Source organism: Pelodiscus sinensis, chromosome 2 (assembly GCF_049634645.1).
Source record: "Pelodiscus sinensis isolate JC-2024 chromosome 2, ASM4963464v1, whole genome shotgun sequence".
In the NCBI taxonomy this organism is placed as follows: domain Eukaryota; kingdom Metazoa; phylum Chordata; order Testudines; family Trionychidae; genus Pelodiscus; species Pelodiscus sinensis.
Window position 1 is genome coordinate 208,499,688 of NC_134712.1, and position 72,089 is coordinate 208,571,776.

The window sequence follows — 72,089 nt, forward strand, 5'->3', positions numbered from 1 at the left end:
GACAAAGGAAGCCTTTTTGGCAGGGATCAGACAGGGATCAGAGCCAGATGCTTCAGAGCCTTTGTCAACCGTGCCACGTCTAAACTGCCGCGCTGTGCCGGATCAGCTGATCGTTGGCACAGCGCGGTGGCCATTTTTATTTTAATGAAGCGGGGATTATTTAAATCCCCACTTCTTTGACTATGCCAAGTAAACTAGTTTACATGGTTCCATCGACAGAGCCATGTAGTCTAGACGTACCATCAGAGTATAGAGCTGTCCAGATCCAGTTTACCAGAGTTAGATCCCCATATCAGATGATGTTTTTTGAATTATCATGTAGTGTTTGACCCCTCTACCAAGGTGAGTAATAACACTGTGACAGTTCATCTGGGTTAGCCCCTGGCAAGGCACCGCTGCTCTATTTACCTGGTCAGTCATAGGTACTGGTGATCAGAGCTCCCATTGGCCGCAGATTGCTGTTCCAACAAATGGGAGTGGCAGGAAGTACTCAGATGGGAACACCACTTTCTGCAACGCCCAATAGCTAGGAATGGAAATCCATGGCAAATGGGAGCTGCTGGAAGTGGTGTCCTGGTCCACGCCACTTTTTGCCACTACCATGTGCTGGAATGGCAATATGCAGCCAATGGGAGCTGTGATCGCCAGTGCCTGTGGCCATGCAGGTAAATATGGCAGCAGCAGCCTGCTAGTGGCTAATCTTGGTGAACCGCCACAGTGCTATTACCAATGGTATAGAGTCTCAAACACTGCATGATGACTCAAATAAAGATCATCTGACATACTTTCAAATAAAATGCAATGAGTGAATACATACATAAACATATCTGAAATCAAAAGTCCTTGTAAAAATTTGCTTTTAACGAAAGCACAGCATGCGGATTCATGACAGGAGTGTACCTGGATGTGCCTAGGTGTTGGAACATTTAAAAATTTAGTTTGCATGTAGATATTTGCATTGCAAAATGTTTGCCCTCTTTTATCCCACATAACTCTGTATTTGCACAAGTGGGAACTGAAGGCTCATAATCCAGCATCTACTATCAATATCTTGGACCATATTCTATTCCAGATGTGTCAGTTGGACTTTGATTGACATTTGTGCCAAGACTGTTAGTAAGAAACATGGTCCTGTGGATCAATGTGAGACATCATAGATGCATAGGAGCCAAGACAGTCTGAAACATGAACACTGCAAATTCCTACTAATTAATACAGCTGTGTTGAAGAAAAGATAAAAATTAGTGCTAAAGTCTCATAATACTGTACTAATTTCACTGTAAAGTCCTAACATAAGTAAAAAAATTGAAATGATATTTAGTAGTAGTTCAGGTTCAAATTATTAAATGTAGAAAAACACATAGGTAGAGAAGACTCATGTTCTATTTACCTGATAACCATTTCTATTGACTGAATCTATCTTGCTACTATTCTTATCAGAGAGCAATTTCCTAAGCAGCAGTAAATTTCTTAGTTATCTTGCTGGTAAAACAACTACAGGAAAGAGATGGACTAAATATGACCCCGCTCCTAGAGTCTTCTGCATATGGGTCCTGTTCCAATGCTGGCTGACACCAATGGAAGTCCTTCAATTGACTTCAGTGGGTTTTAGACAAGACCCATCTAGTTAAAAAAAAAGTATTTCAGTTAATTGTGTGCTATGTAAAAAAAATGAATTATTTACTTCATATTCTGAGGGAAAAGGGTAAGAAAAGGAAGAAAGAACCAAAGTACAAGAGTCAACATGCAGCTGAATTAATTAAGCCAAATACTCCCCTCTGCAATGTCTGTGAAATTCTGCTGATATCTTGAGTATTGAGGTCATTAGGGGTCTCAAAGGTGTGAAAAAGGGCAGAAATTCACCCCTCAGCCTCTGAACTAATCAGGAGTGTAGAAACCTTGGTGTCAGACTGCTGGTCCAATTGGGCTCTAACGTTAGTTGAACTAGCCTAGGAAGCAACACAAATATTAAAGAATAAGCATCTACTAGCATGAAATCAGAAACAAGACTCTCATGCAATGTGAAAACACAAAGTGGCTAATGTGCATTGAAATATTTTTAAAAATACAATTCGGTGTTTGTGAACAAACTAGTCTGATAGCCCTGGAGACTAATTTTTTTTTAATCTACCGGAAAAATCCTCTGTGCAAGCAGCTGCACTGAAAGTTTCCCCATGCTGCTTGTATGCCTTTTATATTGTTTTCTTCACCTTGAATGGTCCCATTGCATATCTGTTAACTCCTGATGCTTACTATTCTGTTCAACTGTTCCATGTCTCCCATATGTCTTCAAAGGAACAATTCTAAGAGCAATTTGAGATTTCATTCCCCACAAAAGGCCAGCCCTAAATGAAGAGCTTTAATTAAAGATATTTTCTTCTTCCCAGTTTTACTATAACAGAACAAAAGAGGTCTTTCCCTCCCTGCCCTACATTTCTATGATTGCATCATGATCCTATCTTGGATTAAAATCCATTCATCTCTGTTTATTGAGGTTTTTTTAAAATTTTCAGTTATTGTTTCAACCAATTCTCCTGAAGTTATGTTCACAGATCTGTTTCCAATATGGAGTCCTACAACACTATTTTTACAGAGGGTTGCACAGGACCATCTTTAGGGAAAACAATGCCCTGGGTGAACTTGTATTTTGGTGCCCCTTGAGTTCAAGTATGTTGTAATGTTAGTGAACATTTCAGAAACAAAGGGGGAATCTCAAAAGTTTTCATAAATTTATTAAAAAATGACAAAAAATGATTAAATTCTATTTAAATAATCAAGTGTCAGAATCTAAACATTAAAGTAAACACTAAACTAATGAATAAGAAAAAATACAAACTGTTGCTCAGCAAGATGCTTTTGCTGCTGAAAACTGTGACACTGCTTGTGACAGGTGAGATTGTGAGAGACAGTGTTCTCCATAGACAGAGGGTGGAATTGGAGTCTCAGGAGATTAAGGGACAAGGCGTGTCCTTGGAGCATGTGAAAGAAGCTGCTCAGTCCTTTGCTCCCCTGTGTGCTGGGCCTTCCATTGTTTCTGCTCCTTGCAAAGGGAATTGTCATGATTAGTCCTTTTGGGCCAAGCCCTTCCTTTCAGAGCTACTAGGAGAAGGCAGGTTGCTGTGTTTGAATGGCATCAGATTGTGAAATGAAACAGTGGGTGAGAAACTATGTGTGTCACTCACCCTTCAGTGGGGTTTTTCCTCCACAGTTTGAGTTGCTCTGCAGAAGCCCTGGCAGCTCCCTTGCTTCAACTGCACTTGCTCCTTATGCCCAGTGCTTGGCCTGTAGTGCAGACCGAGCTCCATGCTGTCAGTTGGGGGCTGCATCTTGCCTGAGCCCATGGCTCTCCTGCAGCTCTCTGGCCACTCCTGACTCACCAGGGATGCCATAACAGATTTTTTGGTGTGGCGAGGTGACTTTAACTGTAATACCAGAGGATACTTGGGCACCTGAAATCTCTAATATTTTTTTTCTCAAATAACTTAGAAATTAGCTGCTGATTTCACAGTACCACAAATCCTAAAATATCTCCATCAGTAATAATTTTTACTGGTCATTTTTAGGATATTAATTGTGTGTATCTTGACAAGTGATATTGATATTTAGTGGTTTTGCAGTTTTGTTGTAGTCATGTTGGTACCAGGAGAACCACAAGGTGAGTGAGGTAATATTTTTAATTGGATCAAATATGGTTGATGAAAGACAATCTTTGGAACCCTCAAGAGCTCTTCTCCAGGTCTCTGGAGCTCAAAAGGGCTAATCTCTCACCAACCAACGTTGGTCCAAAATCAGAAAAGATATTACCTCACCCATTATGTCTCTCTGTTTGTGTTTTAACAGTTCTAAAACTTGAACTCTTTGAATCTCAACTTCTACTGTCGATAAAAAATTATCTGGCCTCCCCTCGTAATTTCCCACAACTGTGAAAATTATAGAGACACAAAAAGCTTATAACATTTATTACACAAAGTTACAAAAAGTAAAAAGTACATTCTACCAAGCCTACTTATTAGCCAGAGCATCAGGGGTGAAAAATTGTGAGGGGCGGGGGAGGGAGGGAAGGGACCAAGCCTCTGTTCCCAGGCTATGTCTACACTGGCGGGTTATTGCACAAGAAGGGCCGTTCTTCCGCAGAGTGTCCACACTGCCCACTTGCTTTTGCACAAGAAGATTTACAGTAAAGTGTGGTAAGAGAGGGCTTCTTGTGCAAGAGCTATGCTCCTTTCTAACAGGTGTAAGTCGTCTTGCACAAGAGCTCTTGCGCAAGAGGGCAGTATGGACGCGCAACAGGAGTTTCTTACGCAAGAAAGTCCTATGGCTAAATCAGAGGTTTCTTGTGCAAGAGAGCAGCCACACTGCCATGGATGCTCTTGTGCAAAAGCACATGTGGCACATGGCAGTGTGGATGTGTTTTCGTGCAAGAGTTCTTGTACAAGAACTCTTGCGCAAGATGTTCTCGTGCAAGAAGCCACCAGGATAGACATAGCCACACTGAGGCTACATTGAGAGTATGGAGTTTAATTGGAAAAAGGTACACAAATTGCACTCCACAATTTAAATACCTTTTTCCAATTTTTTTTTCAGAAGAGGCTTTTCCAAAATATGGCCCACCTACACTGGGCCAAATTTTGGAAAAACCTTCTCTTTCAGAAGAGCCCTTCTTCCTTGTGAAACAAGAAATACATTGGCTTCCAAAAGAGCTCATCTGCTGTTCTGCAAAAGATGTCGGAAGAGCAGATGTGTTCCCTGGAGTTCCTTCTGAGTTTAAGGACCTGACTAAAAGTGCAAGTCACAACAATCACACATTATCTTCAGATCCTCACACTAGGAACCCGAGTGACTTCCAGAGCATGAAGAAGGTGTGCAGGTTAAGATTGGAGCAAAGAAAGTTTCCTTATCTTGATGCAATAACAACACTGTGCCCAATAATAGGTTTGACAAGACCCTCAGCCTCAAGGAATTTCAGCATATTGCGGATGTGTTTAGTTGATCAAGAGTTAAATGATGGAGATTGCCTATCTCCTAGAACCAGAAGGGACCTTGAAAGGTCATTGAGTCCAGTCCCCTACCTTCTCAGCAGGACCAAGTACCATCCATGATGAATTTTTGCCCCAGATCCCTAAATGGCCTCTACAAGGACTGAAATCACAACCCTGGTAAACCTCATTTTACGAGGCACAACACCTTCTGTCGACAGAGTTCTGTTGACAGAAGGTGTTATTGCATGTAGGGTTGTGTCTAGACTACAGGGTTTTGTCAACAAAGCAGCTTGCTTTGTCGACAAAACTGGCTGTAGTCTAGACGCTCTTTGTCGACAGAAGCTTTGTCGACAGTATCTGTCGACAAAACTTCTGTCGACAAAACCCTGTAGTCTAGACGTACCCAAAGACAGACCAGTACCATTTGGCATCACAGATAAGAGAGAGAAATGCGTGACCCCATGGGTATAAAGATGGGTCCAGCAGCACACTCACTTCGAGTGCCAATCCACCCTTTTCCTGCTGGTCGGGTTAGGTGCATTGCCTCCTGAGGTTCCATAGGGGTGCCCACCTCGTATTTCGTCTTTCCGAGGAATTGAGGGACCGATCCTGGCCTGACACACTAGGACCAAGCGACGCAGAAGGGGGTAAAAATTGTACCCGTATGTGTCCTTTTGTTTTAGTGCATGCATAGAATAGAGCTTTTTAAAGATTAAGCTGTCTCTTGGTACCATTATTTTCTACCTTCCTTTTTCCTTTGTAACCATTTTAAGATCTGTATTTGCTAGCAGTTAAGAAATAGAGCAATAGCCATTGTAACCATATGATTTATAAGCCTCTTTAATAAACCTATAAGGCTACGTCTACACTGGCCGCCTATTACGGAATAGGCATGCTAATGTAGCACTTGGGAAAAGGCAAATCCGCGGGGGATTTAAATATCCCCCGCAGCATTTGCATTTTCATGGCCGCCGCTTTTTTCCGGCTTGGAGATAAGCCGGAGAAAAGGGTCCAGACTGGCGCGATCCTCCGGAATAAAGCCCTATTCCGGAGGATCTCTTATTCCTACTTGCAAGTGGGAATAAGAGATCCTCCAGAATAGGGCTTTATTCCGGAGGATCGCGCCAGTCTAGACGCTTTTCTCCGGCTTATCTCCAAGCCGGAAAAAAGCGGCGGCCATGAAAATGCAAATGCCGCGGAGGATATTTAAGTCCCCCACGGATTTGCCTTTTCCCAAGTGCTACATTAGCATGCCTATTCCGTAATAGGCGGCCAGTGTAGACACAGCCTAACTGTTTAAGCCTTTAACCTGACTCCTTCAGTTGCTGTAACAGAACCAAGCACAATTTAAAAGAACTCCAGCCGGTCATAAGGGACAGATACAGGCAGAGCTGGGCATTTGGATTGTGTCGCTTCCAGAGGACAGATCCATAGGGGCATCTCTCAGCCTTCCCTAGGCTGCCTGCTGCGAAGGGATCATGTATCCTAGCAGTCAAAGTCTGAGGTGTAATAAACTCTCCCTGTAAACTCTGGGCCATCTGTCAGCCTGTTGGCTGCCCACCGCGAAGTCCTAGCAGTCAAAGACATGGTTGTTAAACTTTCCAGGGCACTCGTCAGCCTTCCCTAGGCTGCCCGCTGCGATGAGACCTTGTGTCCCAGCAGTTGAAGACTCGGGTGTAACACACACACACACACACACACACACACACACTGCCCTGACCATCGGCTGACACATAGAATCATAGAACTGGAAGGGATCTCGAGAGATCATTAAGTCTAGTCCCCTTCCCTCATGGAAGGACCAAGCACTGTCTAGATCATCCCTGACAAGTGTCTGTCTAACCTGCTCTTAAATAGCTGCAGTGATGGAAATTCCACAATATCTGGAGGCAATTTATTCGAGTGTTTAAACACCCAGACAATTAGGAAGAACAAATGTCATAATGTCCAACCTAAACCTTTCATGCTTTAATTTAAGCCCATTGATTAAATTAATCTCCTATCCTCAGACGCCAAGGAGAACAATTTTTCTCCCTCTTCCTTGTAATACCCTTTTAGATACTTGAAAAAAGTTATCGTGTCCCCTCTCAAACTTCTCTTTTATAGACTAAACAAGCCCAGTTCTTTCAGTCTTTGCTCATAGGTCATGTTTTTTAAACCTTTAATAATTTTTGTTGCTCTTCTCCAGGCCTTCTCCAATTTTTCCACATCTTTCTTGAAATGTGGTGCCAAGACCTGGACACAATACTCCAATTGAGGCCTAATTAGTGCAGAGTAGAGCAGAAGAATGACTTCTCGTGTCTTGCTCACAATACTCCTGTTAATGCATCCCAGAATCATATTTGCTTTTTTTTGCAACAGTGTCACACTGCTGACTCATGTTTAACTTGTGGTCCACTATGACCCCTAGATTCCTTTATGCAGTACTCCTTTCTAGACTGTCACTTCCCATTCTGTATGTGTGAAACAGATTGTTCCTTCCTAAGTGGAGTACTTTGCATTTGTCCTTACTAAATTTCATCCTATTTACCTAAGACCATTTCTCCAGATTATTCAGATCATTTTGATTTATGACCCTATCTTCCAAAGCACTTGCAACCCCTCCCAGCTTGGAATCATCTGCAGGAGCGGATATAGGGCAGGGCGAGCGGGGCAGCCGCCCTGGGCCCCATGGTTCAAGAAGCCACGCGCATGCACGTGGCGCCACTGCGCATGCACCGTGGCAAAGGGGGGGCCCCACGAAATTGGACTGCCTTGGGCCCCGCAAAATGATCATCTGCCCCTGATCATCTGCACACTTTATAAGTGTATTCTCTATGGCTGTGTCCAGACTCAGGGGTTTTTTCGAAAAAAGTAGCCTTTTTTCGAAAAAACTTCACCTGTGTCTAGACTGCAGCCGTGTTCTTTCAAAATTAAATCGAAAGAATGTGGCTTTTCTTTCGACGGCGGTAAACCTAATTCCACGAGGAAGACCGCCTTTTTTTGAAAGTGCTCTTTCGAAAAAAGGTGTTCTTGAAAGCAAACAGGGCTTTTTAGAAAGAGAGCATCCAGACTCTCTGCGGCTTGCTTTTTCGAAAGTTCCGTGTGCAGTCTAGACGCTCTCTTTCGAAACAGGCTTTTTCGAAAGTATCTTTCGAAAAAGCCTCTTTCGAAAGAGACTTGCAGTCTAGACATAGCCCTTGTTATTATCTAAATCATTGATGAAGATATTGAACAGAACCTGTCTCAAAACTGACCCCTGTGGAACACCACTTATTATGCCCTTCCAGCATGTCTGTGAATAACTAATAACTACTCTCTGAGAATGGTTATCAAGCCAGTTATGCACCCACCTTATAGTAGCCCCATCTAGGTTGCATTTCCCTAGTTTGTTGATCAGAAGGTCATATGAAACCATGTCAAATGCCTTACTAAAGTCTAGGTATTCTACGTCCGCCACTTCTCCCTTATCCACAAGTCTTGATATCCTATCTAAGGGTACATCTACACTGCACGGCTATTTTGGGATACTGGAAGTTTCCCTTTTTATAGATGTGCACATGTAAGACTCAGTTGTTAAGTGACATGATTTTGCTTGCCTCACCTTGTTTTGACCAATTTGAGACTTCTTAAAAAGGCCTGATTTTCAGAAGACAGGTGCAGGGCACTTTCAGAAAAAAATAGGTTCCTTAAAGGAGTTCAAGTAGTGGCAGTTAAAAAGACTACTCACTTTTGAAAGTGCAAAAATGTGTATGAGTTAGTGGTGGCTAGATACCAACATCATATAAGTCACCAAAAGTTTATACCAACTATCAGCCCAGACCAGATTAATTAAATTAATAACCAGTAGATGAAAGGTTGTGAGATGAATTTTAATTACAGATCTCACTGTGTTTTTCATGGGAAAAGGGCAAACATGTTCAAACTTCCATAAATATGGTGTATTTTCCCCCAAAGATAAAAGCAGCAAACCATAATGACAACATTAAACATTAATGAAGGGAATTAGTAAAAAAATATGGTGAATTAATCAAAATATATTTCAGAGTACTATATAAATGTCATAACCATAAGAATTCATTAGTATGAAAATATTAAAGACATTAAGACTTTCCTAAAATGGGGAAAATATAAATATAGTCAAAACGGTGATACAGATCTTGAAAGCTCCAAGTAGAAACAATACTAACTTAATAAAACTGTGTTTAAATACAAGTCTTTTCAGTCTGCATTAAAATTAATCAGAGCTTCCTTTGTGTTTTTTCTCTTCTGCATAGCATGTGGGTCCAGATGGCTCTCAAAGACTATAATTTCTGGGGATTTTAAACAACACATTCTTATTCTGTAATAGAAGGCATTTGATCCTTCATTTGATGTTGGTTCCTGGAAAATCCCTACCTTTAAAAATTCATGAGAGGATTTGAGTGGTAATCTAAACAGCTGGTCATTTTCCTGCTCAATTCACTTAAATCTAGCCAAAAAAAAGAGTGAGATTTTTAAACAGGGTCAGGGTTTAGCAAAAATAACAGAGTGTGAAATTTCATTTGTAGAACTTCTTAAAATTTCAGGAATCTCAGATAATGGGTTGGGGCATGAAATGATGACAGCGGTAATTATATTAGCTGGTCTGATGACAGCAAAAATACAGTTATCAGTGCGCACTGATTTGATTTATCCGGTTAAAAAACATTGCTCAGGACTGCTAAGGTGATAAGCAGCCTTTTCTTTTTAGATGACTAATTTTAATCTGACCCCGACTGGCTGTTTGGTGTCTGTTTAGTGGCCTACATGAAATGTGTGGATGGTCTCATTCCAGGTCAGGGCAATCAACTGTCCATATCCTATAAAAAAAAATTAAAAGCGATTAATTTCACCATTGTTGGCAGTTTTAGGAAAGAGGCTAAACACTGAGCAGACATGTAGTGTGTCCTTAGAGGTAGTCCAGCCCAAAAGTGAAACAAATTGCTGGGAAGCTTGCACTGCTGTGTTCCATTGCTGTTCCAGTCATAGAAGAAGTCTTACTCTCCAAGGATTTGCAGTTATTTAAAGACAGCATTAAATACCCCAAACATATGCTACTTCTTTATGGCATGTATGTACTGCAGAGATACGATGATGGCATATATATGGTCAGAAAATATGATGGCCTGATATATTGTCAGAAATTATGGGATAAATCCTGAAGTTGTTAGTTCACTATTAGTATTAATTACTGAGATTTCATGGAGGCAAAACTCCCATTGAGTGACTGGGATAGTTCTTGAGGAAGAACTTTCTAAAGAGTAAGGTTTTGGACCTATATTCTTAGCTGTGAAGGGGGAAATGATATGAAACAACTTTAAAATTCTGTTTTAAAAAGAAATGTTTTGGTGTTTATGGCTTTAACTTGTATTAGCTTTCTGCCGTGTGGGCAGGAGCCTGGACTCGATGACCTCTCAAGGTCCCTTGCAGTTCTATGAGATAGGCATATCTCCATATATTATTATACACAATGACAGTTAAAACACAGTTTCTGCTTACTCAGCACCCCAGTCTGACAAGTGGCCTGTGCATTTTTAATGGTTTCTCTGTTACTGTAGAAAATAAAATATTTGAATAAAAATATATAAATATTCCTTTCATCCTCTGTTGTTTATATTTTTGCACTTCTTCCCTAACTAGCTTTTCTCTTCAAATTTGTTTAGACTTGATGTCTTGCTCATGCTAAATTTTCTTTCAGTATTTTTATACTATACCATTTGTTTGAAGATTCCCCATGAGAGTGTTATCTGCATGTGTTTCCTTCTCCCTCATTTCATTTTTGCTTCATTGTTTTCTCGTCTTTCTTTTCTCCACCATATTCTGTTGACTAGAATTTCTTTTTGTCTTTGAAACGAGGAAACTACAAGATCTTTGGCAGATGCTGTGGCAGTATTCATGAAACAAAAATGGGAAGGGGGGAGAAAAGATCACCATTTGATTTAACAGTGATTACCATAAACATGCATGTGGTACAGCATGCTCCAAATCTAATTACTGAAATGAATAGCAGGAGTAAATTCTCTGATACTTTGGAATAAATTCATCAAGGGAATTCCTATGAAAGAACAGCACTTGTCAAAGCATCTTCTTTGTCCCATCTTCCAGGGGACTCTGGTGGGAAATATCTAAAATGTAAACATGAGTGGATTATCCGCTTTCCTTGGTATCATTTCACTGCACCTTTCCTCCAGCAAACAGAATGGGTGATTGTCTGTCTTTACAATGATCCTCTAGTGAAAGATAGAAGTGCTCATGGATTAGAGGGAATTTAGCATGCCAGAAAGAATATTTCCACAAGAAGATTGAAAACTCCCTTTTGAAGGGAATGTGAAATTCATGGTCCTACAGTATTTAGGACAAGTGGTCAAGCTGGATATTTAAATTGAATTAAAGGCTATTGCAAGAAAAAGAAACCATCCTTTCAGGATTTGGACAGGATGATAAAGAGTTAAATTCACAGAGAGTTTAAATGAAATCTTATGTTTTCTTTAATCAAATAGCTGTCATAGTCTCACTAACTGCTGCTTGGATGGATTTGATCCCAAGGAGCAGTTTATATCTAGCATGGATCGTCAAGCTTTTTTTTTTTTTTTTTTTTACATTTCAAACAAATGTATTTATGTGGCTTACAGATAAATAACAGGGAGTAAATTTCACTGACTAGAATCAGGTTCAAAATTCTGATTGAAGTAACAATAAATAACACAAAGTAACACAAACTTTCTCAAAGACTTTCAAAAGTGACTAATGATTTTAAGGAACTGTGCCACCTAAATTGATACAGCTTCTCAGAGGGTAGCTGATCTATACTGTTTATAAATCAGGGCTCAAGTTGCACAGGAAGAGTTACTAGTCACTTTTGAACTTTTACTATTTCTGCCTATATCAGAATGTGCTTAATGGAATATGGTGGTCTTGCCTTCTGATGATTGGTCGTCTAAAAGGTGTGAGTATTGCTGGCCCTAACTGAGCATTTTTTAAACTCCTTTACAGACCTGTGTCTGGCACTAGCAGTTCATCTGAGTTCTAATGTGTAAAGAGTTAATTGGTACATTTTAATAAAATCAACAAAGCAAACAACCAAAGTGACACATTTTTTTTCAGAACCAAAATACTCAGGAGAGATGCACATGCAGGTGTAAAGGATCAACTAAATTAAAGGAAGTCACTTTTCATTAAGGAATTGCTAAGTAAAACGGTGTATTCAAATACTTGCTTTGCTGATAAGCAGGAAACTTCATCCTCCCTCCTCTCCTCCTCCCCCAGCCATTATTAAAGTATAAACAGATTTTGTTGATCACATTTCTTGGAAAACAGCCTCTTTTATTGAGCTGAAAGACCATGATGTGGCATATCACATCCAGCTGCACCTGTCATGCAGGGTAATGCTACCTTCTGTAATGTGATACTGCGGGGCTGATGTGACAAGACACAGAGCAGTACAACATAAAGATTCAGAATAGGAATATTAAGATGAGGACATTGTCTTTGCTGCAACCCACCTAGGAGAAACATTTCTAATCCCTAAAGCAATTTGATCCTCTTCCATCTCCCACATGCAAAAACTGCTCTACTTACTTTCAGCTATTTAAGATGCTTCATGAGCTTCTTTGTAAATTGTTCACAAGCAGGTGCTTCCACAAAATTTAACAAGGGTTCCAATAAATGAGCTAGCCAAAAAGATTTCTCTACCAAGATGACTTTGGGCCAAACACATTTCACACTAAGAGCTTACTAACACTGAAACAGCTTGAGATGCCAATTTCCCCATACTATTTTCTTTTAGCAGTTTAGTTTATCCAGCATCATAAAGGTTATTCCTCATTCTTATGCTCAGAAAAGCATGAAACGAATAAAAGATTAGATTTATGCCCAGATCAAAATAAGGTTTATGATGATCAGAATCACAGAGACATGTAGAGATACAGTGGGATGTGCATTTTCTAGAATATACTGAATATATTTCTTCATCTTCTGCTTCACATGACAGAGCCCATGTGAGTGCCAAGTGTCTGAGCCTGCCTTCAAAATGAACTGAAACAAGGAAGATTTTTCCTGCTTTGTGGGCAGATGGCAAGCTTATTACAGAAATTCTCAAGTGGTTCCTCTGTACTTATTTGGACGTATGGCAATGAGGAGTGAGTTGTCGTCAAAGACTGTACTCATGATTTCTCAGTGTGAAGTTACATACCAATCTCTTCACCTGTTACATGCAGAGATTTATAAAAGGCATTTTTTTAGAGTACAGGGAGCTTTCCATTATGATGAACTAGTCGTTTAAATGAAGTAATTACACACCATTAGACTAAGCATTATGAGATCGATTCAGTAATCATTCATCTCTGACACATGTACTGTAAAATTCTTTGGAACTACCCTGCAGTTCCCAGGATCCATTACCAAATCCCTGGAAGGGGAAAAAATAATTCAAAGGCAAAATCCATTCTTAGGTAAGTAGTGGCAGCCTAATACTGAAGCCCCAATAATTTGATAAGCTCTTGGTAATGAAGAATATACCAATAGATGGTGATGAATTGCTACTGCTCAAGACAAGTGATTCTACCCTCAATGGAGATGATTGCAAGCTTTGAGAAATTGCATTGCTCAGTTGCTTAGCCACAATTTGATCTTTTAAAGCTCAAGTAAATCTTTTCTGCTGTCCTCTGAGAGGAAGATGGAAAATGGAGCAGTGGAAAATAAACACTTGGGCTCCACTTTATCTGAACAGCTATTCTTGATGAATTAATTTATCTGGAATTACCCATTAAGGGCTCAGTCCTACAAGCTACTGAGCACTCTGTCTCTATCCAGCATGTGTTTTGCTTTATGTTTATGAATTTTTGGGGACTGGCTGGATTGGAGCCTGACAGGTCAGCACTTTGCAGGATCAAGCCCTAAAATACTTCATCTGTGAATTTAGTTCCTTGCCACTTTCCCCTTAAAACTGGAAAAATCTACAATTTATATTTTGCAGTTAGTATCACTGAGTGTCTCTAGCTCGCTGCAAATATTTATTTAACAAATTCAATCTCCTTTTCACTCCCAGCATGAGGCTCACAAGCAGAATGTGGTTTCTTCTAAGGTATCCATCATTCAACAAATTCTGTGTGAATTTGTTAACCAAAGTCTCCATTACTGTGAAAAGTTTGCTATGAATATTCAGTGCTTCTTGCCCAAAACTGGTGCTGTTACTTAACAGTCAGCGGGATTAGGAAATTTTAAAATAAATTGAACCAATTTCAGGACTATCTAGGTTTCAACAAGGCACCATTACTGGGAAAATGAAACTCCTCTAATATCTACAACCAGAGGCAGAATTATTTTTTTCTCATCAAATTCTCACCAAGTAATTGTGTGTATGTTTAGGCTATGTCTAGACCCACTGGTCTATCAGAAAAAGGTACGCATAATGCTCTCCATAATTTGTGTACCTTTTTCCAATAGTTTTTTTTTTGGAAGAAGCTTTTCCAAAATTTGTCATGGGCCAAATTTCAGAAAAACCTCCTCTTTTGGAAGAGCCCTTTTTCCTTGTGGGAGGAGGAAGACAGGGTTTCTGAAAAAGCATGTCTGCTCTTCCACACAAAAAAAAAAACGCGAAAGAGCAGATGCATTCCCTGGATGCAGTGGAGTTTTTCCGGGATACCTTAGGTATCCTGGAAAAACCACCATAGTGTAGACATAATGGCTGTGTCTAGACTACATGCCTCTGTCGGCAGAGGCATGTAGATTAGGGTTGTAGGCAAAGGTAAATGAAGCCATGATTTAAATGATCGCGGCTTCATTTACATTTACATGTCTGCCGCGCTGAGCCGACAAACAGCTGATCAGCTGTTTGTCGGCTCAGCGCGGCAGCCATGTAAATGTAAATGAAGCCGCGATCATTTAAATCGCAGCTTCATTTACCTTTGCTAAATAAACAAATCTACATGCCTCTGCCGACAGAGGCATGTAGTGTAGATGTACCCAATCTTACAGTCCTAATTGCAAAGATGCCATCAATTTTGGCTAGCAGGAAGTTACTCCCACTGGAGAGTTCCTGGGGAACAGGGAGTTAATTCTGACGTTTTCTTCCACAGTTCCCTTCCTGTGATGCTCCACGAGCATTGAAGCTATATATTGCCCTTTACTATGGACTGTGTCCTTATGACAAAATGTAGTCCATAATAACTGCACGTTCGTCCAATGAGGGTCTAGATGCAAAGTAAGCACTCAGATCCTTGTCTGACTTGTTTGTCTTTGTGGTTAGACTCAGGAGTTTTAAGAGCCCCATCCCATTGCTGTCTAAGGCCTTGGTACCACATGATACTTAAGCATGTACTTAAACTTTATGCAAATATGACTTCAATAGGATGTTCAAATACAGGTGACTGCAAGCTTGAAATTAATTGTCTTCGAGTATAACTCAGCCACTTCAATGTCCTTGGCAAATTAACACAGAATAAATGTAAGCATGGATAAAGCAAATTAAAATTCACATTCAAATGGTTAGTTAATGAAAATTGGCTATGGTACAAAGTATGCAATATTTAGAAAAAGAGTACACCAAACAATGGAGCTATGCAGAGTGATTTATGACAGCCAAACATCTAGCTCATAGTTAGTGGCTCTTTCTTGAATCTTCTGAAAGTTACAAGCTACAAAAAATATAACAAATGCTGATTGGACATGATTCTCAGAAGAACTACAGATGCCCAGTGGGATCTGAAAGAAATCTTCTCAATTGCTGTTGCCATGATACCAGTCTGTACCCATTTTCACAAGCCCTTAAATATCTTTAAGTAAATGAAAAATCACTCTAGGGATTTTTTCAGATGAATTTCTATCCAGTTCTATCTGGGATCGCAGTTCTAGCCAGGGAAGGTAATGTCAGTCTGACTATACCCTTCTCAAGTTACTGAATCAATACAAAGAAGACACAATTGTAAATTCTCTAGACAAGCCACACACACACACACACACACACAAGACAATTTAGATTCAAGTAGAATGAGAAACAGAAAATTTGAAACACAATGGAAAAGGATGGGCTGGAGTCAAAGCAATTAATTTTATTATAAATTAAGGAACAGAGTTAACATATGTGGCCAGTTTCTTGATCAAAATGTGGCCTAAGCTTTTTTTTTCCCCTCATTGAAATAATTACTCTGATGGGAATGGCTCATTGTAGGGCAATAAAATGATCTGCTGTGCTTAAAAGGAAGTAAATTTTCTCCTTTAAAGTTTAATCCTGAGGAAGCTCCTGAAACTCCCATCAAAGTCAACCTTGAAATGTCTTCCTTCTTGTGTCATGATTAAACATTTCTCCTTCAGCCTATTGAAAGTCAAAGCACTGTTGCTCATCTATGCAAGATTCAGCCTGAGAGAGCTGGCATGTTTGTACAAATTTCATTTTCACTCCTGCTTCGGAAAATGATTGGCAATAATCATATGTCTCTCTACACTCAACTGGTACAATACCACAATGCTAGCTTTGCAGTAATTGGTAAATTCTCAACAAGCTCTTTGCTAATTTTTCTTCAGCCTACTTGTGGCAAGTACCTGTGGAAAACATATGCCTACAGTGGCATTGACCCTGAAAGCTTACATGTATACATAGCAGGCAGTGGTGGCCCATCCATAGGAGCGAACTAGGCGGTTACCTAGGATGCCAAATTAAATGGCCGTTGAGGGGTTTGGAGGCAGGAGAGCTAATCACATGCCGACCACCGATTCGCCTAGGGCGCCAGTTGCCAGCAGCTTGTCTAGAGCTGCTCCTGATAGCAGAGTATTCAAGATTTTGCCATCTCTTATAAGTGCAAGTGGAATGCATAGGTGGGTGCAAGTCAGGCCTTCTCTACATAAGTTACTGTATGGCAATTCACCGTCAGACTCTACAGTGCACAAGGTTGTCTAGCAGTAACTGACCATGTAGAAATGGCTAAAGTTTAAATCCTAGATGAAGTCTTTTGCAATAAGTGGGACTCTTTAGTATCTTCTGTGCACAGTACTTCTCTTGAAACTGTGCAAAGATAAAAAAGTATGAATTGGTGCAGTATAGCCAATCTATGACATCATCATGAGTCATCATATTTGGCATTTTCTCAAGGCCCCAACTTCTGGAGTCAGGTGGTTATTCAAAAATCACAGTTTTTATATATAAAAAAATTGCTCTCATGGTTGTGGAGAAAAGTCAGCAAATGTGACCCCTAAAAGTTCTAAAAAAGCACAATAAAAAGGCCTCCAAATTACTATTTTAACTTTAACTATTTTAAAGCTAATTTTTAAACTAATTTTTGGGGACTAACTCAAGATTTTTTAATTTTGGTGCTGGCATTTCTGTGGGCATCTCTGAGGAAACAAAAAGTGAAATTCTGTTATCATGGAAGTCAATGGCAAAACTCCTATTGATTTAACTGGGCCAAAATTTCTAGTTGTTTGAAGACAACAATTTTCATTATGCTCATTCTCCAATAGTACTACAGGTGGTGCCCGTGTATTTTTCTACCCAATCATTTTTTTTATAATATGCTTAATATAGAAAATATCACAAATATGCTGTACAGGGTCAAGTTTTGTATGTGATTCTTTCATCTTTTCAGGGATGCTCAAATATCACCATTGGATAGTGTTCCAATATTTTATTCAGTAGTCTTTTTGAAAATAACAAAATCAATTAAAAAAACAAAAAAAACCCCAAAAACCCAATAAAAAACAAACAAAACCCAAACAGGCGATACAAAACAAAACAAAAATCCCTCAAACAAGACATTCAACTGCACATGTTTCTCCTCCAGAGGATGACAAAGCAAATAACATGACAAATGTGTAATTATGTTGCTTACTGCCTTAATGGAAGGTGTTCAAATACTATGGTGATGAGTAAAATAAAATACTCTATATGGAATAGAACAGAACAGCTAATATGCTGAATCACTCTATCTGTATACTATTCATTCTTAAAAACTGGCCACATTCATCCTAAAAATCAGGGTAAGGTACCACAAAATGAAAAAGTTTGCTCTTGCATGAAGAGTATATGAATGAATGAGGTAAGACCACATTGTATGTAAAACTGGAAACCCTTTAGTACAGAAAATAACCTCCATACAGAAGTGTTTGTCTCTTCACTTCCACCACAGGAAGTAAACTATCTAAGAACACCAACAATTTTATTTTTCATTCTTCCACTTTGTAACCCACCTAAACAGAATCCAACTGAAAGGAAAAGGGAAATCTAGTACACTTCTATAGAAAATACTGCCAATACCAAGGTCATCTATCTGAAAACGTTTATCTGAGGCAACTGGAATGTTTTTAAGGCTCACCTCTATATGTGTAATGGAATTAGATTAATGGAATCATTTTACAAAACCCTTCTTGATCATTACACATTTTCTACATGTGGATCAAGCAAATAAACGCACTCTATATCAAAGATAAACTCACAAATCAAATCTCCATTTGAGAATGAGAGTGTGAGCTTTGCTGATATATTATATACTTAACATTGAGGCAGGTAAACAAATTTATGTCACTATTATATTAGTTAACATTCCAACAATTTATGGTCTTTTGGGGCAAAGGTCAAGGGCCAGGCTTGACAAGAGCTTGCCTTAGCAAGTGCTGAGAAAAAGGCTAAGTAAGGGACTTCGAATTTGGCCTTCTACCTTCTGCAGTCCACTGGAAACAGTGGTTGCATTTTCAAATCCAAGACAATCAAAGAACTGAGTTCCAAATGGCTACAGCACTTGTTCATTGCGAGTGAGGGCCCATGCAAAAGCATAAATGGATACTTACTTTAGGAAAGTTGGTTTGCTACCCACAAGACAGGAGATATCTAAAAGCATTGTTTGGTAGCACTGAATTCCACTGTATTGTTTTGGCATCCTTTAGCAGCAGGCTTTTAGATTATGAGTGACCTCTATTTTAAAGGACAAACATTACAGCATTCAGAGTTTGTCTGATTCCATGACACCAGTAATGGCAGAAGGGTAGTAAAATAAGCCATATAAATATTCAGGGAGGGAGTATTTGCCTTAGTACTTAATTTACCTTTTTTCCTACTAAGTCTACTTAGAGACCTGCTATCAGAGAAGCAATTTACTTGAAAGCCATGCTTCTTAATGTTCTCATTTTGATTTTGTATTTGCAGATCAAAGAGGAAATCTAGCTTTGTGAAAGTTTCATGATTTATCACCTTGACGGATTTCACATTTATTGAATTCTTATCCTTATGAGCCTATGTATAACTCAATGTATAATTACCACTATTATGTGTCATGCTGAAGTTATGGCCAGTCTTTTTATGTGATGTATCAGATGGTATTATAAGTAGATGGGTCAACTGCTCTTCAGCCAGACATTCCCACTGCAGATCAAAATCCAATCAGAATTGTTGTGCCCTGCTGGCTTCATTTAGTAACCGAGACATGAAAATAAAGAAATACATATAAAATTAACACTGACAATGACAACCACTTTGCCACTTTGTCCAAACAATATTGTAATTAGAGGCCTGTTTAGCCTTTTGTTCTGGCAAACCTCTCTTGGAGGTGGGTCATAAAGGGATAATGGCCAAGAATGATTTTAAACATGTGATTTTGGATACCTCTATTTTGGGATATCTGGTTCCAGACACCTTAAGAGGGCCTGTTTCTGACAAAAGGGAAGGCACCAACATTAGTCCCATTCAAAGTGTATCAAGTTGAGTTGGTGAGCACCACATATTTATCTATGGGGAAACACTAAAATTAGAGGGCATAATAATTAATTTCTGCATGATTTTCCGTGGGACATTTCTGTATCCAAGCAGAGAGAACATCCAGGCTACATCTATACTACAGCGATTTTTGCGCAAAAACATCTGGTTTTGAGCAAAACCTCACAGAGCGTCCACACCTCAAGCGTGTTTTTGAGCAAATTAATTGACAGTAAATCAAAATAACAGAGGGGTTTCCTCTTTCTATGAGGAATAGCTCCTTTTTGCGCAAGAGTTCTTGCACAAAAAGGTGTGTGTGGAGGTTTTGCACAAAAAAAGTCAATTGAGAAAAGTACAGGTGCTCTATTGACTATTCTGTGAATAGCAATCAGAGCTTTCTTTTGAGAGAGCTCCCATGAAGTCTGGATGCTCTCTTGCACAAAAGCACATCCCTTTTGAAGTGTGGATGCACTGTTGCGCAACAAGTTTTTGTGGAAGACCTCTTCCACAAAAAGCTTCTTGTGCAAGAAGCCTGCAGTATAGACGTAGCCTTAGGCTCTCCTGACCCAAAGCTCTGGAGTCTTACAGAGATGTGGGAAGGATTTTGTTTTGAGGAGCAGGGGAAACTCTGTGGCATGTGCATGTTTGGAGAGGGGGGGTCAAATATATAGTTTGCAGTAAGCCCTATGAAAAGGAACTATGCACAGCCATACTAGGTCTGAAGAAGCACCAGTGGAGATTGTGCCTTAGAAGTTACTACCTTCCAGAGTTGCTTGGGGAACGTGCATCCTGCATTATCCATTAGGATGGCAAAATGTACTCTCCTCCCCAAGGTGTTAAATCCACTCCATAGACTGGTATGGTTGAGAGGGCCTATTGGTTTACTCCTGGAAGCACCAGTGGTCAAGTAATCTCACTATACAGGGACTTCTATGATACTCTGCTCTTGAACAAGCTATTAAATATGAGGGAGGAAGAATCCTTGCATACTCCATATTCACCCCCAATAGAAGAGAAGAACATAGTCAAACCTCTGAGGTAAAAGTCTGATTAGCTTACATATAAGTTGAATCTGCTTGTTGTAACAAATTCACAGATGGTGAAAATCGGTGTCTAATGAAGACTAGTAGAAAAATATTTGAATGCATTACAGTATGGAAATTGCAGCTCCAGATGTAATGAATCTCCACCTACTCCAAAGATATTTGGTAAAAAACAAATGAGGGTCCTGTATCATGAACAAATGGATATAAGCTGACCATGAACAAATTCAGGTGGAAAACAGAAGAAAGTTTCTAGCCATCAGAGAGGTGAAGTTTGGAAACAGCCTCTCAGTTGGAGTAGCGGGATAAACAATTTAATTATCTTCAAGAAAAAAACAGGACAAATTAATTAGTACAATTGAGTAATAGGGTTGCTTGTGATGGTAGGGACTCATTTCCAGTCTGCCTTATGTTTCTAAAGCTCATGCTTCAGGATCTCAGCCAGCCACTGAAACATCAGGGAAGGCCACCGAAATAGGAAATTGGATGGGGTTGACTCTATGACTCTGTGTCTCTGTCACAACTGAATTATAAATTCAATTAAAAATAAGAAATTCTAATAAAGGAGAATATCTCCTTTGTCCAAACCAGAGCAAGGGACATATGTCCTTAACCCATGTTACATTCTGAGATCCTCATTTTTCACTTACACTGTATCTAATATGGAAAGAAGACAGCAGTGAAAAATAGCCATGAAATATGTGGCGTTAACAGTATTAGTAATGCATGCAACTTCCAGAATACTGTAGATAAGGGCTCAAAATATCAAGAGTAAAGATAAGGAGGAGGGAAAAAAAACCAAGTGTGACTCAAGAAATAAAGGATGACTACTTATCAGCGGGGAACATATCTATGCAAAATGTATAAGATGAGGGTCCTCTAGATGAATAGTACATTTACAATACAAAGTTAGAAATGTCTAGCTGAATTACAATTCAAAAACAAAAGGACATCCCCCCACACCATACACGCAAAATGAGATCTGAGTCAAAGAGAAGAAAATAATGATTGGATGTTAATTCACATGCTTGCAGACAAATGAACCAGGAAGTTACTGACTGTACCAAATATCTAAATCTCCTTTATTACACAGTGGGGAAGTACTCAATATGTCAACTTTCCAAGGAAGGAATTTAGTCATAAGAAAATTAGTTTAAGAATGAGGAAGAAAATCCAGGTTAAGTAGAAAGCTGTGATTTTCTTCAAATGGCAGGAATGAGCCCCAAAGCACACTTGCATAATACCTGCTTATGATCATACTGTACCTGCATAAACATGATAGGAAATGCTGCTCTGCCATGTGAGTGTATGCATTTAAATAAAACAAAGAATAGAATAGTCAGCTTGCGTTGTTAGCTCAGTGATGAAATACAGCAGTACAGTGGCTCAGCTTCTGAGGACTGCATGACAGTGTTGTGCCCATTCCTGGTAGGCAATTAATACTCAATGCACGCACTTGTGCAATAAAGCTGTTAAGGATATAAAATCTCCTGTACCATGTTTAGATGTTATAGCCTACCACTGACTGCCATCACCCTCATTACAATACTTTTTCATTAATGTGCCTTCTCCTTTGGGCCATTCTCACCCTCTAGAGAGCCCCCTAACCTTCATCTCCTACAACGTCCTCCTATTCCTCTACCACTGGACTGTTATTGTTCTCTGAGGACTGGCTGCTCCGAGAATGCAGGCCTACATTACTCACACCTCTAAGCTTTTCCTTCCCCAGTTTTTGTGTGTTTCATTGCTTCATAAAAGTGGAGGGGGGGGTTGATTAACATTTGTAATTAGGTTTACCGATTAAATAGAGAAAATTGCATCTTATAAGAAATGATTTACTATGGGCCTAATCGAGTTGTGGTACAAAACACTTGATAATTGTGCTATCAAATAGCTTGCCTGCTCCCTAAGGTGTTCAATCCCAGCCTTGATGCATCAGAATATTATGTAATAATCACTCTCTTCACATGGTAAAGGAGATGATGAATTGTTTTGCTAATACAGGCCATGTGGGAAAAGCAAATGCCATGCTCTTCCAGAGTTTTCAGTGAGTATTCATCTAGCTGTGCAATGATTGCTGGTAGAAAGGGAGTTTAATTTTTGACATGCCAGTTAGTGAATGCTGAGAAATTGAAGTGCTCAACCCAAAGTGGCTCAGTTCACCCACATGACGCTTTCAGCTAGCCTTCAGTCTGAAGAGTGCCCTCAACTAGCATTCAATTGTCATGAAAATTTTGGAACCGGGAATTGCTGATTTAATCAAATACAGTTGTTAAACATACAGGTGTAGAAACCGAGCATGAAATCATGTGTGGCAAAAATTACATCCTTTTCAGTGAAACTCCCTGGTTCCAATCAGAGATGTTAGGAAACATCTATGCAAACATGGTGTTGCAGATTCCAAGAGCCAAAGAAATTTTTATTTTCACTGGTACACGGGATCCCCTTGAGTAACCTCTAACCACAGCAGTAAATGCACAGAAACACAGGAACCAAAAAGTACGTGGAAATATCCCTCATGTTTTGTATTTAAATTAATTCCATGTGTTCATATAAATATTTGTACCCAAAAATGGATTTGAGTGCAAAGAAGTGCATGTGTGTTGTGGGGGAGGAGGTTGGGAAGAAAAATACCATCTAAATGTCTTTTTTACATGTAAAACTGTGATGCCCTTTTCTATGAATCATAGCACACATGCCCCTGACACAAATGACCAGTATAGGGTTCAAGAACAAAACTCTGTCTTGTGCAATGTGCCTAAAAGACAGGCATAGTTGAAATCTCTCCACACAAAGGATGACAGAGGATGGAAGGTAAGTGAGATGAAGGGGCAGGATAAAGAGGATCAACAACCAATTTTCAATCCATTAAAAAGGGAAACACATACAGATTTCAAATCCAATGTTCAGAGTTGAGTGGAGTCAGGCTGCAAGGAAAGTTTCTTTTGTTGTTGTTCCATTTGTGTGGAAAGAGGGAAGGAAGACCAATGAGCCTGGTACGTAGTCCGGACTTTCTGTATCTGTTGGGAGGTGGGATACTCAGAAAACACTTTCACACTTGACTGTTGAGAGAAAGGAACCTAGAAATTTTCATAGTCTGCCTCAAGAAAACTAAAAGGGCTCATTGTCTCAATCTGTCACTATTCAAGTAGGCCCAAATTCTGCTCCTAACTGTATCCAAGCATCCCTTGTATGATTTCAATTTTTCATCCATGGTAGCTTTATGGAACCACCATAAGGGGAATCTAGGTTCCAATTAAAAACTTAACTCTATATCAGAACTAGATACTGTTGCCATTAAAGGTGTAGACCTCTGCCAGCTATACTATGGGTTATATAATCCAAAAGCTGAGGCAACTTATTTCAAATGATAAAAACACCTATGGCCAGATTTAGATCTTTTTTCATGCTATGGACCTTGTTGGATTAGTCCTTGCACTTCTCAGACAATCACTGTTTCCCGCTCCATACAAAGTAGTAGGAAAGCTGTTCATGCTATTCCACCATGCAGCCTTGTGCAAAACCAGACACGGTGTGGCCAATACTGTCCTGTTCAGAAACAGCATTTTGTATGTTAATTTTTGAAGCCTACTAATGTTTTAAATAACAATATCCTTGGACTTTTAATTATCAGATTGGTATAAAATCTAAGTACATCTGTTTTAAATTTGAACTGCTAGTTGTCTAGCACACAGTCCCAGAGGTTTTTTTTTTTTTTTCCAGTTTTGCACCAAGGACACTCAATATAACCCTGTTACCATCTATGTTACAGGATGTACAACCAGTTAAGGGACCATATGCATATCACTCAATCATCCCAAGCATTGAATGGCTTTTGGAGAGTGCTATGCTGTTTTCCTTTATAACTTTTTAAAGATGGCATGTCACAGGAGTGGACAATAATGAGTGATAAAGATCAGATCATACTTGTACAGTGAAGGGAAGCTGTTAGAGAATTGAATTAAGGAACACAAGGATGGGGATGAAGGAGTTTAGGAGGCAGGAGGAAATAGTGTCTCAGGAACAAGTGCAGGGATTAAAGGTTCAATGCTAGTGAGAAACACCAGTGGAGTAGGGAAAGAAGATCCTGAAGAGGACAGGGAGGTCATGGTAGATGTTGGTCATTTTATCAGAGGAAAGAGGGAACAGTGGAGAGTGGGATTAAGTAGGCAGTTGAAAATTGAAAAAATAGACGAGAGTGGTGGGCATAGAAGCCAGCAAGAAAGGCGTAATAGTGCTATTTGAGTAGAAGGTTCCTGTGGCAAGTGAAGATTGATCTTGAGTAGGCATGCAGAGTGATGACCACATGGCCCAGCTGAGTACAGTGCCAGATTCTCATGGACACAGAATGAAGGGGTGTTTGAGTAGGCTCGGGGAAACAAAAAATATATATAGCTATACAGACTCAGTTGGTCAAAAATAACCTTGTAAGAAGTGTGCAGGGGACACGTCTCAAAGACTGATTTAGCGCCTGGTATGCCAGCTGCCTTCAGGTTGAGAGTGGATTTCACTCCACTAGTCCAAGCTTATTTAACAGGAAAAAGCCTTTTTGCTCAGATTTTATAAAAAGGGAGGGAAGGAGAGAGCTTGCTTAGTGCTTCAGGGATACATATGTTTGTATGCCTACTCCCTTTTGAAAGCTAGACGGTGCATCCCTCCTCAACATAGCCCCCACCTTTGTATTTGAAACCAAGTGATGTATGTTTGGCATTACAGTAATTGCAAATGTCCTTTGGAGGAAAAGTCATTTTTATTTAGTAAATAGAATGCATGAATAATGAACAGTACAAGAAAATTGTAAAATAATTAGGAAGTGGTTCAGAGGTGCTCATTTACAACTGAGGAAATTAAATATGCAAATACATTATTATCACAGAGGTAGTTAACCGACAATGAGTGAAAAAAAGATTGTGCCTTCTAATTCATCATTGTTTAAAAGACACCTGTGAGTGCTATCTGAAAAATGACAATTCTGGGAAATGCAGATGGTTGCATTTTGCCTTCTATCACTTACTTCTTTTACACGTTAATTAAATGTGGGGAGGGTGAAGATTGCTTCTCTGAATGAAGAAGATATGTGTGATTTAAATATTTAAGAAAATATGACTAAATGAAGGCTTGGAAGCCATAGCAGGTTTTTTTTTGTTTGTTTCCTTTATTTGGCCAACAGGAAGAGCTAGTAACCTAACCCAAAAGATCTATATTTGGAATTTGGTAAACTAAAGGAGTTCCAGTTTACTGCACAGTTTCAATGCCACATTGTGTAATGTGGTGGCATTGCCAGGTCACAATGCACGTTCAGAAAGGTTTCATTCTTTGTGTTCTTAACCAAATGCGTCAATGATTTTCAAGGGAGTTAAATTTGCTTTTCTTTTTTTTAACAAAGTGTTGTTCAAATAAAACTATGACGTTAATAACACGCAGCCCAATTATCCCCTGAAAGCCATGCACAGAGGGCATCCTTTGTGAGTATCTCACTCATTGCCGGCAGAAATGAGGAAAGCAGCTTCCTCCACAGCTGCACAGCTCCAAGCTTCATGGAGAGCCCAGTGGGAAGGAAGGGATCTACATATGAAGATGCTTCTGAGGCAGAAGCTGGGAGGCTCTTGGGCAGAGCCAGCACATCACCTCCAAACCCTGAGAGGGACCTGCAGGAATGTTGAGACAGCCAGGATCCCGCCACCAAATACCATCATCTCACTAAAGAAGTAAGAACTATGTGAGCAACATTCTGCCACTCTTATTGGTATCCAGCTGTGACAGGGGCACTGCATGTCAAGCTGGGGCTCCCCCGTTGGCCCTATATGGGGTTGGTACAACCTGACACCCGGTCCTCAGGCTTCCCTGTTAAGCGGTAGATTTTGGCCAAGTGGGTTGTAGTCCACTGAAAGGGCCATTTAAACAAATATTCTGTGAGCTCTGGGTGGCAAAACAAACAGTCTGAGCCTCCATGGCCTTCTGGCTGGGCAGGCAGTCGCGCTTGGTATCAAGTGGGCTATAGCCCCTGCACGGGGCAAACAAATAGTCTAGAACCTTGCAGCCTCCCCAAGCAGCTGCACTTGGGGAATTAGTCCCCTTGGCAGGGCAAAGCAGCAAGCAGACTGCAGTTCCTGGGTGGGGCAAAGTAAGCAAATAGTCTAGAGCCCTACTGCCTCTTAGATGGGGCAGCCGCAGCACTCAGGTAATTTACCTCCTGGGCAGGACAAAGCCTCAAGCAGGCTTCAGTCCCTGGGTGTGACAAGGTAAGCAAACAGTCTGTATGCCTTACTTCCCCCCTGGGCTGGGACAGAGCAAGTAGCAGCTGCCTCAGCAGGCATTGTCTTGGCTTCCCTGGCAGTCTCTGCAGCTAGCAAGACATCTGGCACATAGTCTGGGTTTTCAGGCTTTACCAGAAGAAGCATCGCAGATACCTGCACAGGAACTAGCTTTGTGAGTCCTTCCTTCTCCACTGAACCTCCCAACAGAGCTAGTTTCCCCCTTTTATCTATGTTCTCCACCTAGAGATGCACAGCAGGGGAAAAGGGGGTTGGCCTCCTGGGCCCACAATGATTGGTTTAGCCCAGTGCATAGTTGGTGCACCCCATCACAGGGACTAGATATTAGGTTGGATCTTAGGAAAAATATCCTAATACCTAGGAGGGTGGTGAAGCACTGGAATGGGTTATCTAGGGAGGTGGTGGACTCTCCATCCCTGGAGGTTTTTAAGCCCTGGATTGACAAAGCTCTGGCTGGGATGATTTTAGTTAGGGTTGGACTCGATGACCTACTGAGGTCTTTTCTCACCCTATAGTTTATTACTTTATCTAGTTCCCACTAAAGTCAATGGAAGTCTTGCCATGACTTCAATGGAAATTGGATAATGCCTACAGAGGATGTAGTCTCATTTTCTTTAGTGGTACTGCTTGTAGATGGAGGTATGAAAAAGTGTGGCAGAATATCACTATTTAATTTTTTTACTGCTAAAGTCATTAGCAAGCTCTATTTTAAAACATTCTATTGTAATCTGAGTTGGTGGAATATGGCAAAATTGTATTCATTAATATTCTTGTGTAGAACACTTTTGCTGAGTGGTTCTGCTAGTATATATAGCAGAAGTGGGACAGCTCTATAATAATTTATTCATAGTGCATTATTGTGGTGTTTACTGTATGAAAATCTTGGTTTAATTTAATAGCAGGCTGTTGGAAAAACAAGCATGTAATGGGACAATTCTTCGAGGTAGTTACCCACCTGCTAACACTTAAGGGACAACACTGGAGCTTAGGTGTTTTTCCTTCAATCCCCTGCTGAGCTTACTCGATCTACCAGTCAAGTGGAGTATTCCAAACTTGTAACCTGAGAGAATAGGGGCTTCTCCACACTGGCAAGTTACAGCACAGTAAATCAATGCCCAGCCCTGTAACTCCTCAGGGGTCCATACTAACAATGCACTTAGAGTTGTCTACACTGCACAATTATTTTGAGATAACAATGCGAATGTCTACACAGCCATTTCATTATTTTGAAATAATTTCAAAATAACTGACGGCTTATTCTGAAATCTGTAAACCTCATTCTATGAGGAATAACACCTATTCTGAAATAGCTATTTCGAAATAAGGCATTTGTAGATGTTCCACTGCTGCTATTTCGAAATAGCCCTTCACCAAAGCCATTTGAAGGGTATGTCTACACTACCCCGCTAGTTCGAACTAGCAAGGTAATGTAGGCATACCGCACTTGCAAATGAAGCCCGGGATTTGAATTTCCCGGGCTTCATTTGCATAAACTGGGCGCCGCCATTTTTAAATCCTTGCTCGTTCGAACCCTGTGCCGCGTGTAGGAGGGTAGTGTAGACATACCCTAAGTTATTCCTCCCCTTTGCCTCCTGGGACTCTAAATTGAGGTAGCATGTCTACATTAGGGAAGCTTGCCTTGGACTAATTTTGCTTGGGCTTCCTGTAGCGTAGAAGTGCTATTTCAAAATAAGGTATTCCTTCAACTATTCCAGAATACCTTATTTTGAAATAAGTGTGCAGTGTAGATGTACCCTTAGGCTATGTCTACACTGGCGGGTTCTTGCGCAAGAACGGCCATTCTTCCACAGAGTGTCCACACTGCCCGCCCGCTCTTGCACAAGAAGATTTACAGTAAAGTGTGGTAAGAGAGGGTTTCTTGTGCAAGAGCTACGCTCTTTGTTAACAAGTGTAAGCTCTCTTGCACAAAAGGGCAGTGTGAACACACAGCAGGGGTTCCTTGCGCAAGAAAACCCTAAGGCTAAAATGGCCACCAGAGCTTTCTTGCACAAGACAGTGTCCACACTGCCATGAACTCTCTTGTGCAAAAGCACATGGCAGTGTGGATGTGTTCTTGCTCAAGAACCCTTGTGCAAAATGTTCTTGAGCAAGAACCCACCAGTATAGACATAGCCTTAGTGAGCACTAACTCTGCAGTTGCTGTACTCTAGGTAAACTACCTCAATGAGAGGCACAGAGATTTCTGCATAGCCTCTACAATGCTGGGGTGCCAGTATAGATACCCTGGTATGCTACAGTGCTCTGACTGGCCTCCCAGTATGTGTCCCACAATTTCTGTTCTTGCCTCTCTGCTCATAGGTTTGACCTCTACTACCCTGCCCTTAAGTGATCAACTATCACACCCATACTTTGTATTTCTTGAGAATTTGGAAAGTCCCCTTTCTGTTTGCTCAGCAATGTATGGAGTGCTCTATGCACATCTTTCCAGGAGACAATTCCTACTCCATGCCCCAAGGGATCCCCTGCTTGCAGCAATGCTGAGGTTATGGACTTCACCATTGTTTGTGGAGGAGAAGCTGTCCAGTCCCAGCTGTGCTCCAGCCATAGGAATTATGATACCTACAGGTAGATACCAAGATACATGATCAAAAGGGGCCATAACTGGAATGCACTGCAGTGTAGGGTCAAAGCGAAGGAGCTGTGGAATGACTATTAGCCTAACGACCCATCCACTCCTGTGCATGTTAACAAATATAGTTGGTTTTCAGCATCAAATTGCTGTTTTAAGGCATCTCTGATATCCATCCTGCACTGGCTCCTGTACTAGCCCATGTCTCTGGCTGCTCAAATTTAGCCTCCAGACACTAAACCTTGCTGGTCCAGCACTGACTGAAGCTTTCACCCTTTCCTTCACAAATATTATGGATGGTATCGCATGCAGCTCTAAGGACAGATCTCACCAGTGGGCTTTAAACAGCCAAAAGTGCACATCCCTTTTGATTAATGTGCTCAGAGGCTAACTGGTCTGGTGTGTAGCCTGATCTAAGATTATGTTAAATTCTAATTACTCACCTTTAGGGTTAACAGGCTTTCTGTCCCAGGATCAGGCCCATTATTCAATTGTACTATGATTAGGAACTCTGTTGTGCACAGTTGTAACACTCACAATATAGAAACTCTTGTATATTTACAATATTTACAGTTTATTAATAAGGTTGTCACAGTCACAAACAACTCAATTTCAGAAGAAAGGGAATGTACATTCCTATTTCCTTACCATATACTTACATCATTCCTTCTAGAACAATCTTGGGTATTAGCCCATCATCTTTCTCATTACCTTCACCTTCCCCATCATCACCAGGGGCCATCAGTCTGGCCCTTCCAAGGACTACATCTTCTCCTCCCTATCGACTCTTGGCTGGAGTCCAACTTATATACCAAGTGATGCTGACAATAACATGTTTTATGCATACTCAATAGGGGTTTCTAATGCTGAAGTGTTCTTTTCCTATTGGTCGATATATCATTGCTCTTAACTTATTATCATATACGTCAATTCGTTGCCATGGGACTTTGTGGTTATCTATCGCAACTTGAGTCCTAATTGCTTAACTCAGCCTGAACCAATTATTTGTGACTTATATTTAATAATACAGCTGCTGAGTCTGAGGGTATTGTTCCCGCCATCCTGTGTGGGTGAGAGGTCCAGACCTAAGTTCCCCTTTTTCAGGCCCGGGAAACCATAAATAAGTTATGACCAGTATCTGGGTGAGACTGTGTCCCAACCCCGGAAGTCTGCAAACCTCAGCTCCCACTGATCTTGCAAATGGTCTGTAGCAGCATGGAAAAAAGATAAAATATAACCCCATATTACTTGACCTGGACTGTGAGCTTATGTATGTTCTCTCATTCAAGTATAAGGCTCTTCTTTAATTGATTGTAATGCAAATGTGGCACTCATTGGAAAGTGCATTCAGAGGCTGTACCATCTTGTTATAGTCTAGAGCAGAAGCCACTGTACTGCAGGGGAACCCAACTCACCAGGCAGCCAAGGACTGGGTTGTACTGTACCCAGGTGGGTTAATGGCAAAGCCCTCCCCCAAGGAGTTGAGTGCTGCTGTGTTAGTATTAATTGCCTTCACAAACTTGGGCAGACATAAGGCCCAGTGTATTACACCTGAATCCAGACATCAGTCAAGCTAACACAAAGGGCCTACCGGAATGCTGAGGGCAGCTTTTTAGAAGATTTCTTACATTAGAGTTTTTAACTATTACCAAATTAATCTAAATTAACACAAACATATTATTAGCATGATAGGAAAGTATCTTGATAGACTACAGGTGCCAGAATGGAAATAGGCATGCCATCTATTGTCCCGGACCCACTTCGGCAAAGGAAGCCCATTTGTCCAAAGCCCAAAGTCATGGTCTTTTGGAGAAGGATATAATTAATAGTCCTGTTCACTTCAATCAAAATGAGTTCAACAGTGGACTTTCCCACTCCAAACTGATTGGCAACTGATTGGTAGCTGTTTGGAGTAGCCAGCTTCCACAGTGCAATCTTACTTTGGGAACAAAAGCAAGTCAGTATTACATAGGAGACTAATCCTATGATGAACATGGGTGACCAATTTTTGAACAATCTAACACCTAATCTTTCTTTACACAACTGTTGATTGAAAAACAGCAAATAATGGGTAAATGCATGAAAATCATATGCCTCTCCTGGATCATTTATAAACAGGAAAAGGGTTTGAGGGTTTTTTGGATGAAGTGTTCAAACCAAATAATTCAACCATCTCTAGCTGTAATATAAAACATGAAGAAAACTATGTAAATTAAGTTTATAATTCTAGACGGTACTCAGAAAAGGATCCAGTCCCACATCACTTTTGCATGCATATCTCATAACAATGTCTGTGGATGTTACCCTACTGTAATTATATGAAGTAGCTTGGGAGCTGCTTGGAGGGTGCAGTACCACATTTACAGGTGTTTAAAAAAGAAAGGGTGTGCATTCTTTGAGCTCAGATGATCCTAGAATAAAAAAATATTAGCTGCAGCTGCTGTCATCTCCTAGTTACAGTACAATGACAGTGTGAAAGAACTCCAGAAGAGGGGATTTTATAAAACATGTAAATGTCTTTTGATCATCACAGCAGACCATGAAGGTTTTGTTTCTTGGTTTTTTTTTTCTTTTTTTCTTTTTAATAACCTCAAAAAGTTTCTTAAATTTCTAAGTTTTTCAAGCGTAGGAATTGACATATCTAATCAAATCAATGACTCTTCAGGGGCAGAGTCCTATCTCCAGTATTAGTCACAGACTTCCAAATAAGATACACATGAAATGAACATTTCAGGCCCAGATCCTCAGGAATGCCAGAGTGCAACCTTACATGACTGAATTGGAATGGACAATTAAAAACCACTCTAGGAAAGCATTCTGCTTCTCTGACTGTCGGGATGTAAATTTGGGGCTGCTGTAATTTACATTGGTTTGTAATGGTCTCCTTGAAGCAGTTTATACAACAGAAATTGCTAGAATGATGTGATCTCTAGCCACACCTTCTTCCATCCTCTGCATACACTTGACATAACCTCAGACACTAGAGCTGAGAGGTATACAGCTCACTATTTCATAGCTACATAGGATAGGGATTTCCCATGTTTATGAAAATTTTACAGAACTTTCATGTCATTCCAGCAGCACAAAGATATTAGACCATAAAGTATATCCTGGCTCTATGCAAAACTGCCAAAATCCATTTTTTTCATTAAATTTTAATCCAAGAAGATACGTTTTGCAACTTATATTACTTTTCTTAAATGCCATTTCATGCATTCCTTTTCTGCTTTATCTCTATGAGTTAGGATGTTGCCATGAATATGTTTGGAGGGACTGGAAAAATCAAAGGTGTAGTTTGGTGACTATCCTTCGCAGTCTCACAAGTGAAAATGAATTTGATGGCCCACTCTCTACTTTGTTTTGTACATCACAAAATCGCCACAGAACTTGCGTGGAATGACCATGATTAGAATACGGGTGATGCACTGGCAGAGATTCATGGAAGCTGGATTCACCTCAGTGTGATGATATTCATCCCTTGTTTCCATGAGCAGTAAATTTGTTCCCAAATGTAAAACATTAAAAAGTGCGAGACATAGAAAAAAATTACAAGAAAAACAAGTCCCCATTTTAGAAACAATGTTTGCTGGCAAACAAGAACAGTAGGTGCTCTGAAATAATTTAATATAATATATTCTGAATTACCACTTAAATTGCCAGCCACTGAAAGAAACAGCTAATCATTCGGAGGATGGAAATTACTGACCAATTCTGTTGATTATCTATATTTATTATAGGGTGTGATTTAAACATACCCGACATGGAAAAAAAAACAACTTTCAATCTAGAAAGAATCAACTAAGATACATCACTTTTCCCAGCACACTGGAAACATATTTTTCATAGAAATAAACATATTTTACAGGCTATTCTTCTTTACTTTAATAAAACAAAACGTACATAGCAGGGTGTCTTGTAACAAACTGTCTTCTGAAATTGCAAGAGGACATTCTATATGTCTAGAGGCCATTTAATTTAATGGGATTTTTATTAGTGCACCCTTACTGGTTATTTAAACCACAGGGGTCTATACAGGTAAAGGCGAGATTTGAACAGGAAAGAAAACTGAAAGCAGCAATTTTATTTTTAAAAAAATTGCATTTATATTCATTTATTTAAATTACATTTTTCCAAACAATTTGATGAAATTTCATTTATAAGCAAGTAAAAAAAATATTTTCATTGCTTTTACCCACCAAAGACAATGTCCTGGTAAAAATAGTTGTAGTGTACATTTTCCTCAGGAAAAAGTCAGCAGACTATGCCAGAGAAGGACATTATTTTTGCAGCTGAAGCATGGAAGGGAGGCTCACCTTCCAAAATTAGCATTGTTATTGTCTCTGAGGAGAGAGTTTTATTTCTCTCAAGCTTCACCCTATCATATTCCAAACATATGACCCCCGACCCTGAGCCCTGAGCTTAGAACATAAGAACATAAGAATGGCCATACTGGGTCAGACCAAATGTCCAACTAGCCCAGTAGCCTGTCTGCCGACAGTGGCCAGCACCAGGTGCCCCAGAGTGGGTGGACCGAAGACAATGATCAAGCAATTTGTTTCCTGCCATCCATCTTCAGACTTCCACAAACAGAGGCCAGGGACACCATTTCTATCTCCTGGCTAATAGCCTGTTATGGACCTAACCTCCATGAAATTATCTATTTTATAGATTATATATAAACATATGTGAATGGGGCTTGTAAGAGGGAAGATATAAAACTAGAAATGAAGACATATCCTCAAGAAGCTAAAATATTCTACACAGAAATCCTAAAACTTTTCAGTTTATGCACTAGCCATTCCAATTAACTTAATTTTCAATACCTGCATTTAAAAAGGTAATTTAAAGGGCCCATATTATAATTAACATCAAGACTCACTTGCATTTTAATGATATTTTCATCTGTGAGCTTCATTGTTTTTATCTTATTTCTCAAACCACTTCCTTAAGTTTCCTTTATAACAGGATATATAAAACTGCATCATAAAACTGTATTTTTTTGACTAGAGAAAGATTCAGAAGGAAAAAAATCAGTAAGGAAAGAAAGGGTCTCTTTTGTTCAGAAGATTATCTTTTAATTATAGATGGATTAAAATTAACAAGGCATCCTAAGCCTCTCTCCATGCCACAGACTGATCTAAAATTTAACAGTTTTGGAGGGTAAAAAAAGAAAAAGCCTTGGAGGTTTCTGCAATTCCTGGTTTGGCCTGGAACAGGAAAAGGAAATATTATGAGAGAAGCTATTTGTGTGCTATATCTCACCTGGCCCAAACCAGGATGTACAAGAGATTTAATTTAGATTGCAAACTCTTGGAATGATAGTTCTCTTTTACTATTTGTCTGTACAGCACCTTGCACTATCGGGGCTCAGCTGAGGCCTCTGTAATACAGGCTGGACCTGTATTGCCAGGTTCTATAGGCTCCAGAGGCCCCAGCAACTGCAGGCTCTGCTGCCCCGTGAGCTCTACTACTGTTGTGTCCTTGCCAGCCGGCTCTGCTTCCTGCCACCAACAACCTCTGCCGCTGGGGCTCTCTGGTCTAGCAATGATCATGGATGTTGCTGGACCAGAGAGTCCCGGACCACGGAGGTTCAGCCTATGTTGTTATTGTAATTATTGTTATTTTTATTATTATCTCAAGTGAAAACCTGTTCCTAGATATTTTTATTCTAGTCACCAGATCTTGCAGTGAAAGTGAAGCTGGAACCCATAATGAGCAAAAAAGAGGGTCAGGTGATAGATAGGTGATACTCATGGCATTGTTGTAGGCTAATTCTGCAAGTGGCAGCCAATCATTCTAATGGTAATTAAGAAAGCAGCATAGGTACTGACCCAGGTCCTTACTGATCCATTCAGTGGCTATTAATCAAGATTGCCAGAGACAAAACCTCATGTTCTGAGTTTCCCTAAGCCTTTGAGTGCCAGAAACTGGGCCTGGACAGCAGGGGGTAAAGCACTCAGTAAAATTGTCCTATTCTGTTTATTTCCTCTGAAGTGTCTGGTGTTGACCACTGTTATAGGGTAGGATACAGGCCAAGATACAGGCATCTGTCTAACATAATATGCCCTTTCTTATGTTCTAGATTAAAAATAATAATAGAGGTTGGGTTCCCTTTTTTGTCTTTAGTACACAGTTACTTTGCATTTTCAAACTTTTCTCTGCAGCTGTGTAAATTGGAAACTTCTTTTTTAAATAAAAGCTGAAATTCGTATGTAATCTCTTGATTTTTTTTAACACATGACCCTTTAGACAAACACTGCATATTTTGAGAGGCTCAATCAAAATATGAGCACTAACAACACTGGAATACCATTTTTTTAAATGGGTATATAGCTTGGTCTGCTGCCTGCTGACTCCTAATGCTTGAACATGAATCAGAAAATAGTGTGCTTAACAAGCACAGAAACTGCAACTTACAGTTCAGTAGATATTTCAGCCCTGAAACCCTCAGTCAAACCAACACTGCACAGTATATTGGGATCCCTCGCTCACTTCTGAAACAGCGTGAAATGTATCAGGCAGTCTGGAACAACAAGCTCTTTTTAGCTACAGCTAAAACAGACAACTGTGTTCTGAGACAGCAAGTGTACTTCTTCAACTGGGACCACATGGGCAATGTGGTTTAGAAAGAACATGATTACTTAAATTGGGAATTTGTCTGGATTAATAGTTAAATACCAATACACAGGCTTCAGAAAAAATAAGTCAGAGGATATTTTAGAGGTCGTAAATGTTCAGGACCTATATTTAGAATCATAGAATCATAGGGTTGGAAGAGACCTCAGGATGTCATTAAGTCGAACCCCCTGCTAAAAGCAGGATTAATCCCAATTAAATCATCCAAGCCAGGGCTATGTGAAACTAGGAATTAAACATCTCTAGGGATGGAAATTCCACCACCTCCCTAGGAAACCCATTCCAATACTTCACCACCCTTCTAGTGATATAATATTTGCGTCTTAGCTAAAGAAAATGAAATTAGGCTACAGTTCTTTCCAAAAACTTGTTAATCAGTAAGAGCTACAGAAAAACTGAGATTAACCTTTTGGGCAAATACACATCAGCGTGGATGAAAGGAAAAGTCATTGTCTCAGAAATGTTACTAGGTCCAGCAGTGTATAGAAAAGTTTGATCACCTTGGCAATGAAAAATCCCTATGAACAGTGGTTCATCTAGCAATCCTTAATTCAGTGTGTGGTTTAAGAACATTGATAATACTTAAAGCTTCACGCAGAGGTTCTAATTGAATTTAGGTGGAGCAAAACTAATGCACAGTGTTGGTAGGTCTGACTCATTTTCAACTAAAAGAAATGTTCCTCTTCCTGTGGCCTATGAGCAGGGAAAAGTGGTGAGCGCAGACAAGATCCTGGACTGACCAAGGCACAGATAGGCACCCAAAAACATAGCAGCCCATCTCCATTTCTTGCTCAGCACTAACTGTCTCAGGTACAGCTATGGTCAGCCCTATAAATGAGCAGAATTAACTGAGTTTTTTGTGCACCTGTTTTAGGTCCTGGATCAGACATTAGGCATCTTCCACCTGAACCACTCTCACTCCCTTTTCATATCATATTCCCTTGTTCCCTATTATGTTCCATAGTACAAATACCTGGCATGAAAGGGCGGAGTCAGTGTGTGCATACTATAACTTGTACAGAATGCAAAACAAGATTTAGGTGACTGTGGTCTCCTGCTTCACTTGCACCACATGCAGATCCATGCAGGATCAGATTCACAAGAGATGAAAAATGTAAGTCTAAATATTTTCTTATGGAGGACCTGGAAATTGAGTCCATTATCTTTATTACTATTAATAATATAAGTAGAACATCATGATACTTAGCAGTAAGATAATGAACAATGGAAGCTGAAGTTCCACATATCCTTTGCAAGTTTTTTAAAAGTTCTTTTTAAGCGACATCAGTGATTATATTGTTTTCATTTCTTTCATTCTTTATCATTACAAATCATTGCAAGAAAGTTAGATATTTTGCTAGTTCTACTGTCTGAGTTTTTGCAAGAAGTTGCCTGTTTGTGACAATGCTGTTACTTGCTATGACAGTACTTCTGAGTTCAGAAAGGCAGCATTAAGATCTGGCTTGAACTGGCAAAATGCTGCCACTGTGCAATGTCTAATGCTCTCAGTTGCTATTAACTTGAACAGACAAGGTTTCAAAAAGCGATTGGTGATTTTGGGTGTTTCCATTTTTGGGCACCCCCAATATCACATGCCTTAGAAACTGAAATGCCTTAGAATCTCAGATACTGTTGTGCATATGGTAAAAGTCATTTTTTTAATTGCAGCTGCTATATTGTAAGGATCAAAACTCAGCTAGAATTAAGCCATATACCGTCAGCGTAGTTCGAAAGCTATAAATCACAATTTGCTGCAGGGAAAAAATCCCCATTGAAAGTAAGGCAGGTAGACAACAGCTTGGTGCTTAGAATGTGCAAATAGAAGGATGGTGGAAATACTGGGAGATCATCATTTGAGTGTAAAGGTCATGGTAGAGTGTACACCAGAATGATTTCTCATCAGAACAGAGAAGATTGGAAGTTTAACAACCCTAAGTATCAAAACCACAATTCAATACTTAATGCTATCAGGAGGAACCACTGCACACATAGAAATAGCATTTTTATATGGGATTAACAAGAACAACAGCAGCTCGAACAGGTTTCCTAAATAGATTATAAACTGTAGATTGGTAGATTGTGGAAGCAGGATAGCAAAGTTACCATTAAAATAATCCAAAAAATAACTAGGGCATGAATAACTAGGATGTGAACTCCTTCATAAGAGAAAAACACATAGGTATTCTTTTTATATAAAACTCACAAGAAGAAACAACCAAAATAAAAAAAAAAATAGTGATCTATTTCTATTAAAATGCCATACTGCTGGTCATTTTGATTAAAAATTTATTTATAGGCTACTTATAAACATGTACGTTTTGTACTTATGTACACAAACAGTAGGATAAGTATGGTTCAAGATAACTGCAACTTTCAATAGGAAGAACTTCACTTTGCTTCTCTTATAAAATCCACATAACAGAGGATTTGAATTCAAGAATTTTCACTCTCCATCTTTGTTGTGTTTGTCTGAACTAGGCAGTGACTAAAGAACTTTTAACATTTATCTTACTTTTAGATCTTATATAATTTATTATAACGTTGCTGTGCAAAAGAAGGCCCAAGAATAGATACAAAGAAATCCCAGAGGATCTATTAGTGAGCATCAGTTCTCTCAGTTTTTGCCCTTTTTGACTGTTGACATTTATTGTTCCTTTTTAAAACCATTAGAAAACTGCAAAGGAGAGCTATTGCAACTCTGCTGGGCACAGAGGGCATGGAAGACCAAGGCAAATCTGTAAAGGTTTTTCCTGATGTGTATCTGCAGCAGGTTTGGAATCCACAGACTATTAAAATGTTTGGTGATGCAGAAGGTGACTTTTTAAATTAGAGGATTCTCCATTTATTCAGAGACGGTACCACATTCCTGGGTTAAAAAAAATAGGACTTATTAGGAAGTTTTTAAGATCCCATATATAGCATATCATGAGGGAAACTTTGATTTAGTATCATAAATCTAGAATGTACATCCAAATATGTTCTGTAATGTTCTGTTAATGTGAATAATGAGGAAAAACAGAGTGTAATAGTTCTTATGTGTTTATTCTAATACCAAACCAAAACTCCTAAGGCGCTTTGGATTTCAGGGATTTTTTATTTCAAATTCCTAGCTCCAAAATGAGCTCCATGGTTACAGGATGGATGAAGATGAGAAGGGTCTAATTTTGTAATTCCTATTGGGAGGTAGATAGTTCAGGGGGAAAAGGTGGAAATTATGGAAGATGTTAATATCAGATTATTTTCAACTTCTTTTTTTAAAAAAGCGCAGTCTAATCAGCATCTTGTGAAGTTTTGGAGCTGTCAGTCCAGACCCTGTACCGGACTTAGTCAAACTCCAAACTGTATCTTACACTTAGTCCAGATATGAATGTGTATCCAAATACTGCTTCCTCCTTGAGTTGAAGTTCAAATACAAGGGACAAAAAGAGCATCCAAGATAAACTTTCAGGGACGGATAGTCTTGTGGTTAAAGAGCTATCCTGAGACAAAGGGCATTTGTATTTAGTTCCAAGATCTACCACAGATTCCTTGTGCAACCTTAATTTCTCTGTTATTGAGTCCCCCATCTGTAAAATAAGGAAAATGCTTCTTTTATCCACTCATTGTCTGCTTTGTTTACTTAAATTATCAGCTCTTTAGAGTAGGTATTCCCTCTTCCTGTGAGTATGTACAGCTCTTTCATCTCAGAGCTAACAGATGCTACTACAGTACAATTACATATATAATACTAATAATCAATTACATAAAGTGTCTTGTGGAGAATATGAGCATATTTGAAACCCATCAATATATCAATATTATATGCTACACCCTAGATAATAGAGGTAGAAAAGGAAAAAGAGAAATGACAACACTGTGGGTACGTCTAAACTACATGGCTCCGTCGACGGAGCCATGTAGATTTGTTGTTTTGGCAAAGTCAAATGAAGCCACGATTTAAATGATCGCGGCTTCATTTAAATTTACATGGCTGCCACGCTGAGCCGACAAACAGCTGATCAGCTGTTTGTCCGCTCAGCGTGCTAGTCTGGGCGCTCCCCTGCCGACATCAAAGCCCTTTGTCAGCAGCCCCGGTAAACCTCATCCCACGAGGAATAACGGGGCTGCCGACAAAGGGCTTTGATGTCGGCAGGGGAGTGTCCAGACTAGCGCGCTGAACGGAGAAACAGCTGATCAGCTGTTTGTCGGCTCAGCACGGCAGCCATGTAAATTTAAATGAAGCCGCGATCATTTAAATCGCGGCTTCATTTGACTTTGCCTATGTGTCTAATCTACATGCCTCTGATGACAGAGCCATGTAGTCTAGACACAGCCTGTGTAGCATATCAAAGTATTATATTTGCCAAGACAATAATCTGTATTTTGATCATTAAGAAGATAGTGAAATACTTTCATCAAGGTTATAAGGAAAGAAAAGGAAAGGAAAGGTGATCATACTATGGAGCTCTGGTGCAGAACACTAGAACTTAAATACAGAGGGGAAAAAATATGGACCCACTCCCATAGTACCCAAAACTATATTTGTCATGGTGGGGTCATTAGCTACCAGGGCATTTATTTGACACGTAAATCCATAGATGAACATGTGTCATCACAAAGAGCAACTTTATGATCCACAATGTGGAGAAGCGAACTACCTAGCCAGAAGGATTTGCTGAAAATGTAGTAATGGTAGTGGTTTGACCACAAGTGGCTTACTTTCAGAAATGTTGTTTTTTTCAGAATGTAGTGCTACAAAAGTATTAGCTTTAGCAAAAATGAGGCTATTAAGAAATTTAGAGCCTAGTCTAAGTCCCATGAATATTTGTGGTAGTCCATGGATCAGTAACAGATGGCTCAGGACTAGTTAGTTCTCTGAAAAGGAGGGAGAGTACAGATAGTATCAGCAAATTAAAAATTTTCTGGAAAATAAGGTTGTAAAAAGCAATCAACATAGTCTGAAAAGGAAATTCTCAAAGACCTGTAGGTTAATAAAACCCCACTATATTGGACATGGAAAGGGTTCCAATAAACAATTAAGCCAGAACATATAAAGTCAGGGAGGCTTTGCAAAAATCAGTGAGTTCAGACACAAAGAGAATGGCAAAAGTTAGAAATATGGGTCAAAAAATAACAAAATAGGGATGCAGCTTGGAAAAAAAATCAAGCTATTACATTCCTGTTTATCTAAGGCACAATAATATGAAACAAAGGTATTCCATGAGAGATAGTTACCTGGAAACCAGAACTGATGAAAGAGAGCCAAGGAGTGATAATGGAAAGTGAATTAGATATGGGTTTGCAAAGTAAATTTGCAGCGAAAAGATCAATGTGATTTGGGAAATGTATAAAGAAAAGCATCACATTATGGAACAAAGGTGTAAACAGTCCCTCTATGTATGACTCCAATGCAATTGCAGCTAATATATTACATTTGGTCCCGGGTACTTAATTCTTAGGAAGATATAGGAGACATCTACACTCCACACCACTAATGGGGCACGTAGTGAGCGTGTAGCTAGATGCAACAGTGAAAATACACTCTACATCCATACTGTGGTGTGTCACTGAAAGGCTCTGGCAGAGGGTGGGAGCAGAAAAAGACTTCAGCAGTTCCCAGCTGCCAGAGGGAACTGTTAAGTGCAGTGATGTAATGCTCTTCCAGGTAGGGGGCAGAGAAGGAAAAGGCTGAGACTTTCCCACATTTGTCCTCCACCCACACCAAAGCCTTTCTCATTTCTGGAGACTTTCCTCATGGTGGAGAAAGTGCTTCAGGAGCAGGGTGTCTGTGAAGCACTATTTTGCTAAAAATAGAATCTAGACCAACCTGACAGGTATTTGTCTAACCTGCCCTTCAAAATCTCCAGTGATGGAGATTACACACACACACATGGGCAATTTATTCCATTTCTACCAGTTAGGAATTCTACCCTAAGGCTGTGTCTAGACTGGCAAGTTTTTCCGCAAAAGCACTTGCTTTTGCGGAAAAACTTGCCAGCTGTCTACACTGGCCGCTTGAATTTCCGCAAAAGCACTGACTTCCTACTGTCTGAAATCAGTGCTTCTTGAGGAAATACTATGCTGCTCCTGTTTGGGCAAAAGTCCTTTTGTGCAAAAGTTTTTGTGCAAAAGGGCCAGTGTAGACAGCTCAGATTTGTTTTGCGCAAAAAAGCCCCGATCGCGAAAATGGTGATGGGGGCTTTTTTGTGCAAAAGCTCATCTAGATTGGCACGGATGCTTTTCCGCAAAAAGTGCTTTGAAAAGCGTCCATGCCAATCTAGACGCTCTATTCTGCAAATGCTTTTAACGGAAAACTTTTCCGTTAAAAGCATTTGCGGAAAATCATGCCAGTCTAGACGTAGCCTAAGAGTTAGAAAGTTTTTCCCAATGTCTAACCTAAACTGCCTGTCCAAAATTTAAGCTCATTGCTTCTTTTTCCATCCTTAGAGGTTAAGGGAAACATTTTTTCTCTCCTCTCCTTGAAACAACCTTTTATGTGCTTGAAAACTGATATAATGTAACCTCTCACTCTTCTTTTCTCCAGTCTAAACAAATCCATTTTTTCCAATATTCATCCAGAGGTCATGTTTTCTAGACCTTTCATCATTTGTGTTGCTCTTCTCTGGACTTTCTCCAATTTGTCCACATCTTTCCTGAAATATGGCACCCAGAACTGGACACAATACTTCAGGTGAGGTCTAATCAGTGTGTAATAGAGCAGGAGAGTTACTTCTCGTGTTTTGCCTACAACACTCCTCCTAATACATCTTAGAATGATGTTTGCTGTTTTTTCAAAGTGTTTCAGTGTTGATGCATAATTTGCTTGACCAATATGACCACCCAGATCATTTTTTTGCAGAACTCCTTCCTAGGCAGTCATTTCCCATTTTGTAGTGTGCAGCTGATAGCGTCTTCCTCAGTGGAGTGCTTTGCATTTGTCCCTATTATGTGTCACCCTATTTACTTCAGACCATTTTTCCAGGTTGTCCAGCTTGTTTTGAATTTTAATCCTGTCCTCCAAAGTACTTTGAAGATATTCAACAGAACCAGGCCCAGAACTGATCCTTGAAATCACACTTGATATACTTTCTAGTTTGACCGTGAACCACTGATGATTATTAGGAGACTATTTTTCCAACTGTTTATGCAATTGTGCTTAAGACACCCTTCCTGGGCCATTGCAGTTGGCCATAAGTCATTATCTGAGCAGAGGCAGCTTGAAGGGTGTCCACTTGCCCCCAGACATCTTCTGGAGCTGTGTATCGCATGGTAGCTCTCTTCTTTTTATAGGCAGCAACTGCATCCTTCAGCAGTATGGTCTACCATACTAGGCTCAGTTCTAGGGCTTTCCCTTGCTGGAGTAGTCCAAATAAAGTAAAGGGGTATTAACAAAACTCAGAGTCCATATGAAAGGGAGAGGTGAATGCTTTTTTCTCAGTCTATCTCTGTAACAGCTCTTCCCCACCATCCATTTTCCTCTGCTGGAGCTTGCGGGTCAAAGATCTGCACTCTTCACTGGTCTGTCCCCAAATAAGATGTTCCATTGCCTTTTATCTCTTCCTTTGCAACATTTCCTGCTGGTGTGGTGGAGCATGGCAGTGGAGGTAGAATTAAGAAATCAACTTCTCAATGGGAGAGGCAATAGTAAAGTGAAATGATGAACTTGTGAGAACTTTGAAGCTCTTTATAACAAGGAGATGATATATAGGTACTGTCATTCAAGGGCTACCGGATATAATTTGTCTTTTTCTGTGATGCTTCATCCCCCATTCATTTATGTTTAATAAATAAATATTATCAGAAGTCTAAGTATTATCGTTGTTGTTATTATTATTTTGTATTGTGGAAGTGCCCAGGTGCCCCAGTCATGAACCTGAGCTCTATTGTGTTAGGTGCCCTATCAGCACAGAATATTTGGAATTTTTGCAAATACATTAAGAAAGAAGAATCATAAAAGGGAAAAATCAAAACAGCAAGAAGGGTGATAAATAGCTAATTCAACTCTGATCTTTCTGAGGCGTCAGTCCACTTGGGAGGATTTTACAATCCCGCAAAACAAAGCTTCCTAAAAGAAAGAAAAGGGATGGGGTTCAAGAAGAGAGAGAAGACTGGAAAGGAACACAGATGTGATATCCAAATTCCAAAATGCAACATAAACTATTCAAGAGAATAGCAGAAGGAAGAGAAGGAAGGGGGAGAGAGCAGAGCAATAGTAAACAAGACTGTCCAGCTAAAAGTATATAAAAATTCATTGCATAAGTACAAAATATCAGTTTTTTAAAACATCTGTGGGAAAATACATGAGGTTAATTTGAAGATGGGGTTGAGGCTTCCAAAAATCTGATGCCCAAGTCTCCTCTGAATTTGTTTGTTAACCTAATAATTCTTTCTGTAATGAAGAAAGCTAAAATTTACACATTAAGTACAAGACATGTCAGTAATTGCTTTGCTGAAAAGAAAATGAGAGTTAAAATGGAAGTCAAATACAATAGAAGTTACCAAAGGATGAGATAAAAGGCAACTATGCTGTGAGAAAGCACCACTTCTTTCTCGAAATAATGATTATAAATAGTACTTAATGCAATGACACCTTACAATTCAAATATCCTTGTTACATGGCAACTAATAAAGGTAGCAAGATCTGGTTTTACTCTTCCTCATAAACCTAGAAGACTATTTTTCTTCACTTCCACATTAAACTGGTCATTTTCTTTCCAATGCTAATAAGTTGCTGGTTTGAATGCACTGCCTTTGAGTGTTTTAGCACATTTCCCAAAAGGATCACCAAGCACTGAAGCATTCATTCATTACTGCAATGATTTCTTCTTCAAAGGCTCAATACATTCAGATATATGCTTAAGGGCTCAGAACATTTTCAGGAAATGCCTCACACCTTATTTGTTCCAATACCTGAAGACAGAACTAAGGCTCAGATGTCTCCTTGTTGATACTGGATGGTGTACAGAGTGTTCTGATTTGACCTTTCCAACACCTCTGGCTTTATATCCCTATTGGTTTGGGGTTTTATTAACTTCTGTTGGCTTTTGTGGAATTGCATAGCTAATTACCTGACAATGACACTGGATAGGTGTCTGACTATTGTGTTTTATTAGTTTAAAGAGACATTGTGTCCCCTGAGTGCAGAGCTGTTGTAATTTTGCTATATGAGCATCAGGAATAGTGGAATCTGGACTGGGGCTCTGTAACAGGCTGGCAGTCACCTCTCATGAGCACCCAGCTCTGGCTGAGAAGGTGTGCCTGCACTCTTTGTTTAAAGGCCTCTTTGGCAACTCAGCCCTCCAGCAAAGTGTCACACCCTGTAAACAAACAATCAATCACAAACCTCTTCCAGGGTACACATTTAACAGGGACCCACCTTGGTGCCTTTTATACAGACTGTTCCCTCATTCTGTCCCAGAGACAGCATCCTCAAGGCTTTCCCTCAGAGTCCTTGCCTCAAGGCTTTCCCTCAGAGTCCCATCATAGTTCATCAATCTCACTAAGCTCAGCACGTGGAACTGTCCACAGTGCTTCTGCTCTGTCAGCCAGCCAGTCACCTGGTCTTTATAGTTTGAGGTCTCCAGAAGCACAGACTATGGCTCTGTTCTTGCAGCTCCTTTTATAGTGCCTTCCTAGCCCCTGATTGACTATGTCCTCTGCAGCCACTTTAGCTTGTATGGAGGACTTCTCTGGGGTGGGGTGTGGCAGGACCTCTGAAAGGAGGAGTCTCAGGGCCCAGTCCACCCCATCAACTCCTCCCCTCTGACCAGCAGGTTGGAGCTTCTCCCTGAAACAGGAGAAAGTGGCCCAAATACTATTCTTTGGGAATATCTAAGAAATCATTTCTTTCATTAGGATGACTACATACTTCTCAGTAAAGAAGTGTGGGAGGTGGTTTTTTCTGTCCAACAGGAGCTTGAGATTTTAATTTTTTCCCATTCTGAATCAAGATGAAAAAATAATATCTTGAACAATTTTGCAAACTAATAATCTGAAAAAACTAGATTGGTCAAAGGAGAGGGTTTGTTTCAACATTTTCAAAATATTTAGTTATTCATCCTTTTCTATGTAACCTTTCTTTTAGTATAAATTTCAAAACAGAAAATCATTTTGAACTGAAAAATAAAATGTTTCATTTTAAAAATGTCAAAGTGTCCCTCTGGAAACTTTGTTAAAATATATTTTGAATTAGAAGATTCATTCAACAGTTTCTCTTGAACGGTTTTTGGCTTTGATGATTCTCCAGTTTTTAAGGAAAAAAAATCCAAAACATTTTGTTGGAAAATTCTCAACCAGTTCCACTCACCACACTGTCCAGTTACTTGCCAATGTGCTAAAATGAACATTTGGCCTTTCATGAGTCTTACCCCCAAGGACTCGGAGTTTTACTCTTTTACAGTTCTATTGCTACTGAATTTGAAGTTGTTACTTTTTGCCAGGATTTGGTGTAATTGTGAGCATTTTTAATTCTAACACTAAAATTGTAGTCCTGCTTTATACTGCCCACTTCATATGTAACTGGGTTTTAAGTGATAGTCTGTTTAGTAAAATGGGAAATTGTTAAACTGATAGATCTAGTTGAACAATGTTATTCAGTTTCTTCATAAGTGTCAGCAGTAATTTATAGTAAAAGATTATCAGAGAATGAAATGGCATTTTACTGTAATAGTATAAATCTACTAAGTGTGTATTTAACTGTCCATATAAAATGAAGATTATGGGTTATTTGCTGTATTGTCCTCCACCATAAGTCCATTTATAGAAAAGATCATGAGAAAACATTAAATTGCTAGATTGTATATCCTGTGGTATTATTTAATAATGCCTGTTTATGAATGATGGCATCTGAAGGTGACTGATACCCTTTAGCTTCACTTGAATCCCTAGGATTCAATATCTGATTAAATATTCTGTTTTATAATCTTTTCCTCTTGGGGATAATAGGATCTATCTATCTATCTATCTATCTATCTATCTATCTATCTATCTATCTATCTATCTATCTATCTATCTATCTATCTATCTATCTATCAGGTTTGTTGGGCTGAAAAAATGGGAACATAGATAATCCTCTGTTCCTGACTATAAATGAGTGAAAGTCATACTTCTTTATAATTCTCCAGAAGCTGCAAAATGTAAATGCACAGGTTTTCAATATTTTAATTCCAATGTTCTGGTAAAATTAATACATGCAATTATTAGGTTTGATAGACTATTCAATTTCCTGATATTTACAAGAATAACTAAGAAGCACTAATCTGTTTGAATGTAGTATGAAGTAAACTCTTCTCTTGATCCATGAAATCCTTGTAGAATTATTATAGTTTCAATATAAAGGACTGGAGATGGACACTTCTTTCCACATGTGAACTGAAAACCATTAACTTAGGTCTCTTGGTGTAATAGGTCTTGGAAAATTAATGGTCTTTTTTATTTGCAAGTAAGGGACATTTATTTGAAATGTCTGCCTGCATTTATGAACACTTTGGGTATTTAGCATACCGGAAATACTTAGCAATTCTAAGGCTAAGTATAGGGGAAATTGTGGTTTCTCAGATAGCATTGTGAAATGATTGTTAATGGGTTTCATGCACAGTAACCCAAGGACATAACAGCTTTGTTACTTTTTAAATAATGAAATATTATGTATGAGCAAAGGTATTTACAGTGCATATGTACTGGATCAGATCCTACTCATTTTGTTCATATGTCTAGTCCACGGAATCATAGTGAAGAGCAGACATGGTCTATAATTTTCTATCTAAATATCTTGAAAAAAAAAAGATTTTGCTAGAAACATTTCATTTAAATTAAATCAAAGTAGTTCATTTTATGTCAGTTTGACATTGATCCACTTTTGCCTTTGCTGTCATAGTGCCTCACAGAAGTTGTATTTTGGATGCATCATGCCCTCATTCTTCCGTATGAACTGGGCTGTCTCACTGAAATAAATCTTTGTCCTAAAGTTGCTTCATGAAAACATGAAAACGACTGTTTTGAGCAGCACTGGCTCCCATAGTGAACCTTTCAAAATACAAACAGGAGTCAAACAGGGCTGTATCATTGCTCCAACCGTGTTTGCAGTCTTATTGTAGCCATTTTTTGACCTAATTGCAGGGAAGCTCCCAGCTGTCATTGAAATCATCTATAGAATGGATGGAAAGCTGTTTAGGCTTAGCAGGCTGAAAGCTAAGAATAAGATTTCCACCACATCTATCATGGAACTTCAGTATGCTGATGACAATTCAGTCTTTGCCTACTCTGAGAAAGATCTTTTGAATGTGTTTGCTGATGCTTATGCATGTTTTGGTCTCACTCTCAACATCAAGAAAACCAAAGTGCTCCATCAGCCTTCTCCAAATGAGCTACCATGCGCCCCATCTATTACAATCAATGGAGAGGCATTAGAGAATGTTGATCATTTTCTCTACCTTGGAAATCGTCTTTCATCCAGGGCAGATGATGATGTGGAAATCCAGCATCATCTGAGCTATGCCAGTACAGCCACTGCTCATTTATGGCACAGGGTTTTTGAAGATCATGACATTCAAACAGACACCACATTTCTTGTCTATCAAGCTGTCATTCTCCCAACACCAATGTATAGGTCTGAAACCTGGACTACTTACAGACATCTCTTGCAAGTCCTTGAGAGGTATCACAATGCTGTCTCTGCAATGTCTTGAAGATCAAATGGGAAGATAGGCAGATTAACACCAGTGTTCTAGAAGAAGCAAAGACCACTAGTATTGAGATAATGATAATCCATCAGCAACTTCGCTGGACTGGCCACATTGTCCAGTCTGGTTTTATGTCTCTCTGGGGGTCTCATATTTTAATTTATATATATATATTTATATTGTGTTTTAAAAAATTTTGTAAGCTGCCTCGAATATTTTGAATAGCGAGGCAGGGTAAAAATATTTTAATTAAATAAATCAATAAATTCTTCAGATGCCAGACCATCGCCTCCCCAAAAAGAAGGATACCGTAAAGTGGGAGGACAATGGAAGCATTATAAGGACTTGCTAAAGAATAACTTAAAGCAGTGCAACATTGACATTGACACTTTGGAGACATTCTCCCAGGATCGCTCAAAATGAAGACAAGTCCTACGCAATCACTCCCTACATTTTGAATTTGCCCGCCGACATGTTGAAGAGGAGAAGAAACGCAGGAGGAAGGAGAGACAGGCTTTTAGTCATGGTCAGCAGCCTCCTGCTGTACCTGGTAACATCTGTCTTCACTGTAATAGAATTTGTGGTTCGAGGATCAACCTTATCAGCTACCCGAGGGTCCATAACTCCCATGGAAGATGATCATGTTCAGCAACGAGTGATCACCCATCATCATCAGACCATGGAGCCCAACCAAAGCAGGAGAAAATATCTTTAACTAGTACTTCCGTGAGGCACCGATAGCACAGGGGACACAATTCCATGTTGAACTTTCAGAACTTTCCATTCCATGAAAAAAATTGATATATTGACTTGTAATCTGGGACAAAAACAGTTGAAATGTCAGAAAAGAAAATCTGGTTTTCAATGGACTTTAAGGGTGTGTTGAGACTTACTTCCTCTTTCAACAGAGGGATGTAAATTAGGCACTTCGAAATTGCAAATGAAGCCGCTATTTGAATTTCCTGTGCTTCATTTGCATAATCACGTCCTGGCGCTCTTTCAAAAAAGCACCATTTTGAAAGTAAAACCGCAGTCTTTTCTTTTTTTTCAAGGTCTCTTATGGTAAAAGAGCTTTGGGTGCCCTTCTGGAAGAAGTTCCAAGTGCTTCTTCCTGGGTTCAAGAAGAAAGGTGGTTTTTTTACTTGGTGGTGGGAGCTACCACAGAAGGCCAGGGAATCTGTGATCTTGCGGAGCTTTTAAGCAGGAGCCTACATGGGCAAAATAATTTTAAGGTCTCTTTCAGTCCCCCGCCTTCTGCACTCAGAGTGCTGGAGTGGGGAATAGCCTTGGTAGTTGCATATAGAAGGACTCCAGAGTGATTGGTTTAATACCAAATTCAGGGTGGAGGAGCAGTGGAAAGTAAAATAAATCATTACTCAGGTAGGCTTAAAGTACGCCATCTGAAAAAGCAACTGGAAGTTGAATTACCACAATGTCCACGCTGTGGAAGGCTGACAGGAGCAAACACTCCAGTTAGCTTCCCGTACTCCTTGAAGAATGAGGAGTATAGGATGCCAGCGGGGGCTGCTCCCAGTGTTCAAATACTAGATCGACCTCCAGTCGGTTGATCTTCTCCTTAGTGTAGTCATGCTCTAAAAGTTTTACAGTGTAAGGATGTGATGCTAAAAGGTCCTTAATTGAGGTTGCTCAGTTCTTCACACAGAGGTTGCTCAGTTCTTCACATAGTTTTTCATCATCTTATAATGTAGGAACAGTGCTACATCCTTGAATTTAGTTATGCAACTTCATTGTATCAATTATTTATATTAGCAATTGACTTTGCTTTGATTCAGGAATTTTTCTTGTGTCGCAAATCAAAGTAGTATTGTATAGTATAAGTTAAAGTAATATTAACCATGTTGATTTTTTTTAAAACTGCCAAGTTTTATGCAATATAATCTTATTCGGGTTTGATTCCAGGATGCGAGATTATCTGGACTTGTATTACAAAAGCTAACATAGATTTGCTTCTTCGTTTTAAAAAATGTAATATAGAATTACATTCTGATAAGCTTAGCAATTCTACGTAAATTTTTAGTCTGGATAGGAATATTTTTTTAGGATTATATGAATAATACCTCAGAATCACTGTTAGAATGAATTTCTCATTATAAAAGAAATACAAAGTGTTTTGCAGGGCAAACATAACTGTCCTGCTTTCCTTCTGAATAGTGAAGGATTAGTTATATTTGAGTTGATGATTTATTCTTTAATATTCATTTCAATCCACTGTTGCTTTCTCAGAACAGCAAAATACTTTTTTTTTTCATTTTCATTTCTGTTGATTCATGATCTTTCAGATAAATGTGTCTACATTTTTGTGTCCATAAACAAAATTCAGTAGATGCCCCAAGACTGCACTGGTTTCTGGACACAATACAATGTCTGAGCAGAATAAAATTGAACCAAAGGGTACATAAGGCTGGTTTGGGGGATATATATATATATGATCTAGTAGGGTTACATATCATGTTAATGAGGCTTCCATTGTGCTGGCTTCCAATGCTCAATTTATTTGTGAACCCAGAGATATGTGACTACACCTTCTTTTTCTGGCAGAAACCTGTCAAGCTTGCCTTGATATAGACTTTTAGGAACATATTTCCATTATCCTTACATAACTTATACAGTATCTCTACATACATTTCTAACGTATATAAGAACATAAGAATGGCCATCATGGGTCAGACCAAAGGTCCATCTAGCCCAGTATCCTGTCTGCCCTCAGCGGCCAATGCCAGATGCTCCAGAGGGAGTGAACAGAAACAGGTAATCATCACGTGATCCCTCTCCTGTCATCTATTTCCAGCCCCTGGCAAACAGAAGCTAGGGACACTATTCTTACACATTCTGAGTAATAAGTATTGATGGACCTAACCTCCATGAATTTATTTAGTTCTTTTTTGAACCTGTTAAAGTCCTGGTCTTCACAACATCAAACTATATTGTTTGGTCTTCTTAACTATATTAATGACCAGCTTGAACTTGCTTTCATTTAAAATCTTATGTGATGCTTTTTGGTGAACCAGAATGTTTGTACCAGGATAATGGTATTACTATAATCCCCTTTCCAGTTGGGAATGAGGTGTTTTAATGTCACAGTATGGATCTGCCATAAGGACTCCAAGTTTTCCATCCATTCTAAAAGAGTCAATAATTACTAAAAGGCACTTAGAAGATCAAGTATAGCATGGAAACAAAAGGATGACGATTCAAAAGGTGGTCCCATGAAGACAGAAAGGATGAGTTTCAACTCCTAGGCAGGCACTGGTTCAAAAAACTGGAAGAAATCTCTTTATGATGCTCATCTGGAATCTTGCTGTAGTGCAGGGGTGGGCAATAATTTTTGATGGGGGGGGGCACTCCAAGAATGTGGAAAGTGATTGAGGGCTACATTCTTCCATAATATTAATGGAGGAGGTGTGAGGTCTGGAATGGAGGTTAAGTGCAGAAGGGAGCTTGGGACAAGGGAGTGAGTTTGTGGGACGGAGGCAGCTGTGACCTGGATCACTGGACTGGAGTGCAGGGGGTTGGATTGTGACCTAGGGCAGGGAATTGGGGTACAGGAGAGGGTGCAGGGGATTGGGTTATGAGCTAGGACAGGTGGGGACTGTGATCTGGGGCAGGAGATTGGGGTGCTAGATCTGGGAGGGGCTATGGCATAGGAGAGGAACAGAAGATTTGGGTATGTGGAGTATGGCAGAGAGTTCAAGAAGAGGAGGGCTGGAGTGCCAAAGGCAGCCCCTGGCCAGGAGAATTACCAGCCAGCAGCCCATTCCTGAATCAGTCTCCCTGCCTACCTCTCTCTCCCCGACCGCCGCCCGACAGGCTGCAGCCATGTGCTCTGTGAACAACTACGAGCCCCTTATTGAAACAAGCAACACACATTGGCCAGTTTCTGGCCAGAAGCCGGCCAATGGGATTGTGCTGATGGCAGGAGTACCTCCTAAAGCTTCGCCCTCCCCTCTGGCCTCAGTTTTTAAAATGAAACCACCCTGCAGCCACATTTCTGAGTGGCGTGCGGGTGAGGTGAGGCAAGCGGAGAGCCTGTCTGGGGCATCTGCGGATCAGATCTGGTGGCTTGGTGGGCCAGATGTGTCCCTCGGGCTGTATTTTGCCTAGGCCTACTGTAGTGGAATGAATAAAAATGGAATCTTTCTCACACACCCAAACCCTTGCTTTCTGCAAAGTCCAATCTGATATCATGAATTTTATATTGCTTTATGGCACTTCTACTTTCCTAGATACCTTTCTCATTAGCCCTGAAAAGGGCCAGCACAAACACTATCACTGAGAGCAAAAATGTGACCTTTAAAAACACTACTCTGAAGGTCTGCCGTAAAGTCGGTAATCTGGCTTTAGCTGGACAGCTCTTTATTTGTGAATTTAAAAGATTCTGCATTGCTACCGTACAGGGTGGTAATGTCTACAGTGGTTTACCAAAACAACTTAAAATAAAACTCTAACAGCAAATGAGACAGAAATTATTTCATTCTCTAATGGAACATATACTCAGGATAATATTTGCTGCAAAAGACAGAATATCAAGAAATTTTTCAATTTAATTTTGAATCAAACTCAGAATAAATTAAGGTATTCAATAGTGAGTATAGTTTGATGTTTAAAAAAAGAATACCAGCAAATATTAATAAAGTTTAAAGAGGTTCAAATGGGAAATCTTCATTTCTGAATGTAAGGCATCATTTCTACTTAGCAAAACTGACAGTCTGTCTGGTTTAGTGATCAAAACTAATCTTGTTTGGACAGACTTTGTTTTCTACTGTTTTCAAAATTACTAAACAGAAGGACAAAGTGAATGCTTTCTCAGACTATAAAACCCAACTGCAAAAGTGGTCTATGTCAGAATATTTTATTATCTATGCTTCTGAACCACTTAAAACAATCATGGACTTAGTAAAACTTGAGATTATAATGGATGCTTCTTTGAAAATTATACTGCAGGAGAGATTTAATGTTGTCTGAAGTTTGAAAATAAGTTTGGTTTGCTGTTTTAACTACTTTGATGATTTAACGTGGTAGGTAAGTCAGGCAATGTTTACTGGGCCTGATTTTCCCTGCATCAATATCAATCCTATCTCTACTACCCAATATGGGTTAGCAAACTACATACAGTTAAATGAGGAACAACTCCAATGAAGTAGATGGAGTGGCTCTTGCATAACTGAGAGGAGAATTATCCCTATTTTCAGAAGTAGTTGGCTGTATGCGATGATGCCAACAGAGCAGCATTTACCTATTCAAGTGCCTATCTTTTATCTAGTTCAATATGTGAACCCAATTCCCCAAGTATTTGAGCACCCCATAATTTTAAAGAGTTTGTCCTGAAACACAGATAGACAAAATGATATACCCAGGGCCACAAAGGAAGTCTGGAGCAGAACAAATAATTGAATTTGAGTCCCCTAGATACAAGGAGAAAGCCCTAACTAATAGACCATCCTTTCTTTCTGATTTCACATAAAAATTAAGTAACCATTGCACTGTAAAAATGAGCTGCAAACTCTCCAGCCTGGCCAAAACCAGAAACACGGTCTTGTGTAATTTCCAGCCCAATTTCCATGCCAATGTAACTCAGTTGTATTTAGATAAGAAGGCATATAATTTGGTTATCATCCAATAAAACAATTTAAAAAACAACTGTAAAATCTGAGAACAGGGACAGAAATGAGTTGGGCCATAGTATTTATTTCATATGTCTTTTAAAGTTGATAAATATGGACTTCTTTATACATGAACAGAAGATGAAATATTAGAGGAGAACAAATAAGTACTTCACATGTGAAACCTTTTCTTCTAGAGTTTAATCTACAGTAAAAACATCAAGGAGTCTGATGGCAAACGTATTAGTCTTTAAGGTGACACCAATGTGTGCCTCACATTCTTTAATGCATTTCTACTCACATCACACCTCTGAGACAGCAAATTATTATCCACTTTTCATAGAATCATAGAATCATAGAATCATAGGACTGGAAGGGACCTCGAGAGGTCATCGAGTCCAGCCCCCCGCCCTCAAGGCAGGATCAAGCTCCGTCTACACCATCCCTGACAGATGTCTATCTAACCTGTTCTTAAATATCTCCAGAGAGGGAGATTCCACCACCTCCCTTGGCAATTTATTCCAATATTTGACCACCCTGACAGTTAGGAATTTTTTCCTAATGTCCAATCTAAACCTCCCCTGCTGCACTTTAAGCCCATTACTCCTTGTCCTGTCCTCAGAAACCAAGAGGAACAAATTTTCGCCTTCCTCCTTGTGACACCCTTTTAGATATTTGAAAACCGCTATCATGTCCCCCCTTAATCTTCTTTTTTCCAAACTAAACAAGCCCAGTTCATGAAGCCTGGCTTCATAGGTCATGTTCTCTAGACCTTTAATCATTCTTGTCGCTCTTCTCTGTACCCTTTCCAATTTCTCCACATCTTTCTTGAAATGTGGCGCCCAGAACTGGACACAGTACTCCAGCTGAGGCCTAACTAGTGCAGAGTAGAGCGGCAGAATGACTTCACGAGTTTTGCTTACAACACACCTGTTGATACAACCTAGAATCATATTTGCTTTTTTTGCAACAGCATCACACTGTTGACTCATATTCAACTTGTGGTCCACTATGACCCCTAGATCCCTTTCTGCCATGCTCCTTCCTAGACAGTCGCTTCCCATCTTGTATGTATGGAACTGATTGTTCCTTCCTAAGTGGAGCACTTTGCATTTCTCTTTATTAAACCTCATCCTGTTTACCTCTGACCATTTCTCTAACTTGGTAAGGTCATTTTGAATTATGTCCCTATCCTCCAAAGAAGTTGCAACCCCACCCAGTTTGGTATCATCTGCAAACTTAATAAGAGTACTCTCTATCCCAATATCTACATCATTGATGAAGATATTGAACAGTAAGAGATGGAAAAGTGGGAGGTTAGGGTATGTCTACACTACAGAGTTAGTTCGAACTAACGGACATTAGTTCGAACTAACTTTCATAGGCGCTACACTAGCGCTCCGCTAGTTCGAACTTAATTCGAACTAGCGGAGCGCTTAGTTCGAACTAGGTAATCCTCATTTTACGAGGATTAAGCCTTAATTTGAACTAGTGGGAGGCTATCCCTCCCCAGGTTTCCCTGGTGGCCACTCTGGACAACACCAGGGAAACTCGTCTGCCCCCCTCCCGGCCCCGGACCCCTTAAAGGGGCACAGGCTGGCTACGGTGCCCATGCCAGGTGCAAGCCTGCCAGCACCCAGCCAGCAGACCCTGCACCTGGCACGGCACGAACCAGCCACCCGCTGCCACCCAGCCCTCCCCCTCTTCCTGGGACCAGGCTGGCGGCTCCCGGGAGCTTGCCCTGGACCGCAAGAGGCGGGCACCCACCTGGGCTAGTGTGGACATCGTGGACCTCGTCCACGATCTCCGCATTAGGCACAGGAAAGTGGCCGGCTAGGGCAGGAGAGCTGCCAGCCTGGCCACCCAGGAGCAGGTATGCATGAAAATCAAGGGGGTCCACTGAGAACCCCGACCCTGAGCCCTGAGCTTACAATGGCCGTCCTGGGTCAGACCAAAGGTCCATCTAGCCCAGTAGCCTGTCTGCCGACAGCGGCCAACCCTAGGGACCCTGGAGGGGATGGACCGAAGACAGTGACCAAGCCATTTGTCTCGTGCCATCCCTCTCCAGCCTTCCACAAACCTTGGGCAGGGACACCACTCCTACCCCCTGGCTAATACCACTCCATGGACCCAACCTCCATCACTTGATCTCACGTCCCTTTAAACTCTGTTCTAGTTCTAGCCTTCACAGCATCCTGCAGCAAGAAGTTCCACAGGTTGACTCTTTGCTTTGTGAAGAACAACTTTCTGTTACTAGTTTGAAGCCTGCTACCCATTCCTTTCCTTTGGTGTCCTCTAGTCCTTCTTTATGGGAACTAATGAAGAACTTTTCTGTATGCACCCTCTCCCCCCAACTCCTGCTTTTAGAGACCTCTATCCTGTCCCTCCTCCGTCTCCTCTTTTCGAAGCTGAAAAGTCCCAGTCTCTTTAGCCTCTCTTCATATGGGACCTGTTCCCAACCCCTGATCATTGTAGTTGCCCTCCCCTCTCCCAGCCTGTCTCTTCCCGTCTCCCACCTCCTTTTCCCAGTCTCCCCCAGTTTTGTTCAATAAAGACAGATTCCATTTTTGAACACAATTGTCCTTTATTTTGTACATCAAGAAAAGGGGCTAGGGAAGGGTAAGTGGAAGGAGGTGAGGGAGGAATGGGGCACGAACCCCCGATGGGGAGGACTGGGCTGGCTCTGCAGGCTTCTGGGGGTGGAAGCTCTCCTGCAGCCCCCCAATTGCCTCCTCTCCCCAGATGGCAGCCTGTGGCAAGTGCAGCCAGGCTGATGGCCGAGTGCTGTGATGTGCCCAGTGTGGGCACTCCGGGCACTCCAAGCCAGGACTGGTTTTCAAGCGGGGCACCCCTAAGAACTGTCTGTCCGGGGTGGGGGTCGGGTCTCTTTAAGCGCAGCCCTCGGCTAGCCTGAGACAGCATCTCCACGCTCTAAGTCCTCCTCTGATGCCCTGCCGGAACTGCTTACGGCCATCCTTAAGCCCGGTTCAGGGTCCACTTAATGTGGACATGCTAGTTCGAATTAGCAAAACGCTAATTCGAACTAGTTTTTAGTTCTAGACGCGTTAGTTCGAATTAGCTTAGTTTGAATTAACTAATTCGAACTAAGTTAGTTCGAATTAACGTTGTAGTGTAGACGTACCCTGAGGTACTTTGACCAAGTAACATAAGAACGGCCATACTGGGTCAGAGCAAAGGTCCATCTAGCCCAGTATCCTGTCTGCCCACAGTGGCCAATACCAGATGCCTCAGAGGGAGGGATAACAACAGGTAATCCTCACATGATCCCTCCTCTGTCACCCATTTACAGATAAACAGGGCTCAAAAAGACCACGCTAAAGTGTTGAAAGGGGAAAGAGGATTCCTGTGGAATTTGCATATTTTCTTCCGATCTCACTTTTGAAAGTGGAGCTTTGAAAGTGAAAATAATCAAGATGCAGCCTCCCCTTTTTAAAAAACCTGCTTTTCCTCAAAAAAAAATGAGGTTTACGCAGCTTTTTGAAAAAAGGGTGGGGTTGCCGAAAAAAATGCATCTTGATTATTTTCACTTTCAAAAGCTCCCTTTCGACACTTTAGTGTAGTCTAGATGAGCCCACAGAGGCTACCCATCCTGGCTAATAGCCATTGATAGACCTAACCTCCATGAATCTATCTAGCTCTTTTTTGAAACCTGTTAAAATCCTAGCCTTTACCACATCCTCTGGCAAGAAGTTCCACAGGTTGACTGTGTGCTGAGTGAAGAAAATCTTTCTTTTGTTTGTTTTAAACCTGCTGCCTATTAATGTCATTTAGTGACCTCTAGTTCTTATATTGTGGGACTAAATAAACAACTTTTCCTTATTCACTTTTTCCACACCAGTGATGATTTTATAGACCTCTATCATATCCCCCCCTAGTCTCTTCTTTTCCAAGCTGAAAAGTCCAAGTCTTTTTAACCTCTCTTCATATGGGACCCATTCCAAACCTCTAATCATTTTTGTTGCCCTTTTCTGAACCTTTTCCAATGCCAATACATCTTTTTTGAGATGAGGTGACCACATCTGTATGCAGTATTCAAGATGTGGGCATACCATGGTGTTAGATAAAGGTGTGACAGGGCACGGCTACCCCGCACTCCAAACCCCTTGGCATCTGCCATGTTCACAGTGCAAGAGGTTGATATCAGCTCTGTGTGGGGTGCTTATAAGCCACAAGACAGCCTCGCAACCCTAAGGTATCAGCAAGCGCGAATTGCGGTGGGCGGGGGGAGCAGGAATGCAGCCGTGCCGGAAGTGACATAGGGGCAAACAGGAGGGACCCAAAGGGACAGTGCGGAGTGACGTCAGAGGAAGCAGGGGAGTGGGCAGTTCAAAAGAAGCGGGAGCAGCTTCACGGAGGGGGAGGAGTGTGAAAGAAGAGAGGAGAGAAGAATGTAACAAGGCGGTCATTGGGAAGAAGGGAAGGAAAAGGGAGAGCCTCAATTTGGTGGGAGCACTGTTGTCAGAGTCTCTTGGTGGGCAGAGTGATGCCAAGAAACTGAGAGAGCGGGGAAAGGAAGCAGTCCAGGGCAGGGCAAGTGATTGAAGCCCGCAGGCTAGCGTGTTTCGGCAAGGAGCCCCATCAGCCGGACAGGACCGGAAACAATCTCTGATCTTAGGGCCCTGAGCTGGGGCCTGTGAGTGAGGGTGGGTCTGGGCCCCCCTTTCCTCACCACCAGAAGCAGGAGTATACTGGCAACTGGGAATCACGGGCTGACATTCTAGAACTGTGGTAAGCACCAACAGAGTGGGTTAACTTGGAATGAGATGGATACGAGAACTTCAAAAATAAGACTAAAAAGGGAGACGTGAGAAGGCTGAGGGACCGATCAACGTTATTATTGATACAAGCAATAAACATGCCCAATAGGGCCCAGTCACAAGAGGCAATAAGATATTTTCTGTCTTATTCTCTGTCCCTTTTTTAATGATTCCTAACATTCTATTTGCTTTTTTGACTGCCACTGCACACGAGTGGATGTTTTCAGAGAACTATCCACCATGACTCCAAGATCTCTCTCCTCCGTAGTTGAAACTAAATTAGTCCCCATCATATTGTATGTATAGTTGGGATTATTTTTTCCAATGTACATTGCTTTACATTTATCACCATTAACTTTCATTTGCCATTTTGTTGCCCAATCACTTAGTTTGGTGAGATCTTTTTGAAGCTCTTCACTTCAAAATTTTGCCACCTCACTGTTTCAAAAAATAAATTGAATAGGATTGGTACCAGGACAGACCCTTTGGGGACCTCACTAGTTATCTCTCTCTACTCTAAAAACTTGCTATTTATTCCTAGCCATTGTTTCCTATCTTTTAACCAGTTATCAATCCACAAAAGAACCTTCCCTCTTATCCCATGACAACTTACTTCACTTCAGAGACTTTGGTGAGGGATCTTGTCAAAGGCTTCCTGGAAATCTAAGTATACCATATCCACTGGATCCTCCCGTTCACATGTTTGTTGACCACCTCTAAGAACTGTAGCAGATTAGTAAGGCATGATTTCCCTTTACAGAAACCATGTTGACTTTCCCCCAACAAATTATGTTTATCCATGTCTGACAGTTTTATCCTTTACTACAGTTTCAACTAATTTGCCTGGTACTGACATTAGACTTACTGGTCTGTAATTGCCAGAATCACCTCTAGAGCCCTTTTTAAATATTGGCATCATGTTAGCTATCTTCCAATCATTAGGTATGGAAGCTGTTTTAAAGGATAGGTTACCAACCACAATTAATAGTTCTGCAATTTCCCATTTGAGTTCTTTCAGAACTTTTGGGTGAATGCCATCTGCTCCTAGTAACTTGTTACTGTTTAGTTTATCATTTTGTTCCAAAACCTCCTCTAATGACACCTCAGTCTGGAACAGTTCCTCAGATTTGTCTCCTAAAAGGAATGGTTCAGGTTTGGGAATCTCCCCAATATCTTTGGCCTTGTAGACTGAAGCAAAGAATTCATTTAGCTTCTCCGCTATGACTTTATCATCTTTGAGTGCTCCTTTAGCATCTCGATGGCCCAAAGGCCCCACTGGTTGTTTAGCTGGCTTCCCACTTATGATGTACTTAAAAAACATTTTGGTATTACTTTTTGAGTTTTTGGCTAGCAGTTCTTCAAACTCCTTTTTGGCTTTTTTTATATTTTCACACTTAATTTGACAAAGTTTATGCTCCTTTCTATTTTTCTCACTAGGATTTGACTTCCACTTTTTAAAAGATGTCTTTTTTCTATCACTGCTTCTTTTACCTGGCTGTTAAGCCACAGTGGCACTTTTTTGGTTCTCTTACTGTGTTTTTTAATTTGGGGTATACATTTAATTTGGGCCACAGGTAATCTATAGGGGTACATCTACACAGCAGAGTTGTTTCTGAATAACATCCATTATTCCAAAATAATGTTATGCGCTGTCTACACAAGGAGCCAGTTATTTCGAAATAAATTCAAACTAATGGGCTTCTTACTCCGAATTTCTGTAAACCTCATTGTACGAGGGATAAGGAAGTCAGTGTAATAGCGATTTATTTAGAAATAAGTGCTGTGTAGACAGCACCAAACTTTGAAAGAAGCTATGCAATTTGTGTATCTCAAATTGCATAGCTTATTTTGAAATATGAGCTACTGTGTAGACATACCCTAGCAGAACAGAGGGTATGACTACACTACAAAGTTAGTTCGAACTAACGGACGTTAGTTCGAACTAACTTTAATAGGCGCTACACTAGCACTCCGCTAGTTCGAATTTGAATCGAACTAGCGGAGCGCTTAGTTCGAAATAGGTAAACCTCATTTTACGAGGATTAAGCCTAGTTCGAACTAGCTAGTTCGAACTAAGGGGTGTGTAGCCCCTTAATTCGAACTAGTGGGAGGCTAGCCCTCCCCAGGTTTCCCTGGTGGCCACTCTGGCCAACACCAGGGAAACTCTATGCCCCCTTCCCGGCCCCGGACCCCTTAAAGGGGCATGGGCTGGCTACGGTGCCCGTGCCAGGTGCAAGCCTGCCAGCACCCAGCCAGCAGACCCTGCACCTGGCACGGCTCGAGCCACCCACCCGATGTCCCCCAGTCCACCCCCTCTTCCCGGGACCAGGCTGGCGGCTTCCGGGAGCTTGCCCTGGACCGCAAGAGGCGGGCACCCACCTGGGCTAGTGCGGACATCGTGGACCTCGTCCACAATCTCCGCACTAAGCACAGGAAAGTGGCCGTCTAGGACAGGAGAGCTGCCAGCCTGGCCACCCAGGAGCAGGTGTGCATGAAAATCAAGGGGGTCCACTGAGAACCCCGACCCTGAGCCCTGAGCTTACAATGGCCGTCCTGGGTCAGACCAAAGGTCCATCTATCCCAGTAGCCTGTCTGCCGACAGCGGCCAACCCTAGGGACCCTGGAGGGAATGGACCGGAGACAGTGACCAAGCCATTTGTCTCGTGCCATCCCTCTCCAGCCTTCCACAAACTTTGGGCAGGGACACCACTCCTACCCCCTGGCTAAGACTACTCCATGGACCCAATCTCCATGACTTGATCTCACATCCCTTTAAACTCTGTTCTAGTTGTAGCTGTCACAGCCTCCTGCAGCAAGGAGTTCCGCAGGTTAACTATTTGCTTTGGGAAGAAGAACAACTTTCTCTTACTAGTTTCAAGCCTGCTACCCATTCCTTTCCTTTGGTGTCCTCTAGTCCTTCTTTATGGGAACTCAGGAAGAACTTTTATGAATGCACCCTCTCCACCCAACCCCTGCTTTTAGAGACCTCTATTCTGTCCCCACTCCATCTCCTCTTTTCTAAGCTGAACAGTCCCAGTCTCTGTAGCCTCTCTTCATCTGGGACCTGTTCCCAACCCCTGATCATGTTAGTTCCCTCCCCTCTCCCAGCCTTTCTCTTCCCCTCTCCCACCTCCTTTTCCCAGTCTCCCCCAGTTTTGTTCAATAAAGACAGAGTCAATGTTGGAAGAAACGTTATCTTTATTTTGTACATCAATAAGAAAGGGGGCTAGGGAAGGGTAAGTGGAAGGAGGTGAGGGAGGAATGGGGTACGAGCCCCCGATGGGGAGGACTGGGCTGGCTCTGCTGGCTTCTGGGGGTGGAAGCTCTCCTGCAGCCCCCCGATTGCCCCCTCTCCTCAGATGGCATCCTGCGGCAAGTGCAGCCGGGCTGATAGCCAAGTGGTGTGATGTGCCCAGTGTGGGTACTCCGGGCACTCCAAGCCAGAACTTCTTTGCAAGCGGGGCACCCCTTAGAACTGTGTGTCCGGGGTGGGGGTCGGGACCCTTTAAGCGCAGCCCTCGGCTAGCCTGAGACAGCATCTCCATGCTCTAAGTCCTCCTCTTATGCCCTGCCGGCACTGCTTCCGGCCATCCTTAAGCCCTGTTCAGAGTCAACTCAATGTGGACTTGCTAGTTCGAATTAGCAAAACGCTAATTGGAACTAGTTTTTAGTTCTAGATGCGTTAGTTCGAATTAGCTTAGTTCGAATTAACTAATTCGAACTAAGTTAGTTCGAACTTGTGCTGTAGTGTAGACGTACCCAGAGACTTTAACTCAGATCTTGCAGGAGGAAGAACAGTTCAATACCACCAGAAAAGCCTTCCTCTCAGTTCTTTTTGCTAAAGCAAAGCGGGGGAAGCTCATGAATTGGACCCTAGAAGAATCAAAGTTCTAAATTCAAAGGTAAGCCTTAAACCTTGAATGAGATCCTGCAGCTAGACTTCTGGTTTTTTTTAGCATTCTGGAGGGTTGCAAAGGTCTGTTGGCTTGGGTCCTGACTAAGAATCTGTGCTTTACAATTGCAAAGCTCAAAAAATGCATTTCATAATAGAGAAAAAGAATAGGTTGTCCAAAAGATGAGAATTAGAACACAAAAATAAAAGGAAAAAAGTATAATAAATGAAGGGAATGACAATATTACTCATTGAAATGAATACAGTGAGTTTACATTACAAACTATGACTAAATAGCAACTTTTTTCAGGCTGTTACTATATACAGCAGGATGGGAAGGCCAGTTCTTGCCAAAACATATCATCATATGTCATTTTTGTAACATTTTTTCCCATGGTTTGTAGAGAGTGCTCATCCACACTTTTCTAGCTTGTCTGTCTGGAGTAGATGCTCAGCCACAAACAGGTATAGAGAGCACATTGGTTTGTCTGACCTACTTTGATGAGCATTTGACCAGCATCGAGCGCGCTTTTGCTCTTATCTGTTAGGTCAATGCAAGGAGAAAAGTTTCTTTTCATCTATCAGAAATTCTTTCTTCAATCCCAAGTGCAACATAATAAAGGTGAGAAACAAGGTCTATATGCTTAGAAAAATTTAAACAGCAAATATATATTGTATAATCTGATTCTCACATATATCATCTTAATAATAGGTGCTAGATAAAATCATTTAAAGCAACAGCCTTTCTTCTCTTCTCTACTCCCCCTGAAGACATCTCATACTAACTCCGGACAGCATGGATCGACCCTCCTACTCAGCCTTTCCTGCAAGCCAGAAATCCCACTAAGTTCCTACTCAAACACAAGAAAGGTCAAGTGTTTCCTGCTATTTCACAGCAGTGGGAGGAGGGGAAAGTGTAACATTACAAAGTAAAAGGGCCCTACCACACAATGCTGTGCTGGCATCCTCCTCTCTTACACCAAGGAGTTCTATCTGAAGTGCATCCACCAGTAGCTAATCTGTAGTTACTAGGACTATCAATAGGTGGGGAATAGTGATAGAAATGTAGCCGTGTTAGTCTGGGGTAGCTGAAGCAAAATGCAGGACAATGTAGCACTTTAAAGACTAACAAGATGGTTTATTAGATGATGAGCTTTCGTGGGCCAGACCCAATAGGTGGGGAAGCTGTTTTTGTAATGTGTAAGGTAATTAGCATTTTTATTAAGGCCCATTCATAATGTGTCGAATTTAAGCATGAATGAAAGTTCTGAAGTTTCTCTCTGTAATCTGGTGTTAAAGTCTCTTTGAAGTAAGGCGCATGTTGTCAGGTCTTCAAGGGAATGCCCAGGTAGATTAAAATGTAGAATAGATTTTTCTTTGTGAGAATGTCGGATGTCTGATTTGTGGGCATTGATTCTTTGGTGAAGTGACAGAGCAGTCTGTCCAATATACATTGCAGAGGGACATTGCTGGCACATGATAGCATAAATTACATTGCTGGATGAACAGGAATATGAGTCCTTGATCGTATAACTGACATGGTTAGGTCCAGTGATGGTGTCACCAGAGTAGATATGAAGACAAAGTTGGTTTGTTTCAAGGAAAAGTTCCAGTATTGATGTGGTGTGCCCTGTGGTTGTTAGTAAGTATGGGTATGTCTACACTACAAAGTTAATTCGAACTAACAGCCGTTAGTTCGAATTAACTTTCATAAGCGCTACACAGGCAAATTGCTAGTTTGAATTTAATTCGAACTAGCGGAGCACTTAATTCGAACTAGGTAAACCTCATTCTACGAGGACTAACGCCTAGTTCGAATTAAGTAGTTCGAATTAAGGGCTGTGTAGACACTTAATTCGAACGAGTGGGAGGCTAGCCCTTCCCAGCTTGCCCTGGTGGCCACTCTGGGCAACACCAGGGAAACTCTTCTGCCCCCTCCCGGCCCCGGAGCCATTAAAGGGGCACGGTCTGGCTACGGTGCCCGTGCCAGGTGCAAGCCTGCCAGCACCCGGCCAGCAGACCCTGCACCTGGCATGGCATGAGCTAGCCACCTGCTGCCACCCAGCCCTCCGCCTCTTCCCAGGACCATGCTGGTGGCTCCCAGGAGCCTGCCCGTGGCTGCAAGAGGCGGGCACCTGCCTGGTCTAGTGCGGAGATCCTGGACCTCATCCAGGTTTGGGGGGAGGCATCCAACGTCCACGACCTCCACACTAGGCACAGGAAAGTGGACATCTAGGGCATGATAGCTGCCAGCATAGCCACCCAGGAGCAGGTTTGCATGAAAATCAAGGTGGTCCAGTAAGACCCCCAACCCTGAGCCCTGAGCTTAGAACATAAGAACATAAGAACGGTTGTACTAGGTAAGACCAAAGGTCCATCTAGCCCAGTAGCCTGTCTGCCGACAGCAGCCAACACTAGGTACTCTCAAGGGGTGGACTGAAGACAATGACCAAGCCATTTGTCTCATGCCATCCATCTCCAGCCTTCCACAAACAGAGGCCAGGGACACCATTTCCACCCCCTGGCTAGTACCACTCCATGAACCCAACCTCCATGACTTTATCTAACTTCTCTTTAAACTCTGTTATAGTTCTAGCCTTCACAGCCTCCTGCGGCAAGGAGTTCCACAGGTTGACTATGTGTTTTGTGAAGAAGAACTTTTTTTTATTAGTTTGAAGCCTGCTACCTATTCATTTCATTTGGTGTCCTCTAGTCCTTATATTATGGGAACTAATGAAGAACTTTTCTTTATGCACCCTCTCCACCCCACTCATGATTTTATGGACCTCTATCATATCCCCCCTCAGTCTCCTCTTTTCTAAGCTGAAAAGTCCCAGTCTCTTCAGCCTCTCTTCATATGGGACCTGTTCCAAACCCCGGATCATTTTAGTTGACCTTTTTGGAACCCTTTCCAAGGCCAAAACATCTTTTCTGGGGTGAGGAGATCACATCTGTACACAGTACTCAAGATATGGCGTACCATAGTTTGATACTTCTCCTCCTCCTTCTTCCCCTGGCTTCCCCCTTCCAGCTCCCTCCTCCCAGGTTTCCCCTTCCCCTCTCCCACCCTCTCTCTTCCCCTCCCCCACCTCCTTTACCCAGTCTTCCCAGAGGTTAATCCCTCCCACTCCACCCCCAGTTTTGTTAAATAAAGAGAGTTTCTGTTTTTGAACACACGTGTCCTTTATTTTGTACATCAGGAAGGGGGGGGTAAGTGGAAGGAGGTGAGGGAGGAATGGGGTACGAGCCCCCGATGGGGAGGACTGGGGTGGCTCTGCGGGCTCCTCGGGATGGAAGCTCTCCTGCAGCCCCCCGATTGACCTCCACCAGATGGCAGCCTGCGGCAAGTGCAGCCGGGCTGATGGCCGAGTGCTGTGATGTGCCGAGTGTGGGCACTCACGGCACTCCAAGTCAGGACTGCTTTGCTGTCCCTCAGGGTATGTCTACACTACCCCGCTAGTTCAAACTAGTGGGGTAATGTAGGCATACCGCACTTGCAAATGAAGCCCGGGATTTGAATTTCCCGGGCTTCATTTGCATAAGCGGGGAGCCGCCATTTTTAAATCCCCGCTGGTTCGAATCCCGTGTAGCGCGGCTACACGGGGCTCGAACTAGGTAGTTCGGACTAGGATTCCTATTCCGAACTACTGGTACTAGTCCGAACTACCTAGTTCGAGCCCCGTGTAGCCGCGCTACACGGGGTTCGAACCAGCGGGGATTTAAAAATGGTGGCTCCCCGCTTATGCAAATGAAGCCCGGGAAATTCAAATCCCGGGCTTCATTTGCAAGTGCGGTATGCCTACATTACCCTCCTAGTTCGAACTAGGAGGGTAGTGTAGACATACCCTCATCAAGGTAGAGAAGCAAGCAGGGAACCCTGAGAACTCTCTGTCTGAGGTGGGGGTTGGGTCCCTTTAAACACAGCCCTCGGCTAGCCTGAGACAGCAGGTCCACACTCTAAGTCCTAAGCCGTTGCCCTGCCGGCACTGCTTCTGACCAGCCTTAACTTTGGTTCAGGGTCCACTCAATGTGGACATGCTAGTTCGAATTTTCAAAACGCTAATTCAAACTAGTTTTTAGGTCTAGATGCACTAATTCGAATTAGCTTAGTTCAAATTACCTAATTTGAATTAAGTTAGTTCGAATTAGTGCTGTAGTGTAGACATACCCTATCTTCTTGAGGTTTAGGTGGTTGATCTGGATCCATGGTCAAGAAACACTGGAGGCATGGAGAGAACAGTCTACATTTTAATCTACCTGGGCATTCCCTTGAAGACCGGACAATGAGAATCTTACTTCAAAGAGACTTTAACACCAGATTGCGGAGATTACAGAGAAAAACTTCAGAACTTTCATTCATGCTTAAATTTGACACGTTATGAATGGGCCTTAATAAAGATGCTAATTACCTTACACATTACAAAGACAGTTTCCCCACCTATTGATAGTCCTAGTAACTCCAAATTAGCCACTCATTGACTTAAAATAAGCTACAATAAGCTATTTTCTCCTTCCCTCTCCCTCACTCCACCTTCGGTTCTTAAATCTGATTTGTTAGTTTATAATGTGTTCACTTTCTTCATTGTATTCCTTTGTTATATATGGCCACGCAAATGCTCTTTCAGAGTATGATCTGAAGAAGTGGGTCTGGCCCACGAAAGCTCATCTCCTAATAAACTATCTTGTTAGTCTTTAAAGTGCTACATATTTTTTCCTTTTGTTTTATCAAGGTCAGACTAACACAGCTTCCTCTCCATTGCATCCACCAGTGTCAGCTACATCAGTACAGCAAGTTACTTGACAATTTAGAATTGAATAAGGATCTTAACTGGTTAACACATTACAAAGGCAATTTCCCCTCTCTTGTTACCCATTTTTCCATATCATCTGCTGTGAAAGAGCCATGTACACCCTGATTTAATTAGCCTCATTTACACGGTACCTTCTTTCTTTTGTGTATGTGTATATAATTCCTGCCTCTATAAACTCCAATCCAATTCATCTGATGAAGACTAACACGGCTATCCCTCTGAGATTTATCTGGTGTATGTGTGTGCTAGTTTACAAGATTTGTCCTTGGAGAAAACTGAGCATTTATTTCTATATAAGCCCACTTCACCCCACCATTACAACCTGCATTATCCTCAACCCAAACCAAGACAATGAAAATCATTGTGTGCACATATACTTCAATGGGATTGTTCACAGCCCCTATTGTTCCACTTCTAGACTTTCTCTGTGATTTTTATAGTTAGCTAAATCAGTTTTCAAGCCAATAAAAGTTGTTCCATCTGCGGACACTTCCAGAGCAACCTGGGATCTTAAAAATCAAACTGTGCTCTTCCTCCTTCAAACATCATCTCCAGCAATAAAGATTCTGGAATCAGGACTTAACTAGCAAATCTGCTGATGATGGATGAGACAGAATAGAACACAGCTTGCCCATCTGCAACTATATTGGCTCTGCATTTGCTGACAGGAAGATAAATGTGTTTTTGTCAGTAAACTGGACACACACGACTCAGAAGATGCATAAGGAACAAGTTTTTGCAATACCTAAGCAACAGTTTACAAATATACTTTTTCTGACTATAGCTTTACCACAGTCAATGCCTAGTATCAGAGGAGTAGCCGTGTTAGTCTGAATCTGCAAAAGCGACGAGGAGTCCTGTGGCACCTTATAGACTAACTGAAGTGTAGGAGCATAAGCTTTCGTGGGCAAAGACCCACTTCGTCAGATGCATGGGACTTATAAATGTCAATGCCTAGGGACTTATAAAAGGGGCGAATGTGTAGGTGTGTGTGTGTGTTGTTACTTTGAAGTTTACCCCAGGACAGTGTTTTCATACTATGCTTTTACTAACTTTTCTATTGATTCATTTGCATGTAATGAGAAAATATATTTCATTATAAGGGTTAGAAAGATATGATTGCCACAGCATGTATCAGGGGCACATAGTACAGCAAACAGAACAGTACAGTAAACACATAAGGAGACAAATTAAAAAATAGCGCTTCAAAGAGGATATGAATTAAGTACACACACATTTAGGTCCCAATGCTGCAAACACCCTTAAACACCTTTATAATTCTAGCTCAGTTAGGGTATGTCTACACTAGCCCCCTAGTTTGATCTAGGGAGGCTAATGGGGGCGACCAAAATTGCAAATGAAGCGCGGGATTTAAATATCCCGCGCATCATTAGCATGTTCCTGCGTGGTAGCCATTTTAGAAATTGACTAGCCCAAAGTAACTGCCCGCATCTACATGTGGCAGTGAAACAGGATTCCGAATTAAAGCCCTAAATAGAATTAGCTGTTATTCCTCCTGCAATGAGGTTTATTGGCTAATTCAATTTAGGGCTTTAATTTGGAATCCCATTTCACTGCCACGTGTAGATGTGGGCAGTTACTTCGGGCTAGTCAATTTCTAAAATGGCGACCGGCCGGGACATGCTAATGAAGCGCAGGATATTTAAATCCTGTGCTTCATTTGCAATTTCAGTCACTCTCATTAGCCTCCCTAGATTGAACTAAGGGGCTAGTGTAGACATACCCTTAGGATTCTGCAAGCAAAATAAGGGCACATATCTGCAAATCTTCCTTATTCCAGTGAACCAGTCAAAGTCCCTTTTTAAGTAAGATTAAAAGGACTAGGTCATAAGTGAGGTGTAGTTGTCAGCAGCCATGGGAGGAATGGGTAGAAACAGTGTGATTGACATACCTGGGTTGTTGCACATGCCTGTGTGCAGAGGCCAATGCAAAAGGTTTTCACTGTCACAGCAGAGAGGGCTCTTGGCAAATAGATAGTGAAACCTAAGAGAATCAGAGCACAGAAAGTTAAAGAAACATGAAGGAACCACATCAAGAGTCATAAAGATTGCCCGGAACATAATGGCTACTATAGGGGGAAACATACTGAATGATGAGTCTACTCAGTCTTCAGTGGAGTTACTCCATGGTGGCCCTGGTTAAAGCTCTGAATATTGTGTTTGAAATAATATAATACTGGAACAATTTGATAGTATATAAAGAAACACGAGGAATATAAATCTGATTCTGCACCTGATGAAAAGAATGATCACATTCACATAGATGTCATTTGTTCAGAATTAGGCCCATACTGATCATATGTTCTTATAGCAGCAACATATTATGCTTGGGAAATCTTCATGATTCAAAAAAAATTCTATCATTCATATAGGTATTGTCAGTAAGAAAGGTAATAACATGACCAAGTTATGATAAAGGGATGAATTTCCTGTCCCACTGCTCAGGTGGTGTAATAGGAGTTGAGAATGAACCTACACCTCTAGCTGCAGATTTCCTTGTTTTGGAGATGTTCCCAGAAGATGTTTTGCTAGCATAGGAGACTTCCTATGCCTCCCATTCCTCAGTGCTTATGGCAAGGGGAGAGTACAGGTCAAGAGAAGGGAAATCACTGTTCATATTTCTGCTGTATATATCAATATCTCATGATAGTTTCACAGTGGTGTTAATGAACTTGGGTGAAGTTACTGGTAAAAACCCCTTTTTTTGTTAACAAAGAAATCAGGATTGTTAAGCTAAATTCTGCTCAACTGAGGAGCTTACATAGGTCATAAATGAGGCAAATAATACATACGTTTCTGCTGCACAGGAGTGAATTTTGCCTCAGTTAGTTTAATTCATTTAGCTCCACTGACATGAGCTGAATGAATTTACCCCAGCTGAGGATCTGGTTCTTGCAAGTAAACATAATATTCATTGCTGCAACTCTGAATTCCTGCTCATCTTACTGCGTGTTAGGTGTACAAGGAATACAAGTTCAGTGCCATATTTTATATGTTTGTGTGTGTGTGTCTGTTTATTTTCTTGAAAATAGCTTGGCTTGGCTTGGCTTGGCTTGGCCTGGCCTGGCCTGGCTTGGCTTGGGTGGAAAAGCAATTATTTTTATCTTATTTGTTTGAGGTGTGAGAGAAATTGTATCGCTAATGTTGTATACTGATGATTTTTATGAATAACAATAAAGAGACCGTACAAAACAAATACTAAATATTTTATAGTTCTGTGGCACCTTGGAGACTATCAAATAGAGAGAGAAAGAGAGAGAGAGAAAGAGAGTGTATCATGAGTTTGGGTTTTGTTCACAAAAATTCATGATACTATATATATATTTTTGTTAGTCTCTAAGCCCTGGTCTACCCTAAAGTGTTAATCATTATGGGTATGTCTATACTACCCTCCTATTTCAAAATAGGAGGGTAATGTAGGCATACCGCAATTGCAAATGAAGCCCAGGATTTGAATTTCCCGGGCTTCATTTGCATAAGCGGGGCGCCGCCATTTTTAAATCCCCGCTCGTTCGAACCCTGTGCCGCACGGCTACACGCGGCACGAACTAGGTAGTTCGAACTAGGCTTCCTAGTTCGAACTACCATTACTCCTCGTGAAACGAGGTGTACCGGTAGTTCGGAATAGGCACCCTAGTCCGAACTACCTAGTTCGAGCCCCGTGTAGCCGCGCTACACGGGGTTCGAAGCAGCGGGGATTTAAAAATGGCGGCTCCCCGCTTATGCTAATGAAGCCCGGGAAATTCAAATCCCGGGCTTCATTAGCAAGTGCGGTATGCATACATTACCCTCCTAGTTCGAACTAGGAGGGTAGTGTAGACATACCCCCCCAGAGTAATTTAAACTAATTCCTCCCCAGTGCTTCCTGGGCCTCTAAGTCAAGGTAGCACAACCACATTAACAGAACCAGTCTTGGACTAATTTTGAGGCTTCCCTGTAATGGGAATGCTATTTCCATTTTGTAATATTAAGAGTTAAGTTGAATTTAGTTATTTCTAAATAATTTCCTAGTGTAGATATGCCCTAAGTTGTCACAGGTCTACTTCTTTTTTTTTTTTTAAGTTCCAGACTAACACTGCTACCTTGGGGACAAAATATTTTGTGTCTC